Source organism: Seriola dumerili, unplaced genomic scaffold (genome assembly GCF_002260705.1).
Source record: "Seriola dumerili isolate Sdu_G_001 unplaced genomic scaffold, Sdu_1.0 BDQW01000068.1, whole genome shotgun sequence".
Lineage (NCBI taxonomy): Eukaryota > Metazoa > Chordata > Actinopteri > Carangiformes > Carangidae > Seriola > Seriola dumerili.
This window is the reverse complement of record NW_019174323.1, coordinates 17,481,691-17,542,598: the sequence shown is the minus strand read 5'-3', so window position 1 is coordinate 17,542,598 and position 60,908 is coordinate 17,481,691. Positions and strand designations below refer to the sequence as shown.

Here is a 60,908-nt window from a genome sequence, read left to right as displayed (position 1 = left end):
TTATTTACTGCTGCAGTTTATCACACTTTAGCCCCTTTACTATTAACAGGAAGTGACGTCATTAACGTGGTTAACCACACCCACTGTGAGCTACCGCTACAACAGCTCAACATGTCATGTTATATTACGGTCTGTTTTACCTGAAAATTGGGTTTGAATTGATGCGGACAAAGATGCTAGCAAAGTGAAAAAGTGCCGTTAGCTGGTGTTTGGCTAACATACAGTTGGGCTCCCATCCATCGTTTTGACTCCGCTTCACATTTCTTATTATCCAACTCACATATGAAACCTTTGCTCTGTCACAGTTTAATCATAAACCATAAACCTTTAGCTACAGGCTAAACAAGCTAGCAAACAACTGAAGCACACATGCTAACTCATTAGTAAACATTTTAAAACAAGTTCATCTATAAATCTCATAAAAACAGTGACTCACATACATTTAAAGGATAATGTAACTAACATTACAAACACAGCAAAAAATGCTGTCACTAATAAACTAGCCTACCATTTGAACGTCAACATCATCCTGATCATAACTTTGCCCAAAAATAAGAGAATGTTGAAATAATTTTCCAGGACATTTTATCTTTTTCTCTCACTTTCCTTGTGTTTTTCATGACTGGAAAACAGTTTTCCAGGTTTTCCAGGACGAGTGGGAAACCTGTGTTTAGGGTTAATGTTGCAGAGTGAGAAAACCAAACAGCAGCTCCACTGATCAGGAGTCAGGAACGTCTCTGAACCTTAAAATGAGCTGGTGAACGTCACAAACACTTTGAAGAGAGGTGGTTCTCTCCATGACAGCAGGTTTGATGAAAGGTGAAACAGGAAGCTGGATGGGATTACTCCCATATTGCTCTACTCTCTCTCTCTCTGTCTTTAATCCCCTTGCAGAGATATCCCTGCACAAACCCCGGATAACAGATTTATCTGGGATAACGTCCATGTCGTTACACAGCCCCCCCCCCCCCTCTCAGAGGCCAAGGGGAGCAATAATCCGTCTCCTTTTACAATGGGGATGTTAAACAATGCTAGCAGATGTGTCTGGAAGCCTGTGGAAATGAGGACAGGCTTTCCAGCAGGTAGTCTTAATCTCTTTTTCCTGATCTGTCCCCCTCGCTCTCCTACGCACTCACGCACTTTATCTCTCTCTGCCTCTGAGCGCCAGAACATTCACTTCTTGTGTCTGCTGCTTATATACTTCTGCGAGGGTCCGCGTAAATGTCATCATCATCATTAGGCATACACAAGGCTCTGGTGCAGACGTCCACGCACCCGCTGATTTGTTATGTCCACATGGTCACCACGCTATGAAGGTACAGATTAAGCATGAGCTGGAGAACGTTTGAAATTCGAAAGTTTGAAATTTGAAAGTTTTGAAAATGCAAAAGTTCGAAGAGGGGCTGTGGGAGGAGACCCGCCGCTACTCTCACCTCTACAGCTCCTCTTCTTGTTGCATGGATTTTGCCATTTTGGTTTAATTTGTAATGCACATGCACAGAATACATGAACAATAATCTACAGTGTTCGTATGGAACGGACGCCGAACGCCACAGTTGTCCGTGCACATGTGCCGGCAAGCCAGTACAACTCAGTGAGGTCGGGTGCCATCGGCTGCATGTGTGAGCATTCATGCATGTGGGTACGATTACTCTTGCCTGAGAATAATATTTGATTTTAACAGCAGAAAACTGCAGAAAAAAAAACCCCATCACGCTGCTGGTTCTCCTAAAGGCCGGATCAATAAGGAGTGTGAGGTGTTCATGCTCCAGCTGACTGCAGACAGGTCAATACCAACACTCAGTCCCGGGGAGAGGCTCTCTGCAGTTACACTTCATCATTATACCGTTCAGATCCACAGAGCGGTGCAGCACCTACGGGCTCGTCACCCGCTGTGTGAGCTGTGAATGTCGTCCATCCTTCCTCGTAAAAAAGCCTTCATCCCTTCAACTGTGTTAATCCTGTAACTTAAAGGGCTCAGCTGATTAGCCCAACTCTGCTGCGCTGTGGAGATGCAGCCGCACTGATAGTGGCGTTGGCACCAGCAGGAGAGCATTAGGGCAGATTAGGGTCAGCCTAGCACGCCCTTTAAACCCCCCTAACTCTTCTTGAGCTCTGGATGAGACACGACAAACCACAACCTCTGAGCAAGGCACTGGAAAAATCAAGGTGCAGTGAGGTAAACAGGTTAAAGGCCTCGGTAAGCTTTAAACGAACCAGGTCATACAGACTGTCGACCAGCCACGTCTAAAGGATTGTGTTTACACCGGAGTTTCTCCAAGAACTCTCCAACAGGTGGATCCTTCACGGTCCAACCTATCCCAAGATCCATCACGTGTCGGTAAAGAAAATAATATGGTGGCAAACAACACTGACAGAGAGCCCGAGGATTACACTGTTAAATGCTCAACTGTACAACCGTTCAACTAGAATCACGTCCTCGTGGTTTCTTCCACCAACCAGTCGAGTTACATGAAACACAGTCACAATCTCCTCTAATGGACAGAAGAGTTTCTGCAGAACGTTACGATGTCACAGTGAAGTTGACCTTTGACCTGTTGGATATGAAACCTCATCACTTCATTTTCATCCTCATAGACATTTGAGTTAAGTTGTGTCATAATTAGTGAATGACTTTGAGAGCTATGGCCATGGCTATGGTTTTGTGAAGTCACAGTGACCTTTGACCTCTCAGTTCATCCTTCAGTTGAAGTGGATGTTTGTGCCACATTTGAAGTTACCTCACCTGGACATCTGAAGTAACTCCTTTTACTTTACATGAAAATCTGACAACAGAACTGTGACAGAGTTATTGACCGTCATAAATAAATATAAGTATGGATGACGAACAACCAGCTGATGTCTGATCCTTCATAGAAAAGTGAAACTAATCTCGTTTTCATCCCATATTCTCAGTGAGAAGTGAATGATAATTTACTGCAGGTCTGTAAAGCTCACACCTAAAACCTGATCACAGTCCAACACTTCAGCAGATCAGCAGGACCTGGATTTTACAAGTAAACAACCTCAGTGCAGCTTCGACCTGGAGAGGTCAAAGAGGCAGCTTCATCATTAAAACCAGGAGCATGTACACATGAAAAGGTCTGAGTGCGCTCTCTAGTTCTCACACACACTTGCATGCACGCACGCACACACACACACACACACACACACACACACACAAAGCCCTCCCCAAAGCAGCATAAGTAGGGCTTATCCTTTCTTGGAGTGCTCTGATCTGATCTGGCACCCACCTCTCATCCCTGTTCACCCTATGGGTCACACACACACACACACACACACACACACACACACACACACACACACACACACACACACTTCATCAGGGCACTGTGTGGTGTCTTGGCCAGTGTGTGGATCAATGACAGGTGGAGGAGGTGCAGGGGGAGCAGGAGGTGCAGGCCTCTGATCTGGGTGTGGCTCTGGCAGGACTCAGTGACCCTGCAGGCCTGGAAACCAGGAACAGGAGCAGGAGATCAAGGGAAGTGTAGACTGTAAAAGGCCACACGACCAAGGTGAAGTTACACAAATAAAACTGAGACCTTGTCAGTACAGACAGAGAGAGTTAGCATTAGCACAACCACTAACACTGTCAGCCACTGTCAGTTACAAGCTAACAAACAACACAAACAAATGAAAGATGCTAACTACGCTAACTGTTCTGATCCGTCTGCGCCTGATCCAGGTTTCTCAATCAGCAAGTAAGAGCAGATGAGCTTCAGACCCAGTTTTCATGTGTGTTAATATGAATCACAGCAGAGGTTAAAAGAGTTTAAAACATAACCAGAGGAACTTTAATAGCACAGAAGCTGTGGCGGTGAAACAGTTCACAAACAAATGTCAAGTTATGTAACTCAAATTAATGGAAAAAGCTGAATTAATGAGTGGAGAACCATAACGAATGCAGGTGTAATTAAGCAATCAACCTCCCATCATGCTCTGGGGCAGGTATGAGAACGAATTAATTTGTATCAAGATGGCGAGAGGGGAAACATTTCTGTCCATGAAACCATAAGAATATAAAACAAGGGAGAGATATATGTGTGAAAAAGTGAAAAACAGGATTTAACAGGATAGTTTAGATCACGAGAGGACGCTTGTGATTCTTTCATATGAAAAGAAAATGTAAATAACATGTTGGTGCAGGCTGGCGGCCACCTGTCAGCTGTCACCGGATCACACACTGAGACTGTCAGACTGACAAACACAAAAAAAACCCATCTCACAACAGCAGTGAGAAACAGCCTTCTCCAACCACCTGATTCAAATCAAGATCTGCACATGTGAACAGAGAATTCTGGGTTTTTTAATCCATATATTAAATATTTTCCACCTGTTAGTCCTGCGATCATTTTTATTTTTTATTTTTTGCAGTTTATGGAAGAAAACAAGTCCTGACATTGATCTAGTATGCTTTTAACCCCACGTGTGTGTGGTGTGTGTGTGTGTGTGTCTGCACGTGCATCACACTGATGATCTCACTCATCACATGACCTCATAGTTTCCCAGAAAGCAGAGACGCTGGTCGTCAGTCAGAGTCAGAGCTGTCAGGTGCTAAGAACCCAAATGCAGACTCTGGGAACAGGGTTGGTTCAGTTCGAGGATTTATTTAACAACAAAGGGCAAAAACACCAAAAACTATAAACCAATGAAAACACCAGGGAAATACACACGAGGAGAGCAGGTACAAGACACAGGTGTAACACATTAGGGTGCACATTACATCGCAACTGGCTTGTTTAGCCTGCGGCCCTACACATGCATAACTGTGTGTATACATGTATGTACAGTACATGCAAGTATGTGGAAGAGCTTAGTACCAGTATATTTGTGTGAAGTGAAGTATTCAGTTTTGGCCGAGCAGCTTCTCAGAGAATTGACTAAAACTGAGTGACACACATTGATATTGTGGATAATAGCAAACTGAGAAACAGATTAATTGAGCACAGAATAGATTTTAGTTTGCTCAGGTTACAGTATTATTTGCTCAAAAAAAATTTCTTCAAAATATAATTTGTGTGTTTGCAAAATGAATTTGTCTGTGAACAAAAAGTCCCACTGTGGCTCAGGAATGAGGCACAAAAATAACTCCACACTTTTACAGTAATTACTATAAATGTTTGCTTAGAATATAAACTACAATCATGGTTTCCCTTTGACTGATATGTAGTTCGTGATATAGACACGTTTGTGTTTGTCTATTTTACACTCAGGCCAGTAAATGTGGCACTGTTCACATGAAGCATCAAGAAATGAACATTTCCTTGAACCACTTTGCTGAGAAATTAAATTCAAAACCTCCGACTCTGCCGGACTTACCTCCGGCACCGGGCAGTAGATTTCTTCGAGCAGACATGATTTAAAGCCTGGGGGAAGTTTCCGTATTTAAAGCAAAGTTCGCGCCTTTCGGCCAAATGCCCGTATGTGCGCAGACCATTAAAGCAGACAGATGTGCGCACCTCTGGTTTTTTCCCTCCACTCCCCGTTTCCTGTTCGTCCGATTTCCCGAAACTGTCACAGGTATGAAAAGTTTCTACGTTTGTTTGTTCCCCACTTTACTTTTCTTCTGCTGTTATTCACATTATTCTGGAGAAAGACTCGGCCGGGTCTGGGCCCAGAGATCCGGCTGAAATGCGGTGCGACCGGTTTCCCGAGTCCCAACAACCCACAACCAGGCCGGAAGCAGCCACCCGAGCCGGACGGCCATTAGACCTACTGCTCTGGCGCTGGGCCTGAACGGCGTTTGTTAATTTCCCGCTATTTTTCCCACGTCAGCCCTTCACTTAGATACAGGATATTTAATATCATTAGAGTAAATGTTCTTCTGTTGGCCTCATATTCAGTTCAGAGTCATTAAGACATTTACTTGGTCTTGTTGTGGATCCATGTCTGCTCAGTTAGAGCAGCACATATTATTATGGTCTGGATTTAAATGTAGATTTCTCATCTCAACATTAAATCTGTTCCTTTACTACGTTCATTCCCCACCTGTCATGTAAATCCAAAATAGTCACATCAGACAATTTTTGCCTCTTTTAATGTGACAGTAGTGAAAATTAGTCTTTGTCAAAATCTGTTGTGTTGTGGTTGTGCCGTGGGCAACTGAGAAGACGTCAAATGTCTTGACACAGTAAACAGCATGTAGCTGTTGGAATGGGCATGACCCCTGAATACTGACTTTAGTTGGGGATAAACCCTGAGTGTTTACACCTTCTGGCTCCGCCTCTGTTTGGGGCCATTATTAAAGGAATCATGTTTTTTTTTTTTTGGGACATGGTGACATCAGCACTGACACCTGACCCGCCGTTACTGGTCACTAATATTTGTAAAAATCTGTCACACCTAACTGCGCCACTTCAGAGTAGGTCGTATCAAACTGGACTGATAGAATAAAAACATCCTGACATTTGTCTTTAGTGGCTGATCTGTTTTCAAAGGGTCAGTTCACAAAGGGAAAAAATAAAACACATTTTCTGGCAGTGGATCTGCGTGGTTCAGGGCCTCCAGGGAAAATGTGTTTTCTTGTGATTTTGTGGACAGAAACCACTTCAGCCCGGCCCGCGGTGCAGAGAGCCGTTACTGCAGGTCCTTACGCCTGAAATGGATGGTGAGGTCAGCGCTTCATTAGTTTGTGACTGTGATTGGCTCGCAGGTATAAGGCTCTGCCCGGTGACTTATGGCTGTAATTTAGCCCTGATTACTTACACCATTACTTTAACTCTAATTAGACTGTCAGTCAGAGGAGGGGGGGGGGGCAACCTGACTGTGAGGCTGATGACAAATATGTTGGTTTCTACAGATCACACTGTGTTAAAGCAGAGGAACAGGTAAAGTCACAAAACATGATCAGAATAACAGGAAGTGACTCATATTTAAAAAATAAACCTATTGATTTCTTGATTGTGATGCCGCAGTGTATTAATCAGCTTGCTGTGGCCCCTGTGTGGGATAATGAATCACTGCCTAGGCTGCGGCCCTGACCCCGAGGTTACGCTTTTATAGACGACCACTTCATCACACAACAATCTGCCCGGCGACTGCAGACAAAAAAAAAAAAATACACAACCTCCTCCGATGACCTCGCCTCGTGATGCGTGGAAGGAGGTCGGAGAATAAAATAACCAGGAAATAAAAAGAAGAAAGAGACGTCGACTTATAGCCGTTCATCGGTTTATAATGTCTTTATGGAGATGTGGTTCCACCTCATAAAGGTCTGACATGGAGGAAAGAGACTCTTCAGTCTGAGTCACTGGGTTTAACACATTTATCAGTTTTTTTATTTGTTGGTTTTTCTTCAGCACTGACATCAAATGTTTTTCTTCTTTCAGTTTTTACAATATGACGCTCAGCGATGACGTCCATTATTAGTAACAACTTCACTTTCAACAATCAACATCATTTTTTTCTAAGATCAAACAGACATTTTTCAGATTTCACATCTTTGTTTATGGATGTAAAAGAAAATGTAAATTATAACTAATATATCTAAAATGACAAAACATACAAAAATAAAAATGTGTCTTGTGTTTTAGTGCTGCAGCTCCACAGTGTTTTTGCTGTGTCTTTTCTACACGCTTCAGTCAGGACACAGGTGTTTGGTAGAAGTTGTTACGTCACTTAAATGTAACTCATTTTGACTCATTAATGACTCACCTGATTTAATTATTAGGCTACAACAAGTAACTAATGTAATAATTACAATAGATATACAATAGAATGACATTAGATTTATTGTTGTGTTGGTTCTCTTATGATTAGTGGAGTGTTTAGCAGTGATGTTGTACATATTGTAAAATCATCAGACTCTGCTTCACTGGAATAAAACTGCTTATGAAAAATCTTTTGTGGCTTATTCTGCCACTGATTTCCTGGACTCACCTGGACAGGTGTGGTTCCTGACAGCGATGACATCATCACTTGGTGAACAGGCCTACAGAGGTGGCAACAAACTGCTGAGTTTGATTTCACTACTGTACTGAACAGCTGAGAGGAGCGAGGGTTAAAGAGCTGATCACAAATGACATTTTATTCTGATCACGTGATCTGAATTCTCCTGCTTCAAATGAATCAGTCTGATGGGAACTGATCAATAAATTGAAGTTAATGAGATAGAAACGCTGAGCTTTATTGACAGAGAGGCTGTTAGAGCTGCATGTTTATTAGATCATCTCCTTTTCATTCAGTCTAAGAGGAAACTAGTCTGTCGTCACACACCTGTCCTGTAATACCTGCAGGTGTAACAGCAGCAGATCTCAGGTCAGTGAACCGAGTCTCTGCTGTAGAGACATGCAGATCTCTTCACACTCACAGGACAATGCAGCGGTTTTATGGCGGGGTCACATCTGCTGCGGGATAATGGCAGGGGTAAGCCAAATGGAACATGAAGGATGTGTGTGTGTGTGGGCGTGCGCTCGTGCACGTGTGGTTGGAAAGGGGGGGGACTAATGAGTCTCCTATGAGCTATTATCCGTACCTTAGCTCCGCACTCTGCAATAATAAAAGCTGCAAAGCTCCCTAACACAACACAATAGACAACAACACATAACACAACAACACACAATACACACTTCACAACAACACAATACACAATACAAAACACTACACACAACACAACACAACACAACACAACACAACACGTACACAAAAACACAAACACAACAACACAATAACACTCCTCTGATGCAGCTGATGAAACTTCCAGTTCTTCTGTAACAGGTGACGTGTTTGAGGGCCAGGTGGACTCGCTCAGGTGGACTCTGGGTGTTTGTGAATGGTTCCCGCGCTGTTACTCACACGGTCCTCTGGGGTCAGGATATCTACAGCCGCTCTGCGGAGTCTCCCTCTGTCTGACCACTGAGCCAATTATGCGTCAGAGCGCAGTGTGATCCGCTCACACCCGGACCTGTTCGTGTTCTGGTGGATCTGTGTGTTCACCGGTTCTTTAGATGAAAGTGTCTGACAGAGTGTTAATCACAGGGACCGTGTTATTGCATGTGGACCTTTTGTTTCATGGCAGAAAGTTGAGGGGGTGGGGGGAGGGTGGGGGGTTGAGCCGTGCTGTAATCCCGTGGAGTGAAGAGGATATTAGAGCTGTATTCGTCTCCAGGGTGGGTGAGGAGGTGGACGCAAATCCTGGGTGTTACACACGAACTAGTTCCTCTGGTTGATCAGAGACTGACTGGTTGGCTGGTTCCGGCGGCCCGACGCGCTCCTGGCGCGCAGCATGAAGGGGGAGGAGAGAGGAGCACACTGACAGAGACTCCGCTGAGTTCACAGTGTGTTCACGGCGGTGGAGTATGACGGGCCGAGAGCTGAACTTGTGGTAGAATGGCACCGTATCTCACATGGATCTCTGAGGGATGGCAGCTTTCCACCACCACCACCACCACCTCCTCCACCCGAGCGCGGACCTGCGGCGGCTCTTCCACCGGCTCACCATCGCCTCCTCTCTGAGCATCCTCTGCTTCTCCCTGGTCTACCTCCTCACTGGATGCTGCGAGTCCGAGCTGACAGAGACCTCTGAGCTCAAGACCCCCACGCGTGAATTCCTCGTGTCGTGGTCAGGATGGCCGCACGGGAGAAACGGAACCAGCGCAGCCCAGGAGGGACTCAGCGCTGCTGCTGGCGAGGGCGCGCTAAGCGGCCACCCCGGGCTGGAGGCGAACAGCTCGGGAAAGGAGTGGACGGCCACCCGGCGGTTACCCCAGGCTCTGATCATAGGGGTTAAAAAGGGAGGCACCAGGGCTCTGCTGGAGTTCCTGCGGCTCCACCCGGACATCCGAGCCCTGGGGTCCGAGCCGCACTTCTTCGACCGGCATTACGCACGGGGACTGGACTGGTACAGGTACGCACGCATTACGCAGCGAATCCACCTGACACTGAGTGTTCAGAGTGTTCTGCTCTTTCATGATTTTTTTTTCTCTTTAATAATCGGATTAATTTTTAATTAAGAGGAAATGTGTTTTATTCTGGATGAAACACATTTTTTTAGTGTCTGAATAAGAAGCACATAGTGATGGACTCTCCTTATCATTTAAATCATGGACTTTGATTTGAGTCCTGCTTCCTGTCTGAATCCTGTGCACTGAGAGGTTTTTATGTGACTGCAGCAGCCAATTAGAAACCTCCAGCCTCCAGTAGGAGAAATGAATCTCTTTGTGTTGTTTGCATACCCAGACATATCCACAGCTATTCCGCTGAGGTTTAGGTGACAGTCAAAGAGACTCTGCCATCTGGCTCTGCCAATCTGTGCATGTGTGTGCCTGCAGTGCTGTGTGTGTGTGTGTGTGTGTGTGTGTGTGTACAGAATGGAAGATGAGAGAGAGCGGGGCCTTGCAGGATGAGTCCTCACAGAGCGGCAGAGTAATCATCTCTGGAGCCGCAGACAGATGTTACTGTTGTCATGTGGCTCTGGTCTCAGCCTGTTCCATGAAAACTTGGAAATACTCAGAACACACGCACACATGAGCGAGGTCCAGAGGAGCCGGTCTCACATGATTCAACTCGCTCTCAACGAGCTGAGAGCAATTAGTGAAGATGAGGTAAAGGTAGGATCCACTGCAGACCCAGAGTCCAGATCTCTGGGCCTCAGTCTGCTGTGTGGACTGGGGATAGACACAGGATATATATGATATATACCGTTAGTGTTTCTGAATAAGATTGTGTCAAGTATCTACTGATGAACAGTAATGTTAGCTTTTTTCTAACTTAACCTTAAGTTACAGTTGAGCTAACTAGTGTTAGCTAGTTTCTAACTTTAGCCTTAAGTTACAGTTGCGCTAACTAGTGTTAGCTAGTTTCTAATTTTAGCCTTAAGTTACACTTTAGCTAAGTAGTGTTAGCTAGTTTCTAACTTTAGCCTTAAGTTACACTTTAGCTAACTAGTTTCTAACTTTAGCTTTAAATTACAGTTTAGGTAACTAATGTCAGATAGTTTCTAACTTAGCTAGCTGATAGCACGCCCTTTCATTTCCAGTTTTAGCTTGTCATAAATAATCTAATGTTAGCAAACACTGGTTCTCAGTCATGAGCAGTGAGACAATGGAAGATTAGTTGTTGTAGAGACATGTTTTCACATCAATATGGAATTTATTATTTTATCTTAATGGTCTTTTATGTGGCTGTGGTGGTTTAGTTAGTATTTTGTAATGGTGAATGTCACTGACTGACTGACTGAGTGATCATATTTCCACCAGTGATCATCCAAATGCCACGTGAGAGGAAATATTGTTCTTTCTACTCGATTACATTTATTTGACAACTGAAGTTAAACAAACGAGATACTGTGAGGACTGTAACACCTCAGTTCACTGAAGCATGTGCCTGCGATGTTCTGGGTTTCCTTTCACCTTGGAGAAAAATTTGACGCCCCCTGATTGTCATTGTATAATTTGCACTGTGCCTATAGACTCAGAAACTGCTCCAGATATGACAGATTAAACATGCATCCAAATCTGGACTGTGCTGTTAACCAGCTTACACTTTATTACTGGGGCTCAGTGGTGGCGTGGGCTCAGCTCTGGAGCCTGTTTGGCAAGTCAGCAGCAGTTTAACCTATGACAGAGATAAAGGATGAATCTCTGCTTCCTGGATGGTGTTTATATGTTGACACACCGTCATGTCAGAGCTGTAGGATGCAGCAAGCCTCTGTTTCCTGTCCTGTGTGTGTGCAACACCAGGTGATGTGACTGTGACACCAGATTGCCACGTCCCCCCCCCCCCAGGCCAGATGGGGCTCGCTGCGTGTCGAGCCACTTGACATCGCTGTCAGCTCTGTCAATTGACCTCTGGCTCCAGGTCACTTTACGCTGGGAGTTAATGATGTGTTCACACCACTTCATAACAAACAGCACACACACACACACACACACACAGCTCACACACACTGACACAGGAGACGTCTTTGTTCTGGTTCCTTCGCTGAAAAATACAAAGAATATTTTCTTACAACTTTACAGCAGAAATAAACATGTTTGCAGCCTGGTACAAAAACAAACCAATTTCCTCCTTCATGACACCTGTTTATATAACTCACCTGTTTAAATTTTATTAAGGACTAAAGTTATGGAGAATTGAGGGCGTGGCCTCTTTGAGTGACAGGTGGGTGAGTGTATGCGCCAAAGTCTCAGCGCCACACACGCCCCACCTCTTTGACCATTTTTGAATTAGCTGGGAGTCAGGAGCGGAGTCAGGCACTGCCAAGGTGGTGACGGTGGGGCAGCTCACTCTGAGCTTCAGAAACATGTGGGTGATGTCATAAATATAATAATGATGCCGTTCACTTTAGTTTTATCTAACCTGTTTCAAACCTCAGATTTCCAGCCTGTGGTCACATTCTCTTATTTCAGATATTTGTTTAGTAAGTGTCAATATCGCTGATTTGAATTATGACCAAAGTCAGAAAATCCAGCCCAGGTTTTTTAATAAAGCAGAATTATTTTGTGTTTCCTGATCACACAGTAAACTGAGGGTCAGCTGTGGTGTTTACTGACATCACGTTTCTCTATAGAACGAGATGTGGTTCGTCTTCGACCGACCGGCTCCTCGTCTCTCCGGGAGTGAAATAACATTTAGCTTCACCGGGCCAATTGAGATCAGAGCCACTGACAAAGATCCTCTAATAGTGTTTGCAGCGGAGATTGGATCTGGAGGAGCGCTGCCGTGAGCCTGAGACGGGCTGGAAGTTTCCTCCTGCGTGCTGTCTGGGATCGATAGATCTATCTCCTCGCTCTGACCTTGGGTTACCTCCAGCATTAGAGCAGTTAGCGTTGGTCAGCTCGGCTTCTGTTACAATTAGCAGGAAGCTTTATCCTACATTGGCATACCCACCCCCCCCCGCCCTGCACACTGGAGTCATGTTGCACACAGCTTCCTCTCTCTCTGCAAAAGCTCTGGAGGAATCCATTAAAATTACTCAGCTGGAAATTCACATCTCACTCCTGATGGCCTCTCGCAGAGAGACGGATGACAGGTGCATGTGAAATACACAGGAGGGATAAATTAGAGAGTAGGAGATAAGACTGTGGGTGAGCTCGAGGTTAAAGGGTGAAGTCAGTGTTACCACAACCTCACACATCTCTGCTGACCTTTGCTTCAACCCGGGCGACTGACATCAGAGCTGGGCCTGTGTGTGTGTGTGTGTGTGTGTGTGTGTGTGTGTGTGTGTGTGTGTGTGTGTGTGTGTGTGTGTGTAAATGCTGACTTCTCCAGGTTCTGTCACAGTCTGGAGACTGCTCGTCCTCCAGACAGGGAGGCTGGTTGTATTTTGCTCTTGAGGTGCAGTGAGATTTATCGATATATTATCGACTCTGAGTTACCAGCACAGCTTCAACCTGAGAGGCTGCACCGTCAGTGTTTTCTGCTGCTGTTCATTTCCAAGAAATCACATTTTTCAAAAACAGCAGTGAACACAACACGAGACAAGACCTGAGGTCTGAACTACGAAACCAGTTCAACATATCCGGGATAACTGTCTGTTTGTCCGTGCAGTTAACCCTGAGTTTACCTGTCCAGGTACGAGCCCGATCGTACTTTATTCTATAGTCTGATGATGAGCAAACTGTTATGAACATGTGATCCAGTTAAAATAATATGAGACTTGTTTCTGCTGCAGAGAGGAGAGGAAGGAAAGAGAGGTAGTCGATGTCTGATGAGTCAGTCTGACTGAAATGTTCTCTTCATATTGTTCTTGAGCTGCAGTGATGAAGAGAGTGAAATCATCATCAATGTCAGGAATCCTGTCGATTGATTAAAGAATCTGAATTCGGTTCAATTGAAGCTCTAATAGTTATTATATACAGGCTGACGAGAGCCAATCAGGAGCGACCGTGGGTGTCTACATCATCGTTTCCAAAGGTCCAGTGTGGACACCGGGAGTAAATGAAAACACAGGGTGGATGTCGACTAATTCAAGTTTTCTGTTTATTCATTTATTCTGTTCAGTCTCGAGCTGCTGTCGTCTGATGCGCAGGCTGAACTTCCTGAACCTGTATGTTGGATGATTTCATGAGGCCTCAGGTTGATTTAATTTACAGACACAATGAGGGACGTCATGACTCCGTCTCTTCAGAGTCATCTGCTGCGACTGATTTGCAATTCATATTGAACTCGTTACGGGAGGCTTTTAAATTCATACCCACACATCGACGGCTTTGTCCTGCCGTGACACAGCACATGGTGCTACTTGTGTTTTTGTGTCGGTACAATGGAAAATAATTGCCATGCAAATCACAGAAGAATAGCTGCCAAAACATTGGATGTTCAGCAGGATTCGGTGGGCGGGAGTTAGCCACAAACACGAAGGGCGGATTTCTGATGAATCAGATTTATTGACCTGCAGGAGGGAAAGTAAGAGGTGTCAAATATTTGATATTTTTTAATTTATATATTTTATAATTTAGCATTTTTGCTTGTTTTTCCGCTGTGAGACAACATGCTAAAGACTGAAACAGTTAAAGCTTTAAGAACAGATTTGATTTGGCTGTGAAGGTTTTGTTTGCTGTGTGTGGAGCTGGGGTTCAGGTGCGCTCCGTCCAGCCCCAGTACTGTACTGGAAGTGATCACCATGAGGCCCAGATGGGTGGGGCGATCTGGCCCCTCATTAAGGCCCTCCCCTGGGGCCTGGAGAGCAAAGGCGGGGGGTCTGGGGACCCTCTATGATGGATGTCTCCTGGAAGTGGACGGGGCACAGCCGCAAATGCACAAATCTCATATTTGACTCACAAATAAACAGTCAGGTGTGAATAATGAACACAGTCAGTAATCTGCGCCGTGATTGGCTGCTGTTTCCTCCTCGGATCAAACATCACAGAACACACACACACACACACACTCATCACATGACACAACATGCTCCTGATGGGGCTCCAGAGGATCCTGGCTCTCCCAGGATCCACCTGCCCCTCTCGGCCTCAGCTGAGGTCCAGAGTCTCTGCTCCGACATTCATACTAACACCATCACACCGCAGTCTCTCATCCCAACACCCATCATCCCTCCTGTTCCCGCTGTACTCCATCCACATCCGCCTACGTGTAGTTAGCCTAAGCCCCCACAGGATCAATAGCCAGTGGCCTTGGCTGGCCCGAGGTGATTCACCAGGGAGCGGCTGAGATATTGGGAATTGGACGACAAAAGAGAGGTCCCTCAAAGGCAAGCAGAGGCTTATTATAAGCTGCTGGATAATCCCTGTGTTCATCATCCTGGATGTTTGATCTCACACTCAGTGGTAAATGAGCAGTGTAAGGATGTTACTGAAACAGGCTTTTTAAACTGCCAATTAATTCAGCCATCTTTTCTTTTTTGGAGGGATTTCCTCTCGAACACATGGTGCCGCCTGCCAGGCGCTTCTCTTCAAATTCAGCTGTCAGCTGGTGGAAGTCACTTTACTGTAAGATATGTGACTCCAGACCACGTGGGCCACAGTGAGAGAGCGGCATCAGCTGGAGCCCTGGACGCTTCCCATCAAACAAACAGTAACTGAGGGGTAAACAGTGTAAAGTTCACCAGTCTGGATACATCTTATTTTATTTATTTATGTGTTTATTTGATAGGGGCAATGCATGTTATTCAGTTTTAATCCATAAACCTGAAGTTACTAAATCTATAAAACAACTAAAAATAAATAATGAATATTGATCTGTTAAACAAACTGTTCCTTTTTATATTTTTCGTGTCAATTTATTCATTCACGACCTTGGCATCATAAACTTTTTTAAAAGCTGTTTTCCATGCATAAAATCTGGGTCTAGTGAAGCTAACATAATGCTAACTAGGCTACATGCACCAAATCATAAAGGAAAATATTAGAAGCCGATGAGTCCGTTTCAACCACAGACTGTAAATAAAGATGGCAAGGCTCTGTGACGTCACCCACAGGTTTCTGAAGCTCAGAGTGAGCTGCTCCACCGTCGCCATCTTGGCAGTGCCTGACTCCGCCCACTAACTCCCAGCTAATCCAATGGTCAAAGAGGTGGGGCATGTGTGGAGCTGAGACTTAGTGCATGCTGGCTTGTAGCAAACATACGCTCACCCACCAGTCACTCAAAGAGGCCACGCCCTCAGTCCTCCGTAACTGTAGTCCTTAATAAAATGTAAACAGGTGAGTTATATGAACAGGTGTCATGAAGGAAGAAATTAGCTCTAGAGACCAAAACAGTTTTAATACCAGGCTGTAAACATGTTGATTTCTGCTGTAAAGTTGGACATTTTAACATGGGAGTCTATGGGGACTGACTCACTGTTGGAGCCAGACTCTAGTGGCCATTAGAGGAACTGCAGCTTCTGGTTCTTCAGTGTTGATACCTCATGTTTCAGCCCTGGAGGTTGATGGCTGGTTTCAACACTTTACATAGTGTGAGGCTAAAATTGACAGTATATAGAGATAGGTATCATCACTTTCAATATCACTACCTTGACTTCAATACTGATTCTTAACGATACTTTCTTCAACACCAATTTTATCAATTTAATCAAATCCATTTTAAGAAAAACAAAATTACAGCACACATTTTCGTTTTACTAACTAAACTTAGTTTTACTTTAGTTTTATTTTTAAGCTTGGTCTCGAACTTATTCATGTAAACAAACAGCCAATCAGCAGCATTATTAGATATTGGTCCAAGCATGCTGCGTGCTGATTGGCTCACTGACGCTGATTAGATTTACTCATTTCCTCCTTAGATATCGAATAACAAGACATTTTACGATCCTTGAGATCAAACCAATTCAGTTGATCCATAAAAGTATCGTATACAGTATATATATATATATATATATACATATATCCTACTAACTTTATTGTATGAATTAATGGAGCAGAATTCCTCTGCTTCTTCTTTGGCTCACGACTGAGTCAACATTATGAGTGAAACGTTGCATAACTCAAACAGCAGCCTTCCTTTATCTGGGCTGAAGTCACAGACGTGTCCCCGGGATCACAAAGTGTTCTCCGCCAAAACCAGGATAAAGGCTTATTTAGTTGTTAGAAAAACTAACAGCTATTTTGTTTGTCAATTAGTGCGTCTGTGCAAAGATGCATCTTTGCAAAGGAGCTCTTCTTTTGATGGGGCTCTCAGGGGCCAGTAATTAGCTCTTTGTGCTGTGCTAATGCTACGAGGCTCCGGGCCAACAGCAGATTGCTAATGGAGGCACGTTTGTGTCCACTCCCATCATTCCTTCATCAGTCACCCACCCCCTTCATTTAAAACACACACACACACACACACACACACACTCTTTAAAGGGTGTAGTAAAATCCACACCCATCCTTTATGTCTTCAGAGTGTTTGTGTATAGAGTGTGTGTGTGTGTGTGTGTGTGTGTGTGTGTGTGTGTGTGTGTGTGTGTGTTAGACTGTGAGAGACAGCCCACTGAGAGAGACCAGAAGCATGATAGCAATTGCTTGACTAATGAGTGAATAATGAGTGTATGTTTTTGTTTTGCTGTGTGTGTGTGTGTGTGTGTGTGTGTGTGTGTGTGTGTGTGTGTGTGTGTAACAGATTGAGCAGCTGATCAGGATATTGGAGTTAAAAGGTAAATCTTCAGGCTCAGTTGTGGTGAGCGCTGCCAATTAGATCAATGTGTGTGTGTGTGTGTGTGTGTGTGTGTATCATAAAAGTGGGGGCCGTTTTTTTTGGGGGGGTGTATGTATTGACAGGAGGTCATGTTTCAGGCTCATCTGAAACCTGAGCTGATACCAGAGGACAGTCAGAGCATCTCGTCCTCATTGTGTCTCCTCCTCTCTCCTCTGTCCTCCTCTGTCCTCTGTCCTCCTCTGTCCTCCTCTGTCCTCCTCTCTCCTCTGTCCTCCTCTGTCCTCCTCTCTCCTCCTCTCTCCTCTGTCCTCCTCTCTCCTCCTCTGTCCTCCTCCTCTCTCTGTCCTTCTTTGATTAACATCTCATTTATAAAATCCTCCGGAACATTTTTATCGACTCTGTTTTGTCACACGTCCGTAAAACGGGAGACGACATAAAAACAAGGTCACCTCGGAGCTCGCTCAGTTTTCTCCTCATGAGACAAGAACAAACTGAAAAAGTAAAAACTAATTTTCTCATTTTTTATAACTTCATGTTATTAATGGATCAAATGACTGTTTACAATGTGAAAGCGATGTAGAGGATTATCTCCAGCCTGTGCAGCCTGCCTTCAGAAGTATAGTGTTCATGATTTAAAGTTGATTATATACAGTTTTCTACTCTGGGTCTCTAAGCTCCATTTAAACAAGATGAGATGCTGATTCAGAGCTGAGGCTCCCTGCTGCTGAGGCTGTGTGTGTGTGCAGTCAGTCAGTCAGGTGTGTGGCAGGTGTGTTGGCAGATGTCCCTGAGTCTCCAGATGGTCCTGTGGGGCCTCTGGAGTCATTTATCTCTAAACGAGTCCCATCTGCTGAGCTTCTGCTGCGGAGGTGGAGGTGAACAGAACGAGACGCTTTCAAGGAAACCCTGTGTTTATGTAGCGCTGCTGTCACCTGACTGTCTGTCACCTGACTGTCACCTGTCACTGGAGGTCGACTGTACGAACACTCACTGATCAGACTCTCAGAGTGGTGTGTGTCAAAGTAACCTGAGTGTGTGTGTGTGTGTGTGTGTGTGTGTGTGTGTGTGTGTGTGTGTGTGTGTGTGTGGCAAATACCTGTATCATTAAATTCTTAATTTCCCTCTGAATTCCCCTTTAGTCAGTTGCAAAGTTTTAAAGCTAAGCTAATAGCTAATGATTTAACATTTAATTTCAAATACATTCAAATATAAACAATAATTTCATTCAAATACTTGATATGATCGATACCACTTAGTTTGAATACAGACAAAAGCCATGAGAGGCAGGGGTAAACAGCTAGCCTAGCTTAGCACAAAAACTGGAAGCAGGGGTAAACAACTAGCCTAGCTTAGCACAAAAACTGGAAGCAGGGGAAAACAACTAGCCTGGCTCTGTCCTAAGGTCTAGCTGCACTTCTGAAGGTCACTTAATAAAAACAATGTTGTATACGTATTTGTTTTCCGAATTCATGCTAAGCTAAGCTAACCCTCTCCTGGCTCCAACTTTATATTTCCCAGACAGATAGTGAGTAGTTTCAATCTTCTTCTCAAACATTCATTAAAAAAGCAACATGAGTGTATTTTTTTTATTTAGGTGAATAATTAATTTCTCTATATTCCACTTTGTTATTAAGCTTCTTCACTAGGTCTTAAATAAAATAAAGTTCCTGATCATAAAATAAAGTTCAGCGGTTCTGTTTGTACAGATTACATTAATGATAAATGTCAAACAGATGTAGAAATGTGATTGTTTTTACTCGTCTTCCTTGTAATCTGCCTGTTACATCACAGTTTAATGCTGCCTGCATCATATCAGCATCATACTATTGAAAATGTATATGAGGTCATCTGTAGCGGCGGACAGTAACCAGCCAGTAATGTGTTTATTGACGTAAGTGTTTTTCCTACAATTCTAGGAGTATGATGCCCAAAGCCCTGGACGGTCAGATCGTTATGGAGAAGACGCCTCGTTACTTTGTTACCGTGGAAACGCCGGAACGGGTCCACTCCATGTCGCAGGACGTGAAGCTGATCGTGGTCGTCCGTGACCCCGTGACCCGAGCCATATCGGACTACACACAGATCATCTCCAAGACCCCCAACATCCCCCCATTCGAGAGCCTCGTCTTCAAGAACCACAGCACAGGTACGACGTGACTCTGGGGTCAAGGCGTTTGAGGGGAAATCGTCTTTTCCTGGGTTCAAATAAAAACCGCCTTCTGAGGAAATGTCACTTTTGTGGTTATTTCTCCCTGTTACACAAACAGGAGCTGCAGGTGGTGAATTCGGTTTATTTCTAATGCTGCCAAAACAAATGTTGGCTACACCAATAAATGAGTCTCAGGTTGTAGCCCACAGATAACTGACTGACTCTGCTGTAACATCATGTTTTGTGTTTACAGCCCACAAACTGTGGCGTGATTGTCCCACAATTCATAGGGAGACAAAGAATAATAATAATAACAGGAGTCAGTGTCAGGCGTCCGGACTGGACCGATAAGAGTTTAAATGTAAAAGATGGATGAGGGTCTGAGATCACAGTGACAACAGCAGTGATGGTTTTCTGGTTCCTGTCTTTCTGTCTCCAGGTCAGATCGACTCTCTGTGGAGCCCACTGTGGATCGGCCTGTACGCCCAGCACCTGGAGCGCTGGCTCACCTGGTTCCCCAGGACTCAGATCCACCTGGTCAGCGGCGAGAGGCTCATCTCCGACCCGGCCGGAGAACTGGGCAGAGTCCAGGACTTCCTGGGTCTCCAGCGGATCGTCACGGACAAACACTTCTACTTCAACAAAACGAAAGGCTTCCCCTGCCTGAAGAAGCCGGAGGGCAGCAGTAAACCTCACTGCCTGGGGAAGACGAAGGGAAGGACGCACGCCTCCATCGACCCGGAGGTGATGCAGAGACTGAGGGATTTCTACAAGCCTCACAACCAGCGCTTCTATCAGATGGTGGGTCAGGACTTCGGCTGGCAGTGACCCTGCCTTGTGTAGCATCTTCCATCCGACTGACGCAGATGCAAAGACTCGGAGAACAGCAGGTCCAGAGCTGCTGATCTGCCTCGGACCTGCAGAGCTGCATCTCAGAGACTCGATGAAAACAACCCAGTGTCAATACTTCACCTCCACCAATCAATTATCTTGTTCACGTGTCAATTTTATTATCATAGATGTTCAGTAAAGGAGGCGACTGCACCGACGGTTTGTGGTTTGTAACGAGGGCGTCCTCTCTCCAGGTGGTCTAATAAGGCACCCATCTTAAGACTGTGGTTGCCATTGGTTACCGCTGTATAAAGTCGATCGGTGAAATGCACAGTGTAACTCGTAGTGTCTCTGGTCTGCGGTTCAATCCTGTAGTTGGTAGGTCGTAACAGATGATGCATTTTCACACTCCTGTGTTTCCAGAACTTTCTTTTTCTACCTGTTTGTTTTTCACTCTCACCGGTTAATAATTTAAAGGCAATCAGTGCACACATCGTTAGTATCCAGTATTGTTCCCGAAAAAAGGGTGAGGGAGGGGGGATGGGTGGGAGGGGTGGGGGTGAGTCTTTAATGTGTCGGAGCAGCAGAGGGGTGAGAGAGAATCTTTATATGAGCTCAGATTTGACTGAGTGGTTTTTGTATTACTGAATAATGAATGTGGATAAATGGATGTAGGGGGAACTGGTGTGGACACCCGCCTCCTCGCCTGAAGGCACCACCGGAGGACAACTCGGACCCAGAGCGGGTCGACCTCTCCGGACGTGATGTGTGAAGCCGTTCAGGCTGCGCTGTGTTACTGTGACGGTCTGTTAACAGGGTGGTCTGTTTTCCGTTTGCATGTATTTGCACTAGTTTGAAAGCGTTAACAAAATAAAAGTATTTTTAAGCATAAACTTTTCTCACACTTCCTTCTGCTCACTGTTTATTATCCCATGTAGAAATGTAATATATGACATATACGTCACCTATAAGGGAATATATTATTATCACATATACATCCTCTGGATATATAAAGATATACGTTTATAATATATATGAAATATCTATAGTAGAATTTGTTTATGTACATTTATTAAAAATATCTACATGATTAATTTTTACACTTCTACATTATTCTAATTATACAATTCTATTTTTTTTATTCTATTCTCCTGTTTTAATATATTTTTTAAACATTTCTTTTCAATTTTAAACATGTATATCTTCCAATTCTCAGACTCTTTAATAATAATATCAACATATATTGACAAGCATTGAAGGTATACGTTTATAATACATATATGAAATAATCATAGTAAAACTTGTTTATGTGCAAATACTAAAAAGATCTATATGATGGATTTTTATATGGTACAATATTTTGAGACCATATATGTTAACATGATATATTTAATTTATATATGCAGGTTTATTAAAAGAACATACATATAAAAGTTTTGGACCCTCCTGTATATAGACTAATATCAACATATATTGACAAGCTTTGGGATGGATATATATCTATGTAACATCTATCTACCATATAAGCATACATACATAAACTACACATAAATATTGAATATGAAATTTCTAGTAGGTTTCATATATCATTTTATATGGAAATTCAATTTATGTACATGTATTACATTTGCATATGGGTTAAATGCTGTTATTTTAAGGTCTTAATGAGAAAGCTTTGGATTTACGTTGAAGAGCATCAGTGCAATTGCTTTGCAAATAAATTAATTTACATCAGATATAATAAGATGCAAACGCGTCCTGGAAAACCTGGGAGACGGTTGATCAGTTTACCAGTCATGGAAAACACAAGGGAAATAAGAGAAAAAGTGAAATGTCCTGGAAAATTATCTCAAAATGTCGTGAAGCTCGGAGCGGTGAGTGCTGGTTAATCTCGCTAATGACGTCACTTCCTGTCACTAGTCAAGAAGCTAAAGTATGATAAACTGATGAGAACCAGCTTTGAATCTACGGTTAGCTAAAGGAAAAAATTTGTTATAAATCAATAATGATGATAATAATGATACATTTTATTTATTTTATTTAAGTTCTTGTGATCAATTTGTCATAATTTCATAATTAATTAAACCTGTAAGAGATGCTGTCTGTCGTATGAGTCGGACTGCACTGAAAATGTTCTAGAAAATTTTTAAATGATAAATCAAATAAAATGTATATATATGTGTGTAGTTGGTGGGTTGAGAGAGAAGAGGCGTCAGTAACAGTGAGTAAACAGCGCCATCCTGTGGAAAATAAATTAAACTTTTGGGAAGAAGTGGAGCAGAAAGAGTAAAAACATGTTTCTTTATTATGATTCTCATTTACCTTTAAATTAAATCTTCTCATAGAAAGTTTTATTCATATTAATCATATATTACGTTTCAATTAATGACATCACACAAAAACTCTGACACACACACAAAGACAACAATCCAAGCCAGGGAATTTAAACTGACCAAATAAATAAATACACAAATATAATACACATTGTTTTTGAAATGCACATAAAAGTACTTTATATAACAACGACTTCATTCCAGCTCCATCAACACAGTCCACTGAACATAAAAGTCTTGACCATCAGGTAGATATCAACACAGAGAGCTGCTCCTCTCGCTCAGGAGTTTGGCAGTTTGCACAGACGACGACGTTTTTCTTCTGAAGCGGTGATCAGTCCGAGGAACAGCTCGGTTAATGTCGTGAGTGCAGAGCATGCTTGTTTCATCTGGAGCATGCTGCTTGGAGGTGAAGGCACTCAGCGCGGCCCCGCAGGCGTCCTCCACCCGTGTGACCGTGTGTGTGTGCGTGTGTGCGTGTGTGTGTGTGTACAGTCCGAACACTTACTCCACAGTAGCAGTAACACCATCCTCTCCACACAGCTTCACCCAGGTCTTCCAGTCCTCGTCTCCATCCTCGGTTTAACCCGTCACAGCAGCGTCTCTCAGAGGAGTAATGAGTGACCACAGCTGCAGAGCCACATGTGGCGCTGGCTCGGCACTACGGTTCTCACAAGTGCTTCACGTAGCATTTTAGCATCAACACATCAGTTCTGAGACATTAGTATAGTTTACAGCAGTGGTTCCCAACCTGCGGGCTGTGGCCCACTGGTGGGCCGTGCAGGTATTGCAAGTGGGCCGACAAATCATTTGCAGAACACAAGAATTTTGGTGAAAAAAGGAATAAAAAAATAAAAATACAACTTTAAAATGAAACAATAATTAAAAAATGATATAAAATGTTAAAAACTTATGTAGTTGCTGCCGGACCACATCGTCTACTTGTTTCTATCTCAGTGTGGTTGCGTGCTGAATGATCACATCCAGGGCAAAAACTGGAGAATGAAAAGGCCAGATGTGAGCAACAGTTAAATGGACAGAGACAGAAAGTGAACGGACAAAGAAAGAAAAACTGAGCTTCCTACATGTTTCCCCTGCTTTCATTTCAAATTGAATATTTGATCGTTATCATACTACGTATTGTTTACGAGGTCGGATGTGGGCCGCCGACATGTGACATTTTCAAGTGGGGCCCGAGTTGGAAAAGGTTGAGTGGACTGTATCTTCCATTTTACCCTGAATGAGGGAGTTCATGGGAGATTTATTTGGACAGCAGGAACAGAAGAGTTTATGGAGCCAGTTAAAGGTTACTGGAGAAAAGAATGTCCATTACAATCAGTGTCAAACCGTTCAGACATGATTTCAGTTCACATTCCAGACTTTGATTTAAATATGTTTGTATAACTTTTGGTTTCACCATGTTGAAATTCCAACACTGTCTCATTTCAGGGCACCTTAACGTTTGGGACATAGCAGCGATGGGTATATTAAAGCAGAATGCAATGACTGTCTGTGACTCATAGACACTAGCACAGCTCGTATCCTCATGTTGAACAACAGCAACTACAGACTGCAAAGAAACAAGCCCAGGTATCTTACACCTGCACTGACAAAGCGATGGAACGCACCTGAGTGATCACAAACACCTGTGGAGCCAAACGTCCCAAACATTGAGGTGCCCCTCAGGGCCTGTGTATAAAAAAAGTGTTGTAATTTCAACATGGTGAAATTGAAATGTATGAAATTACCTTTAAACTAAAGTGTGGAACATGAACTTTAATAATGCGTGAATGGTTTAATTTGAAATAGGACGCCGTGTATCTTCTTTGTCAAGTTGTACCTTCACCGGGGCTGTAACCAGGGTTTTAGTGATACTGAGGTAAAGAGATTTTATTTTATTCTTTAGGAATTAGAATTAATATTATTTTTAACCTGGTTCGGTTTCAGTAAAGACTGATTATAAAAAAAGTTTGTTAGTTCCCAAACAAGGAAACAGAGAAACAATATGATTTGGCAAAATAAATAATATGAATAATTATATCTTTTTACACTCTTTGGGGCTAAACAGCCAAACATTTTCCTCACAGGTTAGCGTGGACCAAAAGAGAGAATAAATGTTGGACTTAAATTTGTCAGGTTACCAGTAACATGAAAGCTAATGTTGCTCAAAGTCTGCTGAATGTTTAAATGGGCAGTTGTTTTAAATAGCTAACACATTAGCTTCATTAGCTTCAACTTCATACGTCACATGTGTTTTCCAGTGTCTTCGAAAGACGCAAGAATCTATTTAATGCAGCTTTAGGATGAAATTGTAAAATAAATTGAACATACAACCTGAATCTATAAAGACAGGCTCAACTGTTTAAATAAGCAGCTGTTTTAAAAAGCTAACACGTTAGCTATGTCAACTTTTGATAAGACCGTAATATGTCAAATTTGGAGTTCTGTCACCAAACGACTAAAAACCTGATTAATGCCGCTTTAAAAATCTCTCTCTCTCTGCTGTGGTCTCCTTTTGTTTACAGTAATTAACCATCATTATCAGACCGAACATTCACGACACACTGTCACTCCTCTAGCAGTACTCCTCCCCCTGCGGGTCGGGCAGGTCGTTGAGGTCCAGGAAGATGGAGGTGTTGGAGAGCTTGCGGCCGTTGGACGACAGGTCCAGCAGCTCCTCGGCGGTGCTCGGCACCGAGCTGATGTACATGTCCCAGACCTGCTCCGGAGAGTCCAGCTCCAGCAGCTTCTGCTTGATCTTCAGGTTCTTCTCGATGTTTCTGCGTTTGTGCTTGAACTCCAGGATGGTTTTGGTGTAGCGGTTGATGGTGGTGACGGAGGACGCCATGCAGGCTGTGAAAGAGCTCCACGCCAGACTAAAGTGAAGAGACACAAACAGGTTCAACCTCTTTCTTCAAATTGGTGCATTATTCATTAAAATACATACACAATAGATATCTGTACAATAGATTTCTGTCCATTATCAGGACATATGTTATATTATATGTTATATGTTATTTTCTGTGTAACAAACTACTCTTAAATAAACTGTGATCTTACCCAGTTCAATTAAAGCTGACGTGATCATTATATTATACGTTGATCAACAAAAATAAAATAACTCTGAATCAATCAAGTCTGAATTAATTAAGGTAATTAAAGTCATTTCAGCTCACAGGTACCACAGCGTCTTCCTGTGCGTATCTCACACTCACATGTAAGACCAGCTGTAGTCCCAGGTCTGAGGTTTCCAGTCCTCCGGGCCCAGACTCACAGTCAGCTGGAAGGCAGTGGTGAACATCATGTGGGCCACCATCCCCAACAGCCCTGATGCACACAGAGGGAACACGGCGTCATCACAGGGGAGGAAGACAAACTCATCATCCTCCTCGGAGACTAATCACTGCACGTCCCTTCAGTCACCACTTGGTGGCAGTGTTGCATAGTGTGAAACACAATGGTGACGTCTCTGTGACCGTCCTGTACGATCTCCTAACAAATCTGTCATATATCACATGTCCTCTCATATATGAGACCCAAGTTAGAGTATTTCCATTTAATGCTTCTTTATTTTTAACTTTTAAAACAACATAGTGTTAAAGATTACATCATTAGTTTTCTCTTTGTCAAGTGTCAGGTGACTTTCCCCATACAGAAATGTAATATATAACATCTATGTCCCTATATTAAGAGACAAGATGTTGCCATATATATATTTCATATATGCAAATTCAATATATATACATTTACTACATTTGCGTATTTGTTAGCAGTTCAACCAAAGAGATAGTTTGCGCCTAAACTTGTTCAATTTCATTTAAAGCTCCATGTTTTCTTCTTCTTCTGTGTTTTATTTGAAGTGTTGATCCATAAGAAGATATAAAAACCATCTCAGTGTAGTTTTACATCTCCTCTCTCAGGCTTCTCTCTGGAGCTCTAGTAACAACAGGTCGGTGAGCCAATCAGAAGAGAGGAGGCTCTGAGCCTCTCTTCTGATTGGCCGACTGTTTTCTGAGTGATCCAATAAAAATAAAGCAGATTTCAAGTAAAAACACTCAGAAAAACCAAATCCTGCAAGGTTTGGATGGTGGGTCCAGGTGGGCGGGGCTTGGTGTCTGCTTTGTTGTGACATCACAAAGTTCGTTTGTTACAGTGAGTCGTGTTTAATTTGCAGCTGATTCTGAGGCCTGACAGTGAATCTGCAGAACTACCAGAGTTTTGGTTGTTTAAGACGTTCTTATACAATTAGGATGAGTAAATCTTGCAGGACGTGTCAGTCAGGACACAACAATGTAGAAAAAATTATTTATTTCCTCATGAATCGTCAGCTGATGAAATGGAGGACACTGAGAGATAAACATGGTAATCACATCCGAGTGTTTTTGTTTGTGAGACAAACAAAAAGAGTCGGAGGGAGAACGGAGACAACTGTTCCCTGCGTCCTGTCCCCCTGAGCTGCTGTCGCTTCACATGCCAAGCTCTCTCTGTAGAGCTGATTATTACTTATTGTTCTTATACTCAACAGTTATTTTTAACTTTCATAAAGAAGAAGCTGTCAGGATGAGGACTGAACCAATCTGTCTCAGGTAACACTGAGGTTCCTGGAGTTAAACCAGAACCAGTATCCATCAGATATTTGCAGCTACACTAGGAACCAAAGATCCAGCCGGGTCCAGAGTCTTTTCTCAGCAGTTCGACCTGCGGGTCGCTCAACATCAGGCTTCACACAACAGTCTCTCCACCCTACATGTTCTATATGTACAGGCACTGACCTCCACAGGGGGCGGCTGACGTGATACTACCTGTGGTGGCCACGTACAGACGGTTTCTGCAGGTGGACAAACCTGCCAGATGAGTTCATTTAAGAGAACGACAGCCAGTTCTGTTTGTACATTTTTAATCTTTTAATCAGCTCCTCATCCTTTCCTCCTGTCTTCCAGCTCTCGTCTTTTAATGTTGTCTGAAGCTCTGGCTCTCATCACACTGGTATTCTCATCACCCATTAAATAGAGCAGGAATAAAAACCAGCATGTGTATCCCACCAATCCGATTACCACATAAGCCTCAAATCCCTGAGCCACAAACACCTCAAACTCCCGTCTCATCCCCCGTCACTGTTCGTGTTTATTCCTGAAGACATCCCGGTGTCATCTTAATGTGACGCAGCGTCGTGTCGGGACGAGAGGGACAAACCCTGAGATCTGAGTCTCAGCTCATATCATGAAATCACACAAGGTCACTTCATCCTACATGAAGTCAATAAATGTCACGCAGGTTCTGTTTATCTTAGTACCAGAGCATCTGACAAGGACACACACACACACACACACACACACACACACACACACGCACACACACACACACACAGGTCGTCTGTATACACTGCTATTCCCTCCACGGTCACTAGGGGGCAGCAAGGTTAACCATGGATGAAAGAGTGAATTAATAAATGAATAGAAGCAAGTTTTTAATGGACTTATGATATATTGAATAATACAAATCACAAAATACTCCCTCTTTATCTGGTTCAGTTTTCTTTTCTCCCTCTTTAGAAAAATGAAAATGAAAGTTTTCATTCATTCATTATCAACAGCATTAACAAGAGGCCATTCATCCCATTTTCAGGATCCCAACAAGATGTTGGAAGATGATTAACAGAAGAGGAAATCAGTAAAAACACCAGTGCTTCAGTTTTACAGCTGGTCTCAGGGTCTGGCCCAGGTCCAGGTCGAGCTAAGTCTCGGTGGCATCATGAATTTATTACTGTTCTTATTGTTTGAATGTGTGTAGTCGTAAAGTTTTAGGTTAACTGGACCCAAATGCAAAATGCAGACCACCACAGCTGAGTTCTTGCAATAAACAGATTTATTAAATAACGCCAACAACAACAAAAAAGACTCACTGAACTGGTAAAAACAGAAATCCAAACTGGGGACGAGAGGCAAACAACATCCATGAACAAAAGTCTGAACGCAGGAGAATCCATGAGGGAAACACGAGGAGTAACCAGGGAAGCACTAAAGACTAAATACATACAAGGGGAGCAGGTAACAAGACACAGGTGGAACACATTAGGGCGGGGCAGACACACAAGGAAAGCTACTTCAACATAAAACAGGAACATAAAGACTCCCATCAGGGCGGGGCCATGAGAGTATTCTCATTCTTTCTATTCATTGTAAGATTTAATAACAAAATGCAGTTATTTAGGAACTTGTTTTAAAAGGTTCAGCAGGTAGAGCGGGTCGTCCACTAATCAGAAGGTCGGTGGTTTGATTCCCGGATCCTCTGGTCTGTATTTCGGCGTGTCCTTGGGCAAAATACTGAACCGTGAATTGCACCTGATGTATCATCAGTGTGTGAGTCTATACAAGTGCAGAACTATTCACCATTTACATGTGACATCTGGCCTGTACTGGACATCGTGCTCAGAGTGGGTGTAAGCACGACTCACTCACCTGGTGCATATCTCACCCGTCAGTTCATCTATTCTTTCTGTAGCGTCACTGTTTGTGTAGTTAGTGTTTGTTGTTGTGTCTTTGTCAGTAGTTGTGTAGTTATAAAGTCGTTTAACGTACTTTCAGTCACTTAATGTATCTTCTCTTTGTTGTTGCTTTGTCTAATTTCCTCCTAAAGTCAGTTTGTGCTCGTCAGACACTCTGGACTGATCACCAGAGGAGCGGTTGTTAGTTTTATTGTGCTGAGTCTGAACTTACAGCCCGGGCGGATAATTAAAACGCTTCAGCCTGATAATTCTGAGTAACGCTGTATTTCCTCGAACTGAGCAAAAACCTTCACTACAATTTGTGTATGTACATCTCTATATACTGTATATACCTGTGTACTGTACCTGTCTATGTATCTGTGAGAAACCGCCAAGGCCAAAACTCAATACTTCACTTTCACACATACAAATATACAGATACTAAGCACTTGCACTTATGTGCATATTATTATACATATACATACATGTATACATGCATTTACACACATACAGTTATACATGTACATACATATATATATTCATAAACACATGCATGCATAATGTGAGTATGAGGGTATATGAGTGTGAGAATGTGTGTATGTGTATGTGTTTGTGAACATATACAGTATATATGTGTATGCATGTATATATGCATAACTGTATGTGTGTACATGCATGATAGTACATATGTATGTGAGTGTGAAGTATTCAGTTTTGGCGTCGGCAGCTTCTCATATTGATCTGTGACTTCTGTATAGTGGTAAGAGACATACATGAACATGTACTGTACACTATACATGTCATACTGTTTATACAGTGCAGCCATGTATGAGATTTTTTTGTTTGGCTTGAGGGACCTAATATTTTGCCAGCTGGGAGCTTCGGCTCTATTCCACTCCCATTTGGCACAAAACACAAGTTCATCGTCATTATCACCGAGATGCACAACATGCAAATACAGCACAGAAAGTCTGAAGTCATCATCACTCTCGCTCCTCGCTCTAACTGTCAGTCCAGACGTCACGTGGTTTGTTTGGCTGTAAAAACAGGACTCAGTGTTTCTGCAGCACAATCACTTCAAGTAAAATTAATCACCTACTAAACTAAAGTTTGTCCTCAACAACCACAAAGTCTGTCTCTCCTCCACACTCTCTCTCTCTTCTCTACGTCTTCACTCTCTCTGATCCTCTCTAACAGATGACTGACAGCTGTAATAAAGGCTCATCTGCTCCTTTCTATTGTTCCTGTGGACTTCATTACCATAACCACTCTCTATCTATTCTCCCCATTAAAAACACAAACAACTTCTAACTGCCTTCCTTCATTTAAACCAATCACACATTTTACAAGCTCAGTAAACCCTGAGCTAAACCTGGGAAGCTCTTAAGAAAACCAACACAGTGCGACAGACACCACAAGAAATGTATGCAAACATCTGACTTCTGCAGACAGTGAGTCACATATAAATGAAGTATTAGGGATGCAGACGGGGGGCTGAGAGGTTCGGTTACTGTTGGACTAAACGCAGCGGCGGTGAAGCCTGAGTGTGAGAGGCTGCGGCAGCAGGACAGCACGCTGGGTTCAGATCCTGTCAGCCGAAAATAAAAATATGACTGAAGGATGGTCAACACTTCCTCTCTGCTGTGATACACTGATACTGGAGATTGTGTCAGCTGGTGAACCTGTGGACCGACCCTGACAGATGAAAAATGAACCTGAATCCAATTTTTCATGTCCATGTTGGAGCTGGAGTGTTTTTTTTTGTCTAGGCCTTTGTAACATTTCCAGACTTTGTTTGCAAGGGCAGAGGAGGAAAGATAGGAAACAATTCACCTTGTTGTCTGTTCCTGGTTGGGCGCCAAAAATATTTGGGCTTCAGTACAGAAGGAGGAGCTCAGTTAGCCTTCTTGAAAACATTTAAAGTTCCTCCAGTCATGTTTTAAACTCTGTAAAAATCCTCTGCTGTGATTCATATTTAGTTTAACACGTTTTTCACACATTAAACCGGGTCTGAAGCTTGTCTCCTCTTACTTCCTGGTTGAGAAATCTGGATCAGGCCTTCAGCCCCGCCCACCACCTGCTGGCTCCAGGTGGACAGGTGAAAGAGCAGAGAGCATCAAGATGGTGAGAGGAGGAAACATCAGAGAGACTCAGCCTCATGTTTGAGCCTCAGTCAGACCCAGACTCAGAGGAGGAGTCTGTTGAGACCAGAACCAGAGACTAGCAGACGGATCAGAACCGTTAGCATAGTTAGCATCTTTTCAGAACGGTTAGCATAGCTAGCATCTTTTCAGAACAGTTAGCATAGTTAGCATCTTCCAGAACGGTGAGAGTCTTTAGCATCTTTTATTTGTTTATGTTGTTTGTTAGCTTGTAACTGGCAGTGGCTGATGGCTTAGTGGTTGTGCTAATGCTAACTCTCTCTCTCTGTACTTTATTTAGCCCTGCCCCCTGTCCATAAAAGTTGACAGGATTGTCTCCTTAGGTTTGTGACGTATAAAACTCAAGGTAAAACACTTGATGAAAAGGGTCACTGGTCATAATAAATCCAAAATATCTGGAGAAATATCTCATGACTCTGAGATTAGCTTCAAATCTATGGAGCGTTTTAGCGTCTTTCAGCTCATTGTTTTGAAGTTATGGCCCAAAACATTTAATTCTGATTCACTAACACCAACCTGATTTCCAGCAGCAGGCAGCTGTTTTCAGCTCTGATAAACCCCATTATATAGTACCAACACTTGCACACTAATTAGCTGCTGCTGGCGTACATAGTAAAGCTTTTAGTAGCTAAAGAGATATTTCCCTCTGATGTTAGTAACAATTCATTCCCCGGGAGTGACACATGATGCTGCACTTTGTACTTCAAGGATAAATCCCATGAAAGACCAAACAAGCCTGTCTGTGGCTCGCAGCCTCGACCCCAAACATTAAGATTAAAAAGTAGTCACAAAAATATAATTTCTATAATTTTTAAAGAAAGTTGAGTAGCACTTTTTAAAAAAACAGCTGAGCTCTGTAGTTTTTACCAGACATTACTGAAACAGGACTTCTAGTGTATTTGTTGGGGACTATTTTCTGCTGTGGATGAATACACATTTAGTGCATGCGTGAGTACTTACTACAGCAAGATGGTGTTTGTGGGATTCACTTGTTTGTTTCTTGGAGTTTATGTACCTCAATGCAAAGTGTTACCATGGAATTTCCTGATGTTAAAGAAGAAGAAATATAAATGTATATATAAATATATAATAATATTATTACTACAGGGACAGATAAATGTCACATGACACTAATGAGAAACAGAACAAGTGATACAAAGCCTGAAGGGTTAAGGGTACAGCCTGTTCACTGCTTCACTTGCCGACCAGATCAAATGGGACTTACTGACTCAGTACTTAGTCTAAAATCAAAGCGTTCGTCAGAGCAGGAAAATCTCTGACTCCAGACTGATCAATATGCAGCCTCAGGCTCACTCAGGTCTAAATATACCATGTTTCTGAAAAGAGTTTCTCCAGAACGAAGTGTAGCTCACACGATGATCTAAACTTTGTTTGCTGATCATGAGCGTTCCTTTACAGCAGTGCTGAACCATCAGTGCTATAACTAGGCCTTATTGACATATCCTCCACATTGTTAGCTCAGATTCAGCTGTTCATTTTACAGAAACCATGACAACAACAGTAAAATTAAGTGAGATTTACCAACATTGTAAACCAGCAAGAGGAGAAACTTTTATTCTTGTTTTGAGATGAGAGAAGTGATATCACTAGCTAGCTGGTTAGCATGCTAACTTCAGTAGAAGAAAAGACGTGATAGAGACAGGAGTTAACAATGCTGTTTGTTTCCACCTCTGGAGACAGCTGTTGGTGAGTAAAGGAATGAAGTTTGATGCTAAACTCATTGATGCTAACGTTAGATATGTAGCAATAGCAAAACTCTCTGATATTTTTTTGCAGGATTTGGCCTGAAAGACTTGAAACGTGCTAAATGTGTAAACAGGCAACTGTTAAGTGCTAAATGAATGTGTGTAAATTTTAAATGAGCTATTTGTAAGTTTTGCTATTGCTACATAGCTAACGTTAGCATTAACAGCTGTTTACTCACCAGTCTTTCCAAGAGCTTCAGGCTATTCTATAGTCTAGAGTCTGGTGCTACCTGGGTGTTTCTAATAAAATATACACGGTGCATATGTTACAAACCTCAAACATCAAAGAATGTGTTCAGAGCATGGACCCAGGTTGTACAGGGGTGGGGGGTTGGTGTGTGTGTGTGTTGTGGGGGGGGGGGGGTACCTTTCTTCACCCTGCAGCTCTCTGAGACATTTCCTCGCTCTGACCCTGACCAGTCAGTGAAAGGCTGCAAGTCTTTGCTGCTGAGCAGAGGATCTGTTGCTGCTGATTCGCTGCCCGGAGCGTGGTGGTCGAGATCATTTTCACACAGCGGATTAGAGAGAAGGTCATTGTTAAATCCTTCACAGACTGCAAACTGGCCAGAAATCTTCTCAGGGGCTGAGAGGCTGAAACTGGCCTGAACATGGGATTGAACAGTTGCCAGTGTGAAAGCAGAACTAAGAGCTCAACTGCTTTAAAGCTGAACTGATAATAAAATTAATTTTTGTATCCTCAGTGTTTGTTTTTTGACATGAACTTTTGGTTCCAGGTGATTTGACTCGTGTAATACCTGTGTGGGTGGGACTAATTAGTTCATTATATCACTTTAATTCCAAAAGCCACACAGACAGTTAATCTCCTGGGACACACTGTTATGATCTGAAATCACACCCTCATTTATTCAGTCACTGTGTTAGAGACAGTTTCATCAGTAGTGAGCGGTGTAACACCCAGCGCTGACAATGCTGCACCTTTAAAGGTGTGTGTTACAGTACGATGTTTGCAGGTGGTGCTCAGCTTACACAGCTTTACACAGCCCTCTACAGGACTGTGGCCGATGTGATGTCACAACATGCTGCTTTAAGACTGTGCAGTTTTACTGTCTGTACCATCAAAGAGTTGAAGCTTTTTAAAGAACTGAAGCAGAGGAAGAACCCAGTGATCGTGCTTTATCATGGTTTTATGCTTTTGCTTCACCAGTCTATAAAAAACTATGAGGGGAGGGAGAGAAGTTCATCCTGAGGCCTCAGTTATAGCTGTTTCTATCCTGCACATACGCACTACGAATCAAATCAAAATGGTGAAATCCATGCAAGAAGAATAACAACACAGTTGTATTTGTATTCAGCGTCCATGTTTGTTTTCAAGCTTAGTCACAGTTAGTATCCTCGTCAGTAACGTTAATGTCACGAACCTATACTCTCCTCGTGGTCAGTCGGCACAAAGATACCAGTTGACATGTCTGTATGTCTGCACAGAGCCTGTATTCAGAAACTGAGCCTTAAAACCAGCCGTCAGGACTTCTGGAACTTTGTGATGTCACAACAAAGCAGTCACCAAGCCCCGCCCACCTGGACCCACCATCCAAACCTTGCAGGATTTGGTTTCTCTGAGTGTTTTTACCTGAAATCTGCTATATTTTTATTGGATCACTCAGAAAACAGTCAGCCAATCAGAAGAGAGGCTCAGAGCCTCCTCTCTTCTGATTGGCTCACCGACCTGTTGTTACTAGAGCTCCAGAGAGAAGCCTGAGAGAGGAGATGTAAAACTACACTGAGATGGTTCTTAAAACCACAACTATATCTTCTTATGGGGCAACACTTCAAATACAACAGAAAAAAATTTAAAATACGGAGCTTCAGACACTATTTCCACAAATATTACCAAAACCAAAACAGACTTATTTCATGTAACCGTACTCTATGTTATGTCACGACGCCACTGACCTGAGAGCACGGTGAATATCGCCGCAAAGGCATTGAGCTTGAGGCCGTCGATGACGTTGCCGAAGTGACACACCTCTACGGACATGAGGATGCCCCCGGTGGCCAGCAGGAGGATGTACAGGCACTCTGCAACGATGCACAGCCACAGCACTCCTGAGGAGAGAGGTGAAAAGTAAAGAGGAGGAAAAAATGACATGAAGACATATTTATGTTGTGGGTGTGGGGATGAGCACGGTTCAGTGAATGATGGTGGGGGTGTGGAGAGAGGGAGTGAGAGAGAGGAGCGATGGGGGTTGAGAAAAAATATAGGTAAGCAAGGGCGAAGGGAGAGGACAGGGACGAGGAGAGGAGGAGGAGGAGGAGGAGGGGAGGAGGATGAGCCTGGAAAGGTGGAGCAGTGACCCCGTCACCCATATGATTAACCTTCACAGTCAGAGGAAGGATATACGAGCCTCCACGAGACGCACAGCAGCCTGAGCTCGTGGCAGAACGTACGTGGTGCAACGAAATATCAATGGATTTAAAATCCTCTACATGTAAGCTGTGGTGTAATTACATATATCACCCAAGGGCAGGTACTTATTATGTGGTTAATTAATCACAATGTGGACTGGAGTAATATGCCTAAAATATCCCTGTATGAATTATGAATGGAGTTACATCCTTCAGCTGGAAAAAAAAACCTTTTTTATCTGCTTCAAATTGAATTTAGTTTAAATGTTCAATTAAATTCAGAGTGAGAGGGAGGAGAGCATCAGGCTGAATGTTATTAGAACTTTAAGGCTTTAAACCGGCTGCAGTTAAGTGCATTTATAGAGTTTCCCCCTCATTTTGCTTTGATATGTAATATTTTAATCATGTGATGTCAGCGTGCAGCGGAGCAGCATGCAGCTGAAACTCTCTGTACGACACAGTGTTAAAGCCCGGCGTCTGAAGATCTCTTCAGGAAACATGAACATGGAGTGGCCCGGTTCCAGACGTCTCCATCATCTGCCCACGTCTTTGTTTCCACAGTCGGAAGAAGAACGAAGCCAATCAGAGGTTTGTCGGCAGGATTAAAGGATAAAGATGTTTTTTTTCTTTACTTTCCTTTTTGGCCACAAATCCCATGAAAAGAACCAAAATCATGTGTTAGTGTCTGACTTCTGTAGCCTGTCTGTGGCTCACTGGATTTAAAAAATGCCTCAGGTTCTTTCTTTGAAGAACTTGGAACTGTAGTTTTTAACACAACATTGTGTGTAGAAGAGCAGTTTCTGAAGCTCAGAGTGAGCGGCTCCACCGTTGCCATCTTGGCAGTGTCTGACTCCGCCCCTAACTCCCAGTTAATCCAAAAATGATCAAAGAGGAGGGGCGTGTGTGGAGCCGAGACTTTGTTGCATAAACTGTTTGTGGCAAGCATGAGCTCACCCACCTGTCACTCAAAGAGGCCACGCCCTCAATCCTCCATAACTGTAGTCCTTAATAAAATGTAAACAGGTGAGTTATACACACAGGTGCCATGAAGGAGGAAATTAGCTCTAAAGAACAAAACAGTTTTTGTACGAGGCTGTAAACATGTTTATTTCTGTTGTAAAGTTGGACATTTTAACATGGGAGTCTATGGGGACTGACTCACTGTTGGAGCCAGACTCTAGTGGCCATTAGAGGAACTGCAGCTTCTGGCACTTCATTGTTTTCTTTGCAGAAATGTCTGAAATCACAGATTATTTTAAAGAGAGTTTGCGAGGAGGAGAATTGCGAGGACAGGTGAAACAGTATAGTACCACCCCCGCCTCATTTACAACCAGGAAAAACCCTGTTGATGAAAAAAGATACAGGTTGTTTTAAATTGACTCTGAGATATAAAAAAGTCTCAAAGGGACAGTTTACACTTATTTTCTTTCTTTGAGAGAGTTTGATCCCATAAAACCACAACTTGTTGTTTTTACACTTTGGCTTTTAATGGATTAAGGAAATGAGATGAAGTGTTAATTAGAGCTTTAGATGAACTAGTAGGTGGATTTTATTCCCTTTGCCAGCTGTTTCCTTGTTTCCAGTCTTTACACTGATCGCCACCTGAGCTTGCAAATAAGCACATCTCAAAGGAATCCTCCAAACTATTCTTTTAAATCAATCCATTACAGGGATTGATACGAGAAACAGCTGACGTGACTCAGACTGAGCGATAAGGTGAGAGTGAAATGACAGCGCAGTCTGATGTTCAGGCCGGAGCAGCTGATTAGAGACCAGCAGGCGAGGAGGTGATTGATTTATTGAGACTCCACTTAACTTATTACCCACCAGAGAGAGTGATCATTTAAACCACAGCTCTGTTGTGTCGCTCCATCAACAACTATTGATCCTGCCACCAACACTCTAATGAGGATGATTTAACCACAGCTCGTTAACTTCGTTGCTTAAGATGTAGAAGAGGACGATGTTTGTTTGGGGGGGGGGGGCACTAGAAACATGACGGACATGTTCATGGCACTGAGCCCAGAGATTAAAGGACAGAAGAAGCTCTAACAGGAGAAGGGGGGGGGGGCTCCTGCAGAACCGGAGGCTGCAGTTTCAGGACGACAATCGAAGTGCGAGTACGACAGCTCTTAGTGAACTAATTACTTCATTAATTCTAGCCATCTACCATATTTATAATAATACAATTATATATCATTATTAATAATACACAACTGTGGTCCTGACACTGCAGGAGCGTGATATTTCCTGATCTTATATTAGCAAATTTAAATGACTGAATTATAGCAGCAGGGAAATTTGTATTAAATTAGTACATGTTATTTCTCTCTCTCTCTCTCTCTCTCTCTCTCGCGGGGGTCGTTCACTTTCCTTGTTATTGTTTAATATTGTATAAAAGATATGTACAGTATGTAGTGTAACCTTGAATGTGTCCCCAGAGTCGTAGTATTTGGGCGGAATAAACCTTTAAAACTACACGCACTTGGACAAAAAAAAGCAGTATTTGGAAGTGCTCCCGTTGGCCGACATGAAAACCTCAAGTCCTGGAAGTGCGGTCCTGAAACTGCAGGAACATACAAGTGGAGAAACCTCCTGGCAGCGTTTCACCACAGTGACAAAAGCTCTTAACTGTCGACTCCAGTCAAAGTGGTCACCACAGCACTAAGCAGCTTAGTTAGAGAGCAATCCGAAAACAGCCTCTACGACCAAAGAGCCGAGGGTTTATTTGGGCCCGGAGATGACAGACCTGTAAGAGGTTTGTTTTTTCAGCCTCTCGTGACTCTTCCACCTCCGTCAGCTGCAACTTGGTCTTTTTATAAAATGGACGGAGCCTCGCTGCTTTAATCTCTGCACAAATGACCCAGTGTTGTGTGTGTCTCTTCTGCACCAGTGAGATTGCATTGCATTGCCACATGCTCATAAATAAGTGCATGCATTTCTCCACGTCACTGACGATGATGTTTGTGTGCAACAATATTTTACATAAATATATTCTTACCTCTTTCATTCGAAGGTGCAACGTAAAGGAAACTTCTGCATTTCTCACCTGGAAGAGACGGAAACATGAGACACTGAGAACTGAGACTCTTCATCTGTCATCCATATTATTTTTCTCTTTTTTTTTGTCTCACAAAATTCAAAATTCACAATTTGATCCAATCTGTGGAGGGATTTCATTTCTGTGTTTGTGCAATGACAAGGTGGAGCAGTGAGGATGACCAAAGATTCAAATGCTTGTGAGGAGACAGATCCACATCTGGGGGACCAGGCAGTTTTTCTGAGACATTAAAATCAAGCTACAATGATGAGTTGATTAATCCAGAGACATTAAGTTAATTGATAATTAATAGATTTAGCATCGTGTCTGGTTTCAGCTTCTCAAATGTGAATATTTTCTGCTTTTCTCAATCATGTCAAATTTCATATATTTGGATTACTGGTGAGACAAAACAAGATATTTGAAAATGTCTTGTTATGTTCTGACATTTTATGGAGCTCAGTTTACTGCGTCTAAAGATCCACAAACACCTGTTTATCTAAGAGCAGGTGTTTAGGTTTCATCTTTTTCTGATTTAATAAATGTTTCAAATCCATTTCAGAGGTTAATCATGAAACTCCAGATTGTGTTAAATCAGCTTTCTGGTGTAAATAAACCTTCCTGAATCAGGACTTTGACTCTGGTTTTGTGGGTTACTGGATCGACGTGACGCACAGCTCGTGCGCCCCGCTGCGCTCCGGTCCCAGCCGGTGCCGCTCCGAGGGAACTCACCGGTCATGTTGATGTTCTGCTCGCAGGAGAACCAGATCCCGGTGTGAAACTTCCTCATCACGTACTTGTCCTCCCCGGTCTCCCAGATGTACTGCACCAGCCGCGTGTCGTTGATGTTGGAGCTGTTGAACCGGATGCAGAAGGACTGTCTGGTGGTGCCCGGCCCGGTGCAGAACGGCTTCACCACCTTCCGCGTCCCCTCGCACCAGTAGCTGGTGGTGAGCGCGGACACGGCCAGGAACAGGGACAGGAAGTTCAAGGTGAGAGCCAGCGACGCTCTCCGCCGCCGGTCGATCCCCATAGCGGCGACCGGAGGACCGAAGACGCCGAACTTAATCCCTCGCCTTGTATGACACCGGATTGTGGCGATTTCTCCTCCTCAAACCCTCATAATCCGGTTATTCCGTTAACGTGTCCGCGGCCAATTACCGCGGCGCGTCTGGTCCGAGCTGCGGCTCCACTCCTCTCACATCTGCCGCTCAGCGCAGCCCACTCTCATTTTGTAGCTGCCCCCCCACACCCGCCTCTTACACCCCCTCACACACACACACACACACACACAGACACACACACACACACACACACACAGCGGAGCTCCTCCATGGATCCTTTTCTGTCTTTTAAATAAAACATCTAAACAAAATCTGTCATAAATAAAATGTTAAATATAAATAAAAAATGTTTAATAGAAGTTTAATTACATTCCAGCACGTGAACAAACACTTATTAATTATTTAAAATACGTTTTAAAGGGCCATTCCTTCAATTTAGTCTAAAACTTTGAGGACTGGCAAATGGCAGGCCACCAGGCAAATGTTTGGGGGGCAGGGGCGGATCATGAGGGGCACTGGCCCCAGCTGAAATCTGAAGTGCCCCTGTCCTGTCATTGGTCACCTGACTCTTCACTTTAAACACTTTTGTAACTGTAGTGGTCACATGGAGAACGATGATTCTGATTCTGACTCTCATCATTTCTGCTGCGAATCTACAATTAAAACCATCTGAGATGAAGAAGATGATGTCATCAAAATCATTTTGAAGGAGCGAGGGCCAATGGGAAAAGTCCAACACTCAGGCGACCAATGGTGTAACTTCTTCACTCACTCACCAAAAAATACTCGCTCCCTCTCCGCAGAGTTTTACTTTAAATTTTAAACCCAGACAGTGGATCTGTCCCAACATTTAAAACATTCCTGCATAAATACATGATTGATTTTTAGGCCATAACACCTGGGACCTCTACAGAACCCCCCCCCCCCCCCACACACACACACACACACACACACGAAAGGACGAAAGGAGAGAAAGAATATTAAGTGAAAGTTCATCACTCAGAAACCTGACAGATATCACCTCCGTGTAACAACCGCCAGGGGAATCACTCTGCTGGAGTCAGGGGTCAGGGTCAGAGGAATCTGTGTGTGTGTGTGTGTGTGTGTGTGTGTGTTGGGGGGGGCATCAGGTGTTAACGGACACGTTCAGTTCACTGTTCACTAAAACCAAGTTCAGTGAAGGCAACACTGGGTGTGAAAACATCCAGCCTGTCCCTGGTCTGGTTTTAGCCAGTATTCTGCTTGTGTGTGTGTGTGTGTCTGTGTGTGTGTGTGTGTGTGTGTGTGTGATGGAGGCTGCTGAACTGCAAACGTTTGTCCCCTGAGATGAAAAGTCATCATTCTTCCCTCCTTGCCCTCCCCCTTCTTCTGACCTACAGCACTCCATTACACACACACACATACATACATACACACACACACACACACACACACACACACACACACACACACGCGCAGACTGTTGTACCCCCAGAAGTGATACAATACAATCGTTCAATCTTCACATTCGTTGAACTATAATCATCATAATTAATATCAGTCATGTGTTCACTGCCCCTGCTTCACATCCGATATATCCCTATCACTGTGTGTGTGTGTGTGTGTGTGTGTGTGTGTGTGTGTGTGTCTCCCACGGGGCTCCACAGATAATAAATAGTGTGTTGCAGTGTCCACGGAGCCTGGACGTCACACACACTGTTTGATCCTCTTCCTCAGGCCTGTTCCCCTGATCTCCAGCTCTCTGTCTCCGTCAGGTTGATCCATGGTGCTGCTGCAGGAGCGACAGGGAGGACCCAGTCTGACTGGAGCCTCACTGAGGGCCGAGGGCCAGCGCCGCTGCTGCTTCACTCGCCTTCTTCCCCGAAGCCTCAGAAGAAGAACTGAAGGACGAGCAGCGGCGGCGGATTCTGGTCACGTGTGATGACCTTGATAAGAGCTCTCAGGTGTCTCATGTGCTGCCTGTGGTTATGAATATGTGAGGAGGCTGGTTGATAATGTTTAGATGTGATTTATTTGTACACATTTACATTTCTATCTTTCGGTGGGAAGTTGACAAAGCGCCACGCCGTTCACCTGATGAAGCTGCAGGACGGTCACGAGCTGAGGTTAGTCCACATTTCTACACTGAGGATGTTTTATTTTGAAGGACGCAGGAATACAGTTTTTTTCTTAGTCCTTTGTAACAATCATATTTCATATTCCAGACATCATGGCACAATCAGATGAGCACATCAGTCAGTGGTGCATTTATATACACTGAACATATGATATATATAATATGTAGCACTCCCCTCAATAGACCTTTTACTAAGGGCAGGCTTCTGGGTTCTTTTATTGTATTTTAACCTTTAATTTTTAAATGCATTAAACAAAACACCAATACATTTTTATTGATAATACGCTTAGAGTAAATTCTTTATTATCTTCTTTGTTATCACAACACCTAGGCTAGATCATGAAATGAAAAAATACCTTTTCAGTGAAATAGAACACTTTAAGTTCCCCAAAATGTATAGCCTACTCCTATAAGTTTCAATATATAAACTACTCTTTAAGTTTCAAAAATACATTTTAAGTTGCAAAATTACTTTCAAGTTTCTCAAATGACATTCAAATCCCAAATATTTAGATTTGAGATACTTTCAGTAATAAACTCAAACACAACTCAGTGGGCCCATACTCACACACACACACACACACACACACACACACACACACACACACACACACACACACACACACACACACACAGTCGGCAAAACAAAATAACCCCGTTGCAGGCCTGATATGGTGACCTTTGAGTGCGAGGAAATCCAACTTTATTCCCAACGATCCAGTAACAGTAAAGGAATTGTGTTACCTCCAGTCCAAAGAACAGCAGTTTACCCGGTCCGAGTCCTGAAGGTGACACTGCAGGTAGACTGAAGACAGGCCGGTGAGCAGGCGATGGAGCCTCCCTGGCAGCCCGAGACCATGACCACCGACGACGAGTCACACACACTGGCAGCGGCCGATCCGAATCCCCATGCTCCCGCGCTGAGACCACGGGCACAGCCGATAGCAGAAGCTGGTTTAGCTCCTCGCGGCTAAGTCCGTTCGCTTTGATAGCGAATGCTAATAACACAATACGAGTTAGCTCAGTAGCTGGACTAAGCTAACAACAGTGCAGCTTCGACAGGAGTTCCGAGCTGTAGAGAGGGTTCCGAGTGTGGAGCAGACAGTCTCTTGTACACTGAAAACTACACTCTTAACTGTTATCTCTGTAGACTTTCACAGTCGTGGCCATGCGTGTCCGTTGTGTCTTGTCGTGTCGTCGTCCCGCTTCTTTTTTTTTTTTTTTCTCTGTCAAGTTTTTCCCCAAAACACACATGCTAACACTTCCGGTCTCACCCTGTCAATCACACCTTAACCAAACAAATGACCTAGATCACAATTCTTCTCAATCCGTACTTCCTATCTCCCCTTGAATTACTTCAAAATAAGATGAAATATTTAACAAAATACATTTGTGTCATTTTAATCTTGTTTATTACACCTCACTCTTTTACCAAACTATTTCAAACTTTATGAATTATTGATTTCACATTTTCAATACACTTTTAATAACAGTTTTAGCCAAATATGAACCTTTTCAACCCATAAGTTATATGACAAGAATCTCACTCTGTCTCTTTAGCAGTTAGTGTTATCCGACATTTCTCACGTATGTCCAGAAGGGGGCAGTGATTCGCCGAGCAAACTACTACAGAAAGAGGTGAAGAAGAGGGAAGAGACTTCCTGCTTCCTGGTCCAGAGCACAGACTGTGTAAAAGAAAGGACGTCAACTCCGAGTCTGGAGAATGAAGCCAATGCAGAAGTTCGTTGAACTTGCTTTCTCTCGAATGACCATCATGGTGACTCCACAGGTTGCAAAAAGAAGTCCGATTATATTTAAGTCTATGGGAAAATGACCCTACCTGTCACTTGATTTGTTACCTCCGTAAACGTTTTCATTACGTGTTTATGGTCTGAATCACAGTTCAGTTGAAGATGCACCTTGCTAACCAAGCTAGTGCTAGCGTTAGCGTGATAACTTAGCGATTGCTATGCTAACGGTACTGGCCCCGCTTGGGCTGATAACCTTTGTTCAAACCCGGGTTAGCCCGTGGAGGTGTTCATCAAGCCCAATAAAAAAGGTGAATTTAAATCGACGTTAATCCTAACGACGTTTGGTTTGTGTTTCTCCACATGTGACCAGCAGTTTAAGTGATTCTGCGTTAGTGTAAATCGCAGCGTTAATGTTAGTTAATACATTGTCCCATCAAGACGTCGGTGGGAAATAAAGTTTCAAAGTTAGATAACGTGAACGTATAAAAATGTGTAGACAAATATTTGTAATGTAGAAATATTGTTCATTAAACAGTAACGCAGTCCTCAACTGAAAGCAGACATTCATGCACCTTATCCTGACAGCTGATCGATATTTGTGATTAACTGTGATCCACCGCATCTTAACTGAAGTGTTTGTGTTTTATTGTCATTTGAAAGGTTTCCAACACTTGTGAAACTGAGTGATCGTGCCACACAGAAGGAGGACCTCATGTAAAGGCAGCCCATTTGTTTCCATTCAATCTGGTTGTGGAGAAGGGAGAACTGCAATGGAACATCCGTTAGTTCTCATAATGTGCTGGTGATGATGACTCGATGGTGAAAAACCTCTCCAGTTAGCTTCCTCGATGAAATGACAGACTAACTGGCTGATGAGTTTGTTTTATTAATTCTCTGTCTTCCAGGATTCCACAGGTTCAGTTTCTTACCTGAAAACTTAATTTCTGCTGTTGTTGACAGGTGATGGTAAGCAACACGTTTAACATCCAAATGTAATAAAATATTAAATGTGATTAAAGTGATGGATCATCTATAGCACTGTCACTACTCCACAGGTGAAAGTATTTACAAGATTAACATTAGATTGTTTTATGATCCTTTCACTGTCAGTGTTGGTCAGACCAACATTTAAATATTTCCTAGTATTTATGTTGTTGATTAAAGCTAACATAGAAAAAGTCCACACAGTTCTGTACATATTACTATTGTTGGAAAATTCATACCAGATGTGTTCTATAAGTTAAAAGGGCAAGAGCTTTCATAAACTACTTTATTGGACATTATAAACTACATTAAATTTAAAACAATTTACAACACTGGAAACACATGGTCTAAAATAGAAGAGCCCTTGGAACTGAATCAACATATCTACGGTAAGATGTTTGTTAAGACGATGAAGCCTTGGCAATGTAAGAGGGAAAGAAGGGGTGGTTCTCCTTGATGAAAGGATCAAAGGGCCAACTCAGTTAGGGTTATAGAGTTGTTCAGGTGGTCAGCAAGTCACACTGAATACTGTACTAATTCCTTCCTCAAGGTGGAGGTGGTGCAGGGCCTCCCATCATTTGCTAGCAAGAGGTTGTAAGGTTGTCCCAAAGATCCAGACTCTCTTGGATAGAAAGAAAAAACATAATGGAGAGAAAATCATATCATAATCATATTGTAGATGTACAGAGAAAATAGAACAACAGAAAACAGCACTCTGGATAAGATGATCACAAGAATGTCTGAAATACATTATTCCCTCAACTCAGTTGTAATAAACAGTCCCTGCTGAACCGTTTCACAATGAATAACAATAGATAGAAAGTTAATTACTCAGTTTGGTGTCATTGTGCAGGTGCACATGTCAATGATGGTTCGCTCAGCTCTCAGTGATGTTCTTTATTCTGACAGAGACAGAAATCATTTCACAACAGATGTTCTGACTCCTGTCATCCAATAATGAAATGAACTAGAGCTTGATAAAACTAGCCGACTAACACTGGAACCAAACTTAAATAATCGAACAAACACGACACACACGTCCGCTGCTCTGCTCTTTAACAGCTCGTCCAGACACGAACAGTTCACTGTAATTAACGGGAATCGTTTTAGTGACCGTGACTTACCGACATTGACAACCCGCTGTCCTCTGTTAACACTAAAGGTCCGGTGGAGTCACATTTCGCTTGCAGAACTCATTGTAAAACACGTTATATCACGATTGTTTTACACTCGGTCTAAACAATGGTTTAATACAAGGGGGTACGACACTATCACACAGCATGTTTAGCTTACACATCAGGAAACTTCAAGCTAATTATTACAAGCTTTCTCCTCAATCATACGTGATATTTACCAAATGTGGAATGTAGCAAAGATTATTTTTAACAACCAAAGACATAAAGTTTACCCTCCAATTATGAATGCTAACTGTGTTAGCAAGCGAGCTTTTCGTAGCGCGTAATCCAGGAGCCTGCTGCGGTCCGTACAGGTGTAGGCGGCCGTGACAAGAGCAAAAGCCATCTAAGTTGTATCCTCTGTTATAAGCCTGTTTGATGCAACAAATAGCTCGGGGCATTTTACACTAACTGTGGATTACCTGTCCCTTAGTCGGGATGCAGAGAGGAGGAGCCTCCAACTCCACCGGCTTTCTGCTATTGGTGCAAGGCAATGACACTTATTCAAGCCCTCACCAACAGCTGTTGCCCGTTTTGAGCATCAGAGGAAGAGAGTTTTAAGAAGCCCGGCCCGCAACATCATTAGTTTGGCGCTTGACATGATAGGCAGCTCGCCTCTGTACCGCCTTATGTGAAACATCTTGTGTGTAATTTGTGATTTGGTTTGAGATGCTGGTGTTGATTGTTGGGGACTAGGGCGAGGTTTTTAAAATTCTGATTGCGCATCAAAACCCTTAAGAAAAGAAGACTGTTGGAAACACATAGGAACAGGGGCCGGCTGATTCTAGTGTTTTTGGGGGTTGGTTAGAATCGCATAGTTTGGCTCTTTGTTGGCTTCCTGTTCCCCTACTTCAGTTATCTACTTGCCTTGTTTTTGTATTTATGTTTAACATATTTACCCTCCATGTTGGCAATAAATTTAATCAAGTAAAATTTTGATTGAGCAATAACAACCTGGTTTTTGTTGCTTCCTTTTCCTCTAGCTTGGGTTCAGAACAAAGCACCTTTGCCTGAAATACGGCGCTGGTAAGAACAGCCCATGACTACATATTAAGGACACCAGAATGAACATGGCAGTAGTGAACTGACACCTGGCTCTGTTGAGCAGTCCGTGGAACAGTAAGGTGAAACTATCTGGGTGAGTAAACATTTTCCCGGCTGTTGTATCTTCTTTACTTGCAAGAGATACAAACTGCCTGGTTTACTGGATGCGAGTCCCACAGCGTCGGAGGTTTTACTTTTTCCTTTCTCAGCAAAGTGGCTCCACAAAGGGTTTTAATATCTTGATGGCTTCAATGTGAACAGTTGCAACATCTACTGGCCTGAATGCAAAATGGGCAAATATCAACAGATTTTATGTAAAGTATAAGGGAAAGCATGATGTTTTATACCCATGCATAGATTGATATACCGTAAAAGTAAATCAAAATGTTTTGTAATGCATCAAATGTGTTAATATCAGTCAAGCTAAATGTCACGTTTAAACTCAACTGTTGAAAACTAAGTTTGCTTTGCATGATGTGGACAATTAACATGTTAGCTTTACTTTTAATAAGTGTCAGTTTGGTGGTTGTGCTGTAAAGGTGCAAATATAAGAATGTGGCCAGAACTTTATTTAAAAAAAAAAAAAAAAAAAAGGACGGCTATCAACCATGGTGACGCAGCCACAGTGACGATGTTCCAATGATCAAGACACTCATCTGTTGTCTTTTCAGAGTTCTCCTACTGAAGATGCGCATGCGCACCCAAGCCAAGCCCCGACGTGCCCTGATGGTTGTGACTTTGTGACGCTAGACTGTTGAGTCGGGGCGCGTCAAGTCTTGCTTCTCAGTCCCACGAAGAAGAACAATCCGGCAGCTCGAGGTTATCAACACAGAAACACAGGTATGGCTAGAACCTCACTAAAAGACGATAATTCATCTGCGTCCTGAAGGACCGCTCCAGCTCAAAAACGCACGTTCACGGCAAAGAAAACAACAACGAGTAAATCTCGATGTGGCTTTCCAAACCAGATGGAGGACGGCTTCCTGAGAAGGAAAGAGATGCGGTTTGATTTGCCGAGGCTCCGCAACTTTCCTGTTAGACGGTGAGTAGCTTCATGTTAGCTCTGAAGCTAAGAGTAATAATCAGTGCAACGACTGAACAAACATTTCAGGTTGGTGATTATTGAGGTTTGTCGACAGACCTTTCAGCGGTTTTACTAGGATTGTGTCTGTTTGCCTCGGCTGTTGTACAGTTGGTACGTCCAGTAACTTTTTAGGCTTCATTTTGTAACTGAATGACTGTAACTTGAGATTGTATGGGATGCCAGTTAGACCGGAGTGAATTACACGTCGATCAGTTCACCATGTTGTTACAACTTTTACATTCCTGTTAGGAATCAGTCATGACTGAAAGTGCAACAAGGTCTTTACATTTTCTCCAGGAGATTTCAGCATCCCTTGTCTTTATCAAGGACCTGAAGCCAGTAACAGATGCACATATCGCCTCTACCTGTTCACAACGGCAGAGTCGCAGACACTGGCTAGGTGAAGTAACATGCTATCAACTTGAAAAAGTAAGCTTGTCTATACCACTGATTTAATCAGACCCATACAGTGTAAATATGTTCATACTGCTTGATTCTTAATGAATATACGACTGTTTCTTCCTGTATTTTAAAAAGTCCATATTTTGATAACTACTCAGTTTGTTGTTTATAAGTGTGTGTACATTGAAATTCTTATCACAACTTGGTGGTTTATGCTTAAATTTTCCCTGGCATTTACATTTCATGATATTCATACAGTATTTAATTTGCATATTCATATCTATATCCTGATTATTGCACACATGACTATAAAGAACTTATATGATCTAAAGAAAAATCTGTTCATATGTTTGTCTGTCTCAGGACCAAAGAATTCATCAATCAACCAGTGATTGGACCGGGCACCTGCCTTTTTTCCTCTGCATTTGGCGCTCATCAGTTATCAATCCACATTACCATCCAAACATTCTGTGAGGTATGATCCCTGCACAATGACAGATAATTGTCCTATACTGTGATCATTTGCACTATTTGCCCTAAATCAATAACCCTTTTTGTGCTTCTTGCCCAGACCAGGAGTTTTGTGAGTTTTCTAAAAACACTTTTGTACATAGTTGTGTAGTCGGGGATTTTTTTTTTTTTTTTTTTTAAATATACATTTAATTGTATCATTTAAGAAATTTATTCAATAAAGTCTCTTTTATTAACAGTAATATGCTAAATAACCTTTTTAAATGGATTGAATTTGTGCACTTTTTATGTTCCTGAAAGTCCTTAGAACTGCTGAAAAACATTTCATTAGTGAAAAAGAGGAGCTGCTTGACATGATTTTTCTTTTTCATAGGGTTGGCAGAATCCCCCTCAGGCTGGAACCATACCCTTTGCAGCCCCCCGAAAGCAAAAAATGGTAAGTCATGTGCATGAAATTTAAACAACAAATGTTACGATGAGTTAAAATGAATTTCTGTTAAACATTCTATATTAAATGATGAATTTTCACTCTAGTTTCAATGCAAGTCTGTAAAATGTGTTTCAAATTACCCTCAAGTAATACACGCTGAAACAATTTTTGCATTTGTAAAAAGAAAAGCAATAGAACTTTGGTTAATTAGAAACCAAAGAAATGTTCAATCTGTGTGGAAATGCAATTACACAAAATTTAAACTGTTTTAAAATAGCCTCAAAATTCTACTTGTAATTTCGAAGTGGTCAGACTGTGTGGGAACTTGAGTGCAAAATTTTACAACACAAACTGTCTTTCACATTGTATCTGCATTAACTTCACCAACTGGACAATTCTTTCGGTTTCATTAACAAAGTCTTGCTTTTCTTTTTTACAGATGGAAAATTGTTAAGGTGTATTATTGAGGGTCAATTTGGAAAGCACATTACAGACTTTGCATCCTCGTAAACTAGAGTGAAAATCCATCATTAAATATAAATGTTTGAAACAGAATCATTTTAACTCATCGTAACATTGTTGTTTAAAATCAATGCACACTCGACCCTTACCATTTACTTGCTTGTCGGGGGGCCTGCAAAGGTATGGTTTCCAGCCTGAGGAAGGATTTCTGCCAACCCTATGAAAAGGAAAAATCATGTCTAAAGCGGGCTCCTCTTTTGCAACTATGAAATGTTTTTCAAGCAGTCCTAGGAACTTCAGAACATAAAAAGATGCTCAATCACCATTTAAAAAGGTTTATTTAGGCAATATACTGTAATAAAAAGAGACTTTAATGAAATAAAATCTTAAATGATACATTAATATGTATAATTTAAAAAAAAAAAAAAAAAATCCCCGACTACACACTATGTAACAAAAGTGTTTTAGAAAATCAACAAAACCTCCTGCTTGGGCAAAGAAGCACAAAAAGGTAATTGATTAGGGCAATATGCAAATGCATCACCAGTATAGACAATATCTGTCATGTGCAGGGGATCATACCTCAGATGTGAATGTAATGTGGTTGATAACTTGATGAGGCCAAATGGCAGAGGAGGCCAGGGTTGCCGTCCATCAATGGTGAATTAGACTGGAATTCTGTCCTGAGGACAGACAAACATATTGACAATTTCTTTAGAATTCTTTTATAAGTCATGTGTGCAATAATCAGGAATAAATATGAATATGCAAAATATAAATATCTGTATGAATATCATGAAATGTAAATGAGGAAAATTAAAGGCATAAACCACAGTGTGATAGAATTCATGACACACACATAATAATAAACAACAAAACTGAGTAGTAACAAATAATGGACTTTAAATACAGAAAACAGTCGTATATTCAATTAAGAATCAGCAGTATGAACATAATTTCAACTATGGGTATAGATTTTAAATCAGTGGTATAGAGGAGAGAGGTCTTACTTTTTCAAAGTGATAGTCATGTTACCTTCCCCACCGAAAACTTTAGCCCAGTGTCTTGGACTCTGCCGTTGGTGAGAGACAGGTAGCGAGGCGATATTTGCAATCTGTCTGGCTCAGGTCCTGATAAAGACAGAGGGTTGCTGAAATCTCCTGAGAAATGTTAAAGACCTGTGTTGCACTTTCAGTCATGAACTGATCTCCTAACCAGGAATGTAAGTGCTTAACAACATGGTGAACCTGATCGACGTGTATCACTCGGATCTACTGGCTCCATACAATCTCAAGTTACAGTCATCAGTTACAAAATGAGCCTGCTAAAGTTTACTGACGTCACCAACTGTACACAGCCGAGAGCAACAGACACAATCCTAGTAAACCGCTGAAATCTGTCGACAACCCTCGAATATCACCACCTGAAATGTTTTGTCAGTCGTTGCACTGATTATAACTTCTTAGCTTTCAGAGCTAACATGAAAGCTACTCACCGGACTGAACAGGAAAGTTGCAGAGCTCGGCATCAAACCGCATCTCTTTCCTCTCAGGAGCCGTCTCCAGCGGTGGAAAGCCACATCGAGATTTACTCGTGTTGTTTTCTTTGCCGTTGAACGTGGTTTCTTGCGGGGAGCGGTCCTTCAGGACGCAGATGAATATCGTCTTTTAGGAGGTTCAGCCATACGTGTTTTCTGTGTTGATAACCTCGAGCTGCCGGAAGTTGTTCTTTCTTCGTGGGACTGAGAGCAGACTGAAACGCGCCACCGACTCACAACAGCCTCTAGCGTCACAAAGTCACAACACAGGACACGTCGGGGCTGGCTGGTGCGCATGCGCATTTCAGTAGAGAACTCTGAAAGACAACAGATGAGGTCTTGATCATGACATCGTCACTGTGGCTGCGTCACACATGGTTGATAGCTCATTTTTTTTTTTTTTTTTTTAATATAAAGTTCTGGCACATCTTATATTGCACCTTTACAGCACAACCACCAAACTGACATTTTAAAAAAGTAAAGCTACATGTTAATTGTCCACATTGCAAAGCAACTTAGTTTTCAACAGTTGAGTTAAAATCGTGACATTGAGCTTGACTCTGATATTAACACATTTGATGCATTACAAAACATTTTTGATTTACTTTTACGGTATATCAATCTATGCATGGGGTATAAAACAATCATGCTTTCCCTTATACTTACATAAAATCTGTGATATTTGCCCATTTTGCATTCAGGCCAGTAAGATGTTGCCGCACTGTCAACAGAAGCATCAAGATATAAAACCCTTTGTGGAAGCACTTTGCTGAGAAAGTAAAACCTCGCGACGCTGTGACTCGCTCCAGTACCAGGCAGTTGATCTCTGCAAGTAAAGAAGATACAAACAGCCGGGAAAATTTTACTCACCCAGAATTTCACTTACTGTCCCACGGACTGCTCACAGAGCCAGTGGTCAGTTCACTACTTGCATGTTCATTCTGGTTCCTTATATGTAGTCATGGGCTTGTCTTACCAGTCGCCGTATTTCGGCAGTCTTTGTTCTGACCCAGCTAGAGGAAAAGGGAAGCAACATAAAACCAGGGTTTATTGCTCAATCAAATTTTACTGATTTAATTTATTGCCCAACATGGAGGGTAAATATGTAAACATAAATACAAACAAGGCAAGAGGATAACTGAAGTAGGGGAACAGGAGCCAAACAAAGAGCCAAAACTATGCGATTCTAACCAACCCAAACACTAGAATCAGCGCCCCTGTTCCTAATGTGTCCAACAGTCTTTTTCTAAGGGTGTGATGGCGCAATTAGAATTTTAAAAACCTCGCCCAGTCCCCAACAATTCAACACCAGCATCTCAAACCAAATCACAAATTACACACAAATGTTCACAAAGGCCGGTACAGAGCGAGCTGCCTTATCATGTCATGCCGCCACTAAATGATGTGCGGGCCGGGCTCTTAAACTCTTTCCTTCTGATGCTCAAACGGAACACGCTGTTGGTGAGGGCTGAAAGGGTCATTGCTGCACCATAGCAGAAGCCGTGGAGTTGGAGGCTCCTCCTCTCTTGCTCCGACAGGGACAGGTAATCCATCAAGTTAGTGTTAAAATGCCCGAGCTTTGTGCATCAACAGGCTGTAATAACGAGAACAACTGTAGAGAGTCTTTGCTCTGCACGGCGCCTAGCACCTAGCTACCGGACCGCAGCAGGCTCCTGGATACGCGCTTACCGAAGTCGCTGCTAACACAGTTAGCATTCATAATGGAGTAAACTTTATGTCTTTGTGTAAAAATAATCTTTGCATACATGTCCACATTTGGTAAATATCACGTATATGAGGAGAAAAGCTTGTAATATTAGCTGAAAGTTCCTGTGTGTAAGCTAACTGTGTGGTGTAACCCTTGGTATTAAAACCATAGACCGAGTGAAAACAGTGTTATAACGTGTTTTACAATGAGTTCTGCAAAGCGAACGGTGACGTCACCGACCTTAGTGTTAACAGAGCAGGCGGGTTGTCACTGTCGGTAAGTCACGGTCACTAAACGATCCCGTTATTACAGTGAACTGTCGTGTCTGGACGAGCTGTTAAAGAGCAGAGCAGCGGACGTGTGTGTCGTGTTTGTTCATATTAAGTTTGGTTCAGTGTTAGTCGGCTAGTTTTCAGCTCTAGTTCATTTCATTATTGATGACAGAGTTCAGAACATCTGTTGGAATGATCTGTCTCTGTCAGAATAAAGAACATCACTGAGAGCTGAGAACCATCATGACATGTGCACCTGCACAATGACACCAAACTGAGTATTACTTTCTATTCTATTGTTATTTCATGTGAAACGGTTCAGCAGACTGTTTATTACAACTGAGTTGAGGGAATAATGTATTTTCAGACATCTGTTGATCATCTATCGAGTGCTGTTTCTGTTGTCTTTTTCTCTGTATACTCTACAATATGATAATTGATATGATATTCTCTCCATATATGTTTTTCTTCTATCCAAGAGAAGTCTTGGATCTTGGGGACACCTATGGTACTAATCCTCCTTGCAGCAATGATGGAGCCCTTGCACCACCTCCACCTTGAGAGAAGAATATACAGTATTCAGTGTGACTTGCTGACACCTAGGAACAACTCTATAACCCTACTGAGTTGGCCTTTGATCCTTTCATCAAGGAAGAACACCTTCTCCCTCTTACATTGCCAAGGCTTCATCGTCTTTAAACAACATCTTACCTGTAGATATGTTGATTCAGTCCAAGGGTCTTCTATTTTAGACATGTTCCAGTGTTGTAAATTGTTTAAAATTAATGTAGTTTATAATGTCCAATAAAGTAGTTTATGAAGCTCTTGCTTTAACTTATAGAACACATCTGGTATGAATTTTCACAATAGTAATATGTACAGCACTGTGTGACTTTTTCTATGTTAGCTTTAATCAACAACATAAATACTAGAAATATTTAAATGTTGGTCTGACACAACTGAAAGTGAAGGATCATAAAAACAATCTAATGTTAATCTGTAAATACTTTCACCTGTGGAGGTAGTGACAGTGCTAGAGATGATCCATCACTTAATCACAGTTTAATATTTATACATTCTGATGTTAAACGTGTTGCTACCATCACCTGTCAACAACAGCCAGAAATTAAGTTTCAGGTAAGAACTGAACCTGTGAATCCTGAAGACAGAGAATAATAAACAAACTCATCAGCAGTTATCTGTCATTTCATCAGAGGAAGCTGAACTGGGAGAGGTTTTCTACCATCATCATCATCACAGCACATTAGAGAACTAAGGATGTCCATGCAGTCTCCCTTCTCCACAACCAGATGAATGGAAACAAATGGGCTGCTCTGTACATGAGGTCCTCCTTCTGTTGGCACAGATCACTCAGTTTTCACAGTGTGGAAACCTTTCAAATGACAATAAAACACAAACACTTTCAGTTAAGATGCGTGGGATCACAGTTAATCACAAATATCGATCAGCTGTCAGGATAGGTGCATGAATGTCTGCTTCAGTTGAGGACTGGTTTGACTGTTAAATGAACAATATTCTACATTACAAATATTTGTCTACACATTTTTATACGTCACGTTATCTTAACTTGAACTATCACGACGTCTTGATGGACAATGTATTAACTAACATTAACGCTGCGCATTACACTAACGCAGATCACTTAAACTGGGTCACATGTGGAGAAACACAAACCAAACGTCGTTAGATTAACGTCGATTAAATTCCACCTTTTTATTGGGCTTTGACTGAAACACCTTCCACGGGCTAACCCGGGTTGACAAAGGTTATCAGCCCAGCGGGGCCAGGTACCGTTAGCATAGCAATCGCTAAGTTATCAGCTAACGCTAGCACTAGCTTGGTTAGCAAGGTGCATCTTCAACTGAACTGTGATTCAGCCATAACACGTATGAAAACGTTTACGGAGGTAACAAATCAAGTGACAGGTAGGGTCATTTTCCCATAGACTTAAATATAATCGGACTTCTTTTTGCAACCTTGGAGTCACATGATGGTCATTCGAGAGAAAGCAAGTTTAACGAACTTCTGCATCGCTTCATTCTCCAGACTCGGAGTTGACGTCCTTTCTTTTACACAGTCTGTGCTCTGGACCGGAGAAGCAGGAAGTCTCTTCCCTCTTCTTCACCTCTTTCTGTAGTAGTTTGCTCGGCAGAATCACTGCCCCTTCTGACATACGTGAGAAATGTCGGATAACACTAACTGCTAAAGAGACAGAGTGAGATTCTTGTCATATAACTTATGGTTGAAAAGGTTCATATTTGGCTAAACTGTTATTAAAAGTGTATTGAAAATGTGAAATCAATAATTCATAAAGTTTGAAATAGTTTGGTAAAAGATGAGTGAGGTGTAATAAACAAGATTAAAATGACACAAATGTATTTGTTAAATTTTCATCTTTTTTGAAGTAAATTCAAGGGAGATAGGAAGTACGGATTGAGAAGAATTGTGTATCTAGGTCATTTGTTTGGTTAAGGTGTGATTGACAGGTGAGACCGGAAGTGTGAGCATGTGTGTTTGGGGAAAACTTGACAGAGAAAAAAAAAAAAAAAAGAAGCGGGACGACGACACGAACAAGACACAACGGACACGCATGGCCACGACTGTGAAAGTCTACAGAGATAAACAGTTAAGAGTGTAGTTTTCAGTGTACAAGAGACTGTCTGCTCCACACTCGGAACCCTCTCTACAGCTCGGAACTCCTGTCGAAGCTGCACTGTTGTTAGCTTAGTCCAGCTACTGAGCTAACTCGTATTGTGTTATTAGCATTCGCTATCAAAGCGAACGGACTTAGCCGCGAGGAGCTAAACCAGCTTCTGCTATCGGCTGTGCCCGTGGTCTCAGCGCGGGAGCATGGGGATTCGGATGGCCGCTGCCAGTGGTGTGTGACTCGTCGTCGTGGTCAATGGTCTCGGGCTGCCAGGGAGGCTCCATCGCCTGCTCACCGGCCTGTCTTCAGTCTACCTGCAGTGTCACCTTCAGGACTCGGACCGGGTAAATGCTGTTCTTTGGACTGGAGGTAACACAATTCCTTTACTGTTACTGGATCGTTGGAATAAAGTTGGATTTCCTCGCACTCAAAGGTCACCATATCAGGCTGCAACGGGGTTATTTTGTTTTGCCGGCTGTGTGTGTGTGTGTGTGTGTGTGTGTGTGTGTGTGTGTGTGTGTGTGGTGTGTTGTGTGTGTGGTGTGTGTGTGTGTGTGTGTGTGTGAGTATGGGCCCACTGAGTTGTGTTTGAGTTTATTACTGAAAGTATCTCAAATCTAAATATTTGGGATTTGAATGTCATTTGAGAAACTTGAAAGTAATTTTGCAACTTAAAATGTATTTTTGAAAACTTAAAGAGTAGTTTATATATTGAAACTTATAGGAGTAGGCTATACATTTTGGGGAACTTAAAGTGTTCTATTTCACTGAAAAGGTATTTTTTCATTTCATGATCTAGCTCTAGGTGTTGTGATAAAAAGAAGATAATAAAGAATTACTCTATAGCGTATTATCAATAAAAATGTATTGGTGTTTTGTTTAATGCATTTAAAAATTAAAGGTTAAAATACAATAAAAGAACCAGAAGCCTGCCCTTAGTAAAAGGTCTATTGAGGGGAGTGCTACATATTATAATATATCATATGTTCAGTGTAATATAAATCACCACTGACTGATGTGCTCATCTGATTTGTGCCATGATGTCTGGAATATGAAATATGATTGTTACAAAGGACTAAGAAAAAAACTGTATTCCTGCGTCCTTCAAAAATAAAACATCCTCAGTGTAGAAATGTGGACTAACCTCAGCTCGTGACCGTCCTGCAGCTTTCATCAGGTGAACGGCGTGGCGCTTTGTCAACTTCCCACCGAAAGATAGAAATGTAAATGTGTACAAATAAATCACATCTAAACATTATCAACCAGCCTCCTCACATATTCATAACCACAGGCAGCACATGAGACACCTGAGAGCTCTTATCAAGGTCATCACACGTGACCAGAATCCGCCCGCCGCTGCTCGTCCTTCAGTTCTTCTTCTGAGGCTTCGGGGAAGAAGGCGAGTGAAGCAGCAGCGGCGCTGGCCCTCGCCCTCGGCCCTCAGTGAGGCTCCAGTCAGACGGGTCCTCCCTGTCGCTCCTGCAGCAGCACATGGATCAACCTGACGGAGACAGAGAGCTGGAGATCAGGGGAACAGGCCTGAGGAAGAGGATCAAACAGTTGGTGTGAGTCCAGGCTCCGTGGACACTGCAACACACTATTTATTATCTGTGAGCCCCGTGGGAGACACACACACACACACACACACACACACACACACACACACACACCACACACACACACACAGTGATAGGGATATATCGGATGTGAGCAGGGAGTGAACACATGACTGATATTAATTATGATGATTATAGTTCAACGAATGTGAAGATTGAACGATTGTATTGTATCACTTCTGGGGTACAACAGTCTGCGCGTGTGTGTGTGTGTGTGTGTGTGTGTGTGTGTGTGTGTGTGTATGTATGTATGTGTGGTGTTGTAATGGAGTGCTGTAGGTCAGAAGAAGGGGGAGGCAAGGAGGGAAGAAATGATGACTTTTCACTCAGGGACAAAACGTTTGCAGTTCAGCAGCCCATCACACACACACACACAACACACACACACACACACACACACAACATATCCCCATGTCACTTAATCACACACATACACACACACAACACACACAGACACACACACACACACAAGCAGAATACTGGCTAAAACCAGACCAGGGACAGGCTGGATGTTTTCACACCCAGTGTTGCCTTCACTGAACTTGGTTTTAGTGAACAGTGAACTGAACGTGTCCGTTAACACCTGATGCCCCCCAACACACACACAACACACACACACACACACACACACACACACACACACGATTCCTCTGACCGACCCTGACTCCAGCAGAGTGATTCCCCTGGCGGTTGTTACACGGAGTGATATCTGTCAGGTTTCTGAGTGATGAACTTTCACTTAATATTCTTTCTCTCCTTTCGTCCTTTCATGTGTGTGTGTGTGTTGGTGTGGGGGGGGGGGTTCTGTAGAGGTCCCAGGTTGTTATGGCCCTAAAAATCAATCATGTATTTATGCAGGAATGTTTTAAATGTTGGGACAGATCCACTGTCTGGGTTTAAAAATTTAAAGTAAAACTCTGCGGAGAGGGAGCGAGTATTTTTGGTGAGTGAGTGAAGAAGTTACACCATTGGTCGCCTGAGTGTTGGACTTTTCCATTGGCCCTCGCTCCTTCAAAATGATTTCGATGACATCATCTTCTTCATCTCAGATGGTTTTAATTGTAGATTCGCAGCAGAAATGATGAGAGTCAGAATCAGAATCATCCTTCTCCATGTGACCACTACAGTTACAAAAGTGTTTAAAAGTGAAGAGTCAGGTGACCAATGACAGGACAGGGGCACTTCAGATTTCAGCTGGGGCCAGTGCCCCTCATGATCCGCCCCTGCCCCCCAAACATTTGCCTGGTGGCCTGCCATTTGCAGTCCTCAAGTTTTTAGACTAAATTGAAGGAATGGCCCTTTAAAACGTATTTTAAATAATTAATAAGTGTTTGTTCACGTGCTGGAATGTAATTAAACTTCTATTAAACATTTTTTATTTATATTTACATTTTATTTATGACAGATTTTGTTTAGATGTTTTATTTAAAAGACAGAAAAGGATCCATGGAGGAGCTCCGCTGTGTGTGGTGTGTGTTGTGTGTGTGTGTGTGTGGTGTGTGGTGTGTGTGTGTGTGTGTGTGTGTGTGTGGTGTGTGTGTGTGTGTGGTGTGTGTGAGGGGGTGTAGAGGCGGGTGTGGGGGGCAGCTACAAAATGAGAGTGGGCTGCGCTGAGCGGCAGATGTGAGAGGAGTGGAGCCGCAGCTCGGACCAGACGCGCCGCGGTAATTGGCCGCGGACACGTTTAACGGAATAACCGGATTATGAGGGTTTGAGGAGGAGAAATCGCCACAATCCGGTGTCATACAAGGCGAAGGGATTAATTTCGGCGTCTTCGGTCCTCCGTCGCCGCTATGGGGATCGACCGGCGGCGGAGAGCGTCGCTGGCTCTCACCTTGAACTCCTGTCCCTGTTCCTGGCGTGTCCGCGCTCACCACCAGCTACTGGTGCGAGGGGACGCGGAAGGTGGTGAAGCCGTTCTGCACCGGGCCGGGCACCACCAGACAGTCCTTCTGCATCCGGTTCAACAGCTCCAACATCAACGACACGCGGCTGGTGCAGTACATCTGGGAGACCGGGGAGGACAAGTACGTGATGAGGAAGTTTCACACCGGGATCTGGTTCTCCTGCGAGCAGAACATCAACATGACCGGTGAGTTTCCCTCGGAGCGGCACCGGCTGGGACCGGAGCCGCAGCGGGGCGCACGAGCTGTGCGTCACGTCGATCCAGTAACCCACAAAACCAGAGTCAAAGTCCTGATTCAGGAAGGTTTATTTACACCAGAAAGCTGATTTAACACAATCTGGAGTTTCATGATTAACCTCCGAAATGGATTTGAAACATTTATTAAATCAGAAAAAGATGAAACCTAAACACCTGCTCTTAGATAAACAGTGTTTGTGGATCTTTAGACGCAGTAAACTGAGCTCCATAAAATGTCAGAACATAACAAGACATTTTCAAATATCTTGTTTTGTCTCACCAGTAATCAAATATATGAAATTTGACATGATTGAGAAAAGCAGAAAATATTCACATTGAGAAGCTGAAACCAGACACGATGCTAAATCTATTAATTATCAATTAATTTAATGTCTCTGGATTAATCAACTCATCATTGTAGCTTGATTTTAATGTCTCAGAAAAACTGCCTGGTCCCCCAGATGTGATCTGTCTCCTCACAAGCATTTGAATCTTTGGTCATCCTCACTGCTCCACCTTGTCATTGCACAAACACAGAAAATGAAATCCCTCCACAGATTGGATCAAATTGTGAATTTTGAATTTTGTGAGACAAAAAAAAAAGAGAAAAATAATATGGATGACAGATGAAGAGTCTCAGTTCTCAGTGTCTCATGTTTCGTCTCTTCAGGTGAGAAAATGCAGAAGTTTCCTTTACGTTGCACCTTCGAATGAAAGAGGGTAAGAATATATTTATGTAAAATATTGTTGCACACAAACATCATCGTCAGTGACGTGGAGAAATGCATGCACTTATTTATGAGCATGTGGCAATGCAATGCAATCTCATGTGCAGAAGAGACACACACAAACACTGGGTCATTTGTGCAGAAGATTAAAGCAGCGAGGCTCCGTCCATTTTATAAAAAGACCAAGTTTGCAGCTGACGGAGGTGGAAGAGTCACGAGAGGCTGAAAAAACAAACCTCTTACAGGTCTGTCATCTCCGGCCCAAATAAACCCTCGGCTCTTTGGTCGTAGAGGCTGTTTTCGGATTGCTCTCTAACTAAGCTGCTTAGTGCTGTGGGTACCACTTTGACTGAAGTCGACAGTTAAGAGCTTTTGTCACTGTGGTGAAACGCTGCCAGGAGGTTTCTCCACTTGTATGTTCCTGCAGTTTCAGGACCGCACTTCCAGGGCTTTAGGTTTTCATGTTCGGCCAACGGGAGCACTTACCAAATTACTGCTTTTTTTGTCCAAGTGCGTGTAGTTTTAAAGGTTTATTCCGCCCCAAAATACTACGACTCTGGGGACACATTCA

At 42.7% G+C, this 60,908-nt stretch overlaps 2 protein-coding genes across 2 annotated transcripts; one reads left to right on the top strand and one right to left on the bottom strand.

The window, feature by feature from the left end:
• The first annotated feature begins 9,380 nt into the window (after window positions 1-9,380).
• On the top strand, window positions 9,381-21,046 carry LOC111219672 (heparan sulfate glucosamine 3-O-sulfotransferase 6-like). The gene is made up of 3 exons (XM_022742388.1): window positions 9,381-9,865; window positions 19,470-19,699; window positions 20,142-21,046. The coding sequence occupies exons 1-3, from the start codon at window positions 9,381-9,383 to the stop codon at window positions 20,528-20,530; spliced, it is 1,104 nt and encodes a 367-aa protein (XP_022598109.1). The 3' UTR covers window positions 20,531-21,046.
• A 4,395-nt stretch (window positions 21,047-25,441) lies between these two features.
• On the bottom strand, window positions 25,442-39,715 carry LOC111220334 (germ cell-specific gene 1-like protein). Its single transcript, XM_022743393.1, has 5 exons — window positions 39,415-39,715; window positions 38,644-38,691; window positions 35,190-35,342; window positions 26,082-26,193; window positions 25,442-25,742 (listed from the first exon to the last, which is right to left on the bottom strand). Exons 1-5 carry the CDS (start codon window positions 39,713-39,715, stop codon window positions 25,442-25,444), a joined length of 915 nt encoding a protein of 304 aa, XP_022599114.1.
• Between the last annotated feature and the right edge of the window lie 21,193 nt (window positions 39,716-60,908).

Bases quoted from the DNA above. Each gene is read 5' to 3' on its own strand.
- LOC111220334 (XM_022743393.1), bottom strand. From the start codon at position 39,715: ATGGGGATCGACCGGCGGCGGAGAGCGTCGCTGGCTCTCACCTTGAAC. The intron at 35,343-38,643 runs GTAAGAATATAT...CTCTCTCCTCAG, and splicing joins TGCACCTTCGAATGAAAGAG to GAGTGCTGTGGCTGTGCATC. The intron at 26,194-35,189 runs GTCAGTGGCGTC...TGTGTGCATCAG, and splicing joins GATATTCACCGTGCTCTCAG to GGCTGTTGGGGATGGTGGCC.
- LOC111219672 (XM_022742388.1), top strand. From the start codon at position 9,381: ATGGCAGCTTTCCACCACCACCACCACCACCTCCTCCACCCGAGCGCG. The intron at 9,866-19,469 runs GTACGCACGCAT...CTACAATTCTAG, and splicing joins CGGGGACTGGACTGGTACAG to GAGTATGATGCCCAAAGCCC. The intron at 19,700-20,141 runs GTACGACGTGAC...TTCTGTCTCCAG, and splicing joins CTTCAAGAACCACAGCACAG to GTCAGATCGACTCTCTGTGG.